This window comes from Heterodontus francisci, unplaced genomic scaffold, assembly GCF_036365525.1.
Source record: "Heterodontus francisci isolate sHetFra1 unplaced genomic scaffold, sHetFra1.hap1 HAP1_SCAFFOLD_1162, whole genome shotgun sequence".
Lineage (NCBI taxonomy): Eukaryota > Metazoa > Chordata > Chondrichthyes > Heterodontiformes > Heterodontidae > Heterodontus > Heterodontus francisci.
Window position 1 is genome coordinate 66682 of NW_027142193.1, and position 72089 is coordinate 138770.

At 45.7% G+C, this 72089-nt stretch overlaps 1 protein-coding gene across 1 annotated transcript; it reads left to right on the forward strand.

The window, feature by feature from the left end:
• Positions 1–37673: 37673 nt before the first annotated feature.
• Positions 37674–49861, forward strand: LOC137366726 (uncharacterized). Its single transcript, XM_068028392.1, has 6 exons — positions 37674–37911; positions 39800–39871; positions 41128–41412; positions 43618–43696; positions 45104–45304; positions 49505–49861. Exons 1-6 carry the CDS (start codon positions 37885–37887, stop codon positions 49549–49551), a joined length of 711 nt encoding a protein of 236 aa, XP_067884493.1. The 5' UTR covers positions 37674–37884; the 3' UTR covers positions 49552–49861.
• Positions 49862–72089: the final 22228 nt, after the last annotated feature.

The window sequence follows — 72089 nt, forward strand, 5'->3', positions numbered from 1 at the left end:
TCCCAGGCCTTCACTGCAGGGGTTTATCAGGGTAGTGTCCTCAGCCCAACCATCTTCAGCTGAGATCCCAGCAGAAAATGCTGGAAATACTGAGCAGGTCAGGCAGCATCTGTGGAGAGAGAAACAGAGTTAGTGATTCAGCTCGATGGATTCCAGATTTCCAGCATCCACAGTATTTTGCTTCAGATAATGAAGCAATCCAGAGCCACATGCACCGAGACCCGGACAACATTCAGGTTTGGGCCGACCAGTGACAAGTAACATTCACGTCACACAAGTGCCAGGCAATGACCATCTGCAACAAGAGAGAATCCAACCACCTCCCCTTGGCATTCAAAGCATTATCCCATCGCTGAATCACCCAGCGTCAACATCCTGGGGAAACATTGACATCAAACTTAACTGAACGAACCACATCAATAGTTTCTTCACCCAGTGGCTGGTGGGTGTCTGGAACTCACTGCCTGAAAGGGTGGTAGAGGCAGAAACCCTCATCACATTTAAAACAATCTCTTGGATATTCACTTCTCTATATTTAAAATGGGTAAGGAATAACTCTCCTCGTCTGCACTGCCCCATCGTACACTCGCAGAGAAGGTACAGCATGGGTTAGATACAGAGTAAAGCTCTGTTTAAACATTCCCTGGAGTGTCAGATTAACCCGGGTCACTCACTGTGCCCGGCTCAGCCTCAAGACTCACCTGCCTCAGTCACTGAGACGCTCCTGTATCACTTGCCTTAATGTAAGTGGATGCCGGGTTTGGGAGCAGGACAGGCACACGGGATTAGGACGACTGCTCATGTGGAGGATAAGCATCAGTAATCCCTCAGAGAATCAGAACAGACCAGCGAGACTCAGAAAAGGAAACTTGTGTTGAATTTGTGAGTCTTGCATTGTGGAATGTTTTAGTATTTGGTGAGAATGTTGATCCAGTGATATTTTGCCCCAGTGGGATGAATAGACACTATCTGACTTTATTACAACAGTAAGGTACCGTGTGTACTGTAAATATGGACTGAAATCACAATGTAACTGATCAATTTTCAGCTGAATTTTATGACTACAGTTATACCTGCTGTCCTGTGAGAATGTACATAAGACACGATGGGATGAAGTCAAAGTGGACACTGTTGAATTTGCCAGCTTGATCTTTGTGGGAACACAAGAATTAAGTAAGTTAAAAATATTAAATGGTCAATTCACTTGTTTAAGTAAACACTCAACAGAAATGGGTCTGGAATGTCCTATGTGCTGCATTCCTAAGACAAGATATGGACAGTAAATGACCAAAGGCCTGGAATTGCAAGAAGGCAGGATATGGAGAATAAAATGGAGTCTTTTAATGACAAGAAATTAGTTACGGGTGAGGCTTGGAATGTAGAAGCAAATGCAATGTGTGTGTGGGGTGGTCCAGGCAGTATAGGAAAAGATATTGATCACACACAGTAATTGATCATGCAGGGAAAGACCCTAACACTGAGCCCAGTGACATGGTGCACGAGGGGAGAGTGAGAGTCAGTCCTGGATATAAGGGGGTCCCTTTCCTTTATCTGACACTGCAGTCCAGATAGCTGGGCCAGCGATTGGAAGAAGATCCCTCCTGAACGACAGATCATCAATCAGTGGGAACTTGGTGAGATTAAAGACACAGACTAGGTGAGAGTCTGTGGGGATCATTTACAGCATTGATTTTTCCAGGAAGATTCTCTGGGATTTTACTGCTATTTTACTGGAATTCTATGGAAGCGAATCTATGTAATATCTTCAATCTTGTAGTGCATGTGTAATGTTTAATTTCTGAAAACCATACAGAGTAAAGCTTAAGGTACTGCAACAAATTCAGGAGTGTTGGCATTTATTACCTTATCGGGTCGAATCTGTAGTTCAGTTGGACTAGACTTGTGAATAATTGTTTTGAAGTTGTTTTTCCGACAGTACGAGTGTAAATCGATTTGCAGCATCCCATCATATAATATACTTTGCTGTCTATATTGTCTGAATACAGACATAAAATATCCACAAATTTTGCTATTTATTCCGGGGCAGACAGGTGAAGTGTTTATTTTGTCTGTGATTTAACTCAACCCCTAATGATAACCAACATGGTGGGAGAGAGTGATAGACAGAGAGAGAGGGACAGAGGTAGAGTAACAGAGAGATAGGGAGAGATAGAAACGGAGAGAGAACAGAGAGATAGTGAGGGATAGATTCAGAAGCAGAGAGATAGAAAGTGCCAGGAGACCCTGAGACACTTTAGAAGCAGGGGGACGGGGAGACAGGCTGTGTGGAGACCCTGGGGTAACGTTATGGGACCAGAGACAGAGACACACACACTCTTCCCCTCTATTAATAAAATGGTGGGAGGAAGAGAGAGAGAGAGAGAGAGAGATGGGTGAGGGAGAAGGAGGAGGAATAATAAGAAGTCCCAAAGGTGTTACACAGGGTGCATTTTAAAACAAAATCTGACGCCAAACCCACAGAAGTTGAGATTAAGGCTGATGATCAAATGTTTGGTCAAAGAGGTTAGTTTTAAGGAACGTCTTTAAGCCGGAATGAGAGATAGAGAGACGGAGAGGTTTAGGGAAGGAATTCCCCAGTGTTAACAGGCAGTGACATTAATTCCTGATTGCCAGTAGAGATTTGTTAGGAAAGGGTATTAATGTTTACGGAGCGGAGACAGCTCGATGTGGAGAAGGAGCAAATCAGCCATGACCTGAGTGAATGGGCAGGACAGGCTCGAGGGGCCGAATGGCCTCCTCCTGTCTTCCTCAGGGATTTATTAATATCACTGCCAATGTACTGATGGTTTCCTGTTTGAAAAAAGCTGACCAGGTTGGTGTTCTCTCTGGTCTCCCCTAAACCCTCCCACCAGCCTTGGAACGACTCACGGATTCATGTCTAAGGGAACTGGTCAATGGTTCTGGCAGAATTTCCCTCTTCGCGGATGGGTTAATAAAACCGATGGGATCCTGAGCTTTATAAAATGAGGTCTCGAGTGTAAATGTCAGGAAGTGATGCTAAACCTTTATAAAATAATAGTTTGTCCTCGGCTGCAGTATTGTGTCCAATTCTGGGACCACACTTTAAGAAGAACATGGAGGCTTTGGTGAATGTATAGAAGAGATTTACTGGAACGGTTCCTGGATGAGATTATTACAGTTACACTGATAGACTGGAGAAACTGGGCTTGTTCTCCTTAGAGCAGAGAAGATTAAAAGGAGATTTCCCTTTCGTGAAACCATGTTGACTTTGTTTGATGACACAATGACATATTTCCCAAGAGTGTGCAGGTACAGAGGGAGCTGGAGGTTCACGAGCAGTGATCTTTGAAGGCAGCAGCACATAGTAAGAGAGTAATTAGCAAAACATATGTGATCTTGGTCTTCAGAGAGACAGAGAGAGGGAGGGAGTGACGGGTAGAAAGAGGGAGGGAGAGATGGGCAGAAAGAGGGAGGGAGAGATGGGCAGAGACAGGCAGATTGTAGGAGAACTTTTACATCTAACTGCGTTAAAAAATATCACAAATTTAAAGGGACTGTGCACTGAAAAAGATGGCCACACGCAACAACTAAAGTCACACACCATCCTGACTTGGAACGATATTGCACTGGGTCACAATCCTGGAACTCCCTTCCTAACAGCACTGTGGGTCTACCTAACCCACACGGACTGCAGTGGTTCAAGAACATGGTTCACCACCACCTTCTCAAGGGAAATTAGGGATGGACAATAAATACTGGCCTTGACAGTGACACGCACGTCACTCGAATCAATTTTAAAAAATAAAAATTCAGCACCGAGACACTTAAAGAGATATTAGACTAGACGACCAAATACTTGGTCAAAGAGGTTGGATTTAGGGAGCGTCTTCAAATAGGAAAGAGAGTTAGTGAAACGGAGAGGTTCAGGAAAGGAATTCCAGAGTTCGGGCCTTGGCAGTTTGAAGGTACGGCCACCAGTGGTGGAACGATTCAAATTGGGGATGTTCAAGAGGCCAGAATTAGAGGATCAGAGATATTGGTGGATTTTGGAGCTGGAGCATCTTGCAGAGATAGGGAGGGGTCATTTGTGGAAGACAATTCCAAAATTCCACCATCCTTTGTGTGTAGAAGTGTGAATAGATTTCAGCTTGAAAGAATTTAGATTAATTTTCTATTTTTAGACTGTGTCCCTCGTCCGAGATTCCCCAACCAGTGAGAAGATTTTCTCTCTATCTACCCCATCAGTTTCCAGGATTATCTTATAAACTTTGATCAAATCACCCCTTACCCTTCTTAATTCCAGGGATACAGAGTAAAGCTCTGTCTGCACTGTCTCATCAAATGCTGCCAAGCCAAGTTATCTTCAGAGTAAATCTCTGTCTTCTCTGTTCTATAAAACACTACCAGGGCAGGTACAGTGTGGGGTTCGATACAGAGTAAAGCTGCCTCTATATATGCCTCTCTTTCTCCTCCTCCATCCAGATGGAGAGAGTAACAGTGAGAAAGACAGGGATAGATATAGAGAGAGAATAACAGAGAGAGGGAAGGATAGCAATGGGGAGAGATTACCAGAGAGAAAGAAGAAGAGATTGGGATGGAGAGTGTCGGTCAGTGTTCCTGCAAAGCTGTGTGCAGCGGCCTGGAAGGTACCACGCAGGTCCTGTTCCCTGATAAATAACACACGTCTTCGAAGATTCTTCAAATATTTAAAGGGACAGCGCACAAAAAGAATAACTGGCCCTGCACAACAACTAAAATTTCTGGGAACATTGGAGCCAGCTGTGGCTCTGTGGGTAATAATCCTGCCTCTGAGTTATACGTTTGTGGGTTCAGGTCAGAACACAAAATCTAGACAGATGCCACCCAACAGAAAATCAGAACAGACCAGAGAGAGTCAGAAAAGGAAACTTGTCTTGTATTTGTGGGCTTCGCTTTCTGTAATGTTTTAGTGTTTGAGTACATTTTTAATATTTACCGATGATAACAAACTTGGAGGAGATGCAAACAGTGAGGATGACACCAATTGACTACAACAGGACAGAGATAGTTGAGCAGAATGGACAGACAAGTGTCAGAAGGAATTTAATACAGGGAAATGTGAGGTGATGTATTTTGGCAGAAGGGATAGGGAGAGGCAATATAGACTTAATGGCACAGTTCTAGGGAGTGTGCAGGGACAGAGGGACCTGGGGGTACATGTACATACATCTTTGAAGGTGGCAGGACATATTGAGAGAGCAGTCAGTAAAGCATGTGTTATCTTAGGCTTCATAAATAGTTGTGAGTACAAATGCGTGGAAGTTATGCTAAACCTTTCCAAAGCTCTGGTTAGGCCACAACTAGAATATTGCATCCAGTTCTGGTCACCACACATTAGGAAGGATGTGAGGGTCTTTCAGGGGGATCAGAGGAGATGGTAGTTCCAGGGAGGGGAGGGTTTAGCAAAGTGGACTGGAAACAGCTACCTGAAGGTAAATGAGTGTCAGAGCAGTGAGAGTTACTGAGGGTTGAGAACAAATATTTTCCCACAAAGACAAACAGGGTGAGACCCCCAAATCTAAAGCCCCTGAGATAGCAAGGATCAAACCGGGTGGGATAAGGCACAAAAGAGAGGTTTATGTCAGATACCGAGAGCTCAATACCACAGAAAGCCGAGAGGAGTGAAGAAAGTGCAGGGGTGAAATTAAAAAGCAAATTAGGAGAGCAAAAAGATAGTCGGAAAATAATATTACCATGTAAAATCAAGGAAAGCGCAAAGATGTTTTAAAAATACACGAAGAGCAAGAGGATAACTGAGGATAGAGTATTAGGGATCAAAAAGGGAATTTGTGTGTGGAGGTGTCTGTCTTTATAAAAGAGTGGGAACAATGCAAATATTGTAGTTAAAGAGGAGGAGTGTGAAATATTGGATGGGATAAACAGAGTGAGAGGGGAAATATTAAGGTGTTTTGCATCTTTGAAAGTGGATAAATGGTCAGGCCTGGATGCATTGGAACCAGTTCAGAGAAGGTTCACTCGGCTGATTCCTGGGATGAAGGGGTTATCTTTGAGGAATGGTGGAACAGGTTGGGACTATACTCATTGGAGTTTAGAAGAATGAGAGGTGATCTTATTGAAACATACAAGATTCTGAGGGGACTTTACAGGGCGGATGTTGGGAGGATGTTCCCCTTGTGGAGGAGTCTTGAACTAGGGGGCACAGTTTAAAAATAAAGGTTCTGCCATTTAAGACTGAGCTAGTGGTTGGTTAGGCTTTGGAATTCTCTTCCCCAGAAAGCAGTGGAGGTTGGGTCAATGAATATATACAAGGGAGTCAAGGGTTACGGGGGGCAGGCAGGAAAGTGGAGTTAAAGTCACTATCAGATCAATCATGATCGTATTGACTGGCAGAACAGGCTCAAGGGGCTGAATGGCCTACTCCTGCTCCTATTTCTTCGGATCTACTGGATAAATTGGAGGTTTTGCTCTCCACTTTTTAAACCATTTTTATAACAGAGACAGGGCCATGTGTAATATAAACACAGACAGGGTCCAGTGCAGACCTAACCAGTGCATTGATAACTGAGACTAGTGTAAAAGGTATCAAGGATACAAAATTCTAAATATACATTCAGGGGAAATTTTTTTAGGCCAGTATCTAGCAAGGTCAACAAGAGATGGGTCAGTTTTACACTTAGTTTTAGGGAATGAAGCTGGTCTGGTGGAAAGTGATTTAGAAAAAGTGGACTGGAAAAAGCTACTTGAAGGTAAATGAGTGTCAGAGCAGTGAGAGGGAATCATTTCATCTTGGAGGATTTATTATTCCAGAGTTATTTTTTATTTTCAGAGAAATTCAAATTCACAAGAGCCCAATGTGGGATTTGAACTCCTGCTTTTTCAGTCATTAGCTCAGGCTTTCAGATTACAAACTGTAAAAGACATTCACCTTCCTCCTGTTGTTACCTGACTGTCTCAGCTTTTGTATATTGTCCCCAATCTTGTTCTTTCATGTGTCTAAAGACTTTGATGTTATTCAGACATTGGTAAACCACTTCATTCTCTCAGGACATCAGCTTAAAGACCTTCAGGGACACAATCCACAATCTAATTCACACCCTATTCAAGCAACCAAAATCTTCAACTCCATTCAAACACCCCGATATCCTGTCCCTGCACAGATAACTGACAGTTCCACAATGCAGGAATGTCTGAATGAGAAACCACATTTACCTGACACAATCCAAGCTCCAAATTGAATTATGAAGATATGGAAAATACCTCAGAAATGTGACTTGTTCCTGGTAACAGTGAGACTGAAACATTTCAGGGTACTATTCAACCAAGAAGGATTCCGAGAAAAGTCAGGATCAGGATTGAAAGAGAAAGAGAGAGAGTGAAATGGGGAGAGAGAGAGAGAGAAAGAGAAACTGTCAGCTCCTGTATGTGGAAGGCCTCTCTCTGTCCTGGCACCCATTTTAACATTGTACCATTTAGTTTAGATTGCCTCTCCCAGTCTTCCTTCCAAAATCCATCACTTCACATTTCTCAGCATTGAAGTTAACCTGCCATTTGTCTGTCCAATGATAGGTTGGATAGTAAACTGTCAAGAGGACTTAAAGAGTCTACAAAGAGATTTCCATCGGTTAAGTGAGTGGACAAACATTTGGCAGATGGAGTAGAATGTGTCAGGAAGAATAAATAGCAGTATATTATTGAAATGGAGAGAGACTGCAGAACTGTACGGTACAGAGGGATCTGGGGGTCCTGGTACATGAATCACTAAATGTTACTATGCAGGTACAGCGAGTGTTTAGAAGGTAAATGGAACAGTGTTGTTTATTACAAGGGTAATAGAATATAAAAATAGGGAAGTGTTGTCACAGCTGTACAGGACCTTAGTTAGACCACATCTGGAGTAATGTGGACTGTTTTGGTCTCCTTACTTAATCAAGGATATAACTGCATTAGAAGCAGTTCAGAGAAGGTTCACTCGGCTGATTCCTGGGATGAAGGGGTTATCTGATGAGGAAAGGTTGAACAGGTTGGGCCGATACCCACTGGAGTTTAGAAGAATGAGAGGTGATCTTATTGAAACATCTTAGGTCCTGAGGGGACTGGACAGGGTGGATGCTGAGAGGATGTTTCCCCTTGTCGGGGAGTCTAGAACGAGGGGACACAGTTTAAAATGAGGGCTCTCCCATTTAAGACTGAGATGAGGAGAAATGTTTTTCTCTCAGAGGGGGGTCAGTCTGTGGAATTCTCTTCCCCAGAGAGCAGTGGAGGCTGGATCATTGAATATATTCAAGGCTGAGTTAGATAGATTTATGATCAACCAGGGAGTCGAGGGTTATGGGACACAGACAGGAAAGTGGAGTTGAGTTCCCAATCAGATCAGCCATTGAATGGCAGAGCAGGCTCGATGGGCTGAATGGCCTACTCCTGCTCCTAATTCATTTGTTCTTGTGTGTTCCATTTCACCAGACTGCCTCTATCCTCCTGAAGTCTGCTACTAGTCCCTTCCCTGTTCATTACATTACAGATGACACAAACATTGGCAAACATTGAAGTTATGCCCTGGAAACCCAAGTCCAAGTCATTAGTATATATCAAAAAGATCAGTGATCCTAATATAAACCTCCACTGTATACCTCCCTCCAGTCTGAAACAACCATTGTCCACTCTCTCAGACAATGTCGTATCCACTCAGCCAATGCCCCTTTCATCCCTGGAGCACCAATATTGCTAACTGGTCAATTAGGAGGCACCATTAAGTCCTCCCCATGAGGACACTGGTCCCAGACCTCTCTGTTTCCACTCTCCCATCAAAATTCCCCAGACAGATACAGCATGGATTAGATACAGAGTAATGCTCCTTCTACACTGTCCCATCCAACAGTCCCAGGGCAGGAACATCATGGGGTGGATACAGAGTGAATCTCACTCGACACTGTCCGAAACAGACAGAGAGAGAGACAGAAAGAGAGAAACAGAGAGAAACAGACTGAAAGGTGACTGAGAGAGAAAGAAGGATATTTAACATCAGACATAGGAAGATGAGGAGGCAATTTAACCCCTCGACCCTGTTCCAGCATTCAATGAGATCAGGACTGATCTGTGATCTAACTAACACCATATATCCCGCCTTTGCCCCTTATCTCTTAATACCTTTGGTTAACAAGAATCTATCAATCCCAGATTTAAAAATTAACAATTAAGCCAGCATGAATTCCTATTTGCAGAAGAGAGTTCCAAAATTACAAAGAAATCCAAAGGAATGATTGGACAGGCTGGGGTTGTTTTCTTTGGAACAGAGGAGGCTGAGGAGAGATTGAGTTGAGGTGTATAAAATTATGAGGGGCCTCGATAGAGTGGGTAGGAAGGACCTATTTCCCTTAGCACAGAGGTCCATAAGCGGGGACATAGATTTCAAAACTTCCACAACCAATATCATGATGGTGTGATGGCTCCCACAGTGGAATAGCTTGCTGAATGTTTAAAATGGAGGATGTTCCCTCTCCATCTCTCCCGCTGTTTCTCTCACCATATTATCTCTTATATGTTTCTGCACACAGCAGTGAAGGATTACATCACATTAATATATCTTACATTCCCCTTTGCAATCCACCCCAACAATCTCTCTCTCCAAACTTGTCCCTCTCTACAGCACTTTTTCTCTGCCTGCATATCTAACCCTCTCTCCCTCTGTCTCTCTCCTAGTGTCAGAGATAGCAGGAGGGAGAGACAGAGAGAGGAGGACAAAGAGAGACACAGAGAACAACCCCAGCTTCTCCAATCTATCCACGTAACTGAAGTCCCTCATCCCTGGAACCTTGCTCGTGAATCTTTTCTGCACCCTCTCTAATGTCTCCACATCCTTCCTCAAGTGTGGTGTCCAGAATTGGACCATACTCCAGTTGAGGTGAAACCAGTGTTTTACAAAGGTCCATCATATCTTCCTTGCTTTTGTATTCCATGTCTCTATTTAGAAATCCCAGGACTGACCCCTTATGCCTTTTAACCACTTTCTCAACCTGCCCTGCCACCTTCAGTGATTGGTTCACAAATACCCCCCAGATCTGTCTGTTTCTGCACCCTCTGTTAGAATTGTATTCTTTAGTTTAGATTGCCTCTCCTCCTTCTTCCTGTCTGTGGAGGTGGAAGATGTGGACATGGTTCAGAATGAATACATTGCATCTGTCTTCACAAAAGAAGGGACGACACAGACATTGTAGTCAAGGAGGAGGAGTTTGAAATATTGGATGGGATAAAGATATAGAGAGGAAATATTCAGGGGTTTAACATCTTTGAAAGCTGATAATTCACCACATTGTTAAGAGGAGCAAGGGAGGAAATAGAGGAGGCTCTGACCATCATTTTCCAATCCTCTCTGGTTACAGGCGTGGTGCCAGAGGACTGGAGGACTGCTAATGTTGTACCATTGATTAAAAAGGGAGAAAGGGATAGACTGAGTAATTACAGGCCACTCAGCCTAACCTCAGTGGAGGGCAAATGATTGGGTACAAGGGAATGATTGATTCCTTTCCAGTACTGTGTGTCTCAGTGTCTCCATGTCTGTGTCTCTGTCACATTTTAAGCACTGACCTTACATTGGTGAGGATTCTGTCTCTGAAATAAATGTCTCAGTGATGTGGGAACATAAAATGTCCACCAAGAACCAACCTAAAATGGCTGACTAATGTTTGTGGATTTCCACAGATGTCTAAGGGTGGAGAGAGACAGACAGACAGACAGAAAGAGAGACAAAGAGAGAGGCACAGATCGAGACACAGATAGTGTCGATGGATATTGTCATTGGACAGAGGACGAGGAGGAGGCCATTTGGCCCCTCAACCCTGTTCTGTCATTCAATGAGATCGTGACTGATCTGTGATCTAACTCCATATTTTCCTCTTTTCCCCATATCACTTCATACCTTTTGTGAGCAAAAATCCATTAATCCCAGATTTTTAAATTAACAAGTGTCTCAGCATCAATTGCTGTTTGTGGAAGAGAGTTCCAAACTGATACCACACCTGGTGTGTTGAAGTGTTTCTTCATTTCACTCCTGAATGGTTTTCGACTATGTTTAGATTTTTAGACTATGCCCCCAAGTTCTGGACTCTGCAGCCAGTGGGAATTGTTACTCTCCGTCTACCCGATCAGTTTCCCTTAATATTCTGAAAACTTTTGATCAAATCACCCCTTAATCTTCTAAATTCCAGGGATACAGAGTAAAGCTCCATCCACACTGTCCCATTAAACACTCCCAAGCCAAGCACAGTGTGGGGTTAGACACAGAGTAAATTACCATCTGCACTGTCCCATCACTCCCAGGGCAGGGGCAGCATGGGGTGAGATACAGAGGAAAGACAGGGCCTATTGTATTATAAACAGAGAAATGGTCTTGTGCAGTACAAAGTGAGACCGGGTGAAACGCAGCAGAAGCAGAGACGACTCCCAGGGCAGGAACATCATGGGGTGGATACAGAGTGAATCTCGCTCTTCACTGTCCGAAACAGACAGAGAGAGAGATAGAGAGAGAGAGACAGGCAGAATGACTGAGAGTGAAAGAAGGATATTTAATATCAGACATCGGAAGAGGAGGAGGCAATTTAACCCCTCAACCCTGTTCCAGCATTCAATGAGATCAGGGCTGATCTGTGATCTAACTAACACCATGTATCCCACCTTTGCCCCTTATCTCTTAATACCTTTGCCTTTCTCAAAGAGGGGGAACGATACAGATATTGTAGTTAAAGAGGAGGAGTGTGAAATATTGGATGGGATAAACAGAGTGAGAGGGAAATATTAAGGTGTTTGGCAACTTTGAAAGTGGATAAATGGTCAGGCCTGGATGCATTGGAATCAGTTCAGAGAAGCTTCACTCGGCTGATTCCTGGGATGAAGGGATTGTCTTATGAGGAATGGTTGAACAGGTTGGGCCTAAACTCATTGGAGTTTAGAAGAATGAGAGGTGATCTTATTGAAACATACTAAATATTTAAAGGGATAGACAGGTTAGATGCAGGTAAGATGTCTCCTTTGGTTCAGGAGTTTAGAACCAGGGGACACAATTTCAAAATAAGGGGGAAGCCACTTAGGTCAGAGATGGGGAGAAATGTCTTTGCTCAGAGGGTTGTGAATCTTTGGAATTCTCTACTCCAGTGTGCGGTGGAAGCTCAGTCTGGGAAAAAGGCATTGAAGTGGATGATCAGCCATGATAATGTTGAACGGCAGGGCAGGCTTGATGGGCTGAATGGCCTACTCCTGTTCCTATGTTCCCAAGCTGCCGAAATAGTTTCTCCCAAACTACCCCATCAGTTCCCCTTAATATCTCAACAATTTTGATCAAATCACTTTGATCCTCCTAAATTCCAGGCAATAAATCCCTAGTTTGTGTCATATCACCTTGTAATTTAACCCTTGGAGTCCAGTTATCATTCTGGTAAATCTACACTGCACTCAAATGGACATAGACCCCCCCCAAAGTCTCTTTTGACCTCCAGTGTTTCTATCTTTACACCATTTATAAAGTACTCTGATCCAGTCTTTTTTACTGACATTGAAATCTATCTAACACAGTTTTGCCCATTCACTTCAGATATTAATATCTCTTTGTAATTTGATGCTTCCAGCTACACTGCTTACAATGCTGCCTATTTTTGTGTCATTGGTAAACTTGGGTAAGTGGCATTCAACCCCATCATCTTAAATCGTTAATAAATACAGCAAAACTGAGACACACACGGGCTTTGCACTAGTCGACAGGAGTGAATCATTCCAACCTGGAGGCTTTTTAATTCCAGATTTATGTTTTTTAAAGAAAAAACAGAATTCAAATTCACAACAGCCCTGTGTGGGATTTGAACTCCTGCTTTTTCAATCATCAGCTCAGGCCTTCAAATTAAAACCCATAAAAAGAGATTCATTTTCCTCCTGCTGTTGTCTGACTGTCTCAGGTTTTGTATATTGTTCCCTTCTCCTCTTCTTCCATGTGTCTGAAGTCTTTGAAGTTTGTCAGACATTGGTAAACTACTTCATGTGGTGTTGTGTAAATACCTTCAATTCTGTGTATCTGCAAGGGACACAATTCAAATTCTCACCTTATTGCATCAACTAAAACCTGCAGGTCCATTCAAATAACTCTATTTCCTGTCTCTGCAAAGACAGCTCACACTTCCACAATGCAGGAATGTCTGAATGGAAACAGCTTTTGACACATTTCCCAACACGTTTGCTAACACTTTTCAGGATGAAGCTAAATTCAACTCACAGATTGCAAGCCCCAAATTGAATCTTTCAGATATAAAAAGTGACACAAATGAAATCCCAGATCTCTCTGTCCCTGCACCCATTTTAACATTGTACCATTTAGTTTATATCGCTTCTCCTCAGCCTTCCTTCCAAAATGCATCATTTGACATTTCTCAGCATTGAAGTTAACCTGCCATGTGTCTGACCATTTCACCAGACTGCCTCTATCCTCCTGAAGTCTACTACTATTCCCTTCCCTGTTTATTACATTGCAGATGGTGTAATGTTGAAGTTATGCCCTGTAAACCCAAGTCCAAGTCATTAATATATATCAAAAAGATCAGTGGTCCTAATCCAAACCCCTGGGGAATACCCCTGTACCACAATGTACACTGTATACAGTCAGTACAAAAGCAGGGAGGTTATGCTGAACATTTATAAAGCTCTAGTTAGGCCCCAATTGGAGAATTCTGTCCAGTTCTGGTCACCACACTTTGGGAAGGAGGTGAGGGTCCTTGAGAGGGTGCAGAGGAGATTTACCAGAATGGTTCCAGGGATGAGGGATTTTAGCTACAGTTAGGTTGGAAAAGCTGGGTTTGATCTCCTTAGAACAAAGGAGATTGAATAGAAATGTATCAGATTATGTCAGGCATAGATACCGTCCTCCAGTCTGAACCAACCATTCACCACTACTCTCTGTGTTCTATCCCTTATCCAATGTCGTATCCACTCTGTCCCTGTCCCGTTCATTCCATGAACATTCATTTTGCTAACTAGTCAATTATGAGGCACCATTATGACCTCCCCATGAGGAAATTGGTCCCAGAGCACAGAAAAACACAAACACAGAAAAACACACACAGACAGACAATGAGCATCTGCAACAAGAGAGAATCCAACCACCTCCCCTTGGCATTCAAAGCATTGAGATTGAAAGAATAATAGAGGGATGGAGAGAGTGAGAGAAAATAGGTGAGAGAGTGAGAGAGCAAGAGATGGAGGGAGAATCTCCTCAATTGGACAGAGATGGAGAGAGAGTGATAGAGAGATGTGAAGAGAGATCAAAGAGAAAGGAAGGTGGAGAGTGAGGGAGAGGTAGAGTTTGAGAGTGTATGTTGTCTTCCAGTTGGGGGAGGCTTCTTCACCCGGGTCTGTGCCGAACATCAACCAGCCATTTTATACTAATCCTACACTAATCCCATATTCCCAACAAACATCCCCACCTGTCCCTATATTTCCCTACCACCTACCTATACTAGTGACAATTTATAATGGCCAATTTACCTATCAACCTGCAAGTCTTTTGGCTTGTGGGAGGAAACCGGAGCACCCGGAGAAAACCCACGCAGACACAGGGAGAACTTGCAAACTCCACACAGGCAGTACCCGGAATCGAACCCGGGTCCCTGGAGCTGTGAGGCTGCGATGCTAACCACTGCGCCACTGTGCCGCCCCAGGTAGTCTGACCTGACGGTGAAGGGGACAAAGGATCGGTCAGCCCAGTTCCCAAAGAACATGGCCTCGCTCTTGCCGTGGTTAACTTTGGCTCCCGAGGTCAGTTCGAACTGGTCGCAGATGCTCATCAGTCTGCGCACGGACAGCGGATCCGAGCAGAAGACGGCGACGTCATCCATGTACAGGGAGGTTTTAACCTGAGTGCCTCCAATGCCTGGGATTGTCACCCCTCTTATGCTCGCATCCTTCCTAATAGACTCAGCAAAGGGTTCAATACAGCAAACAAACAAGACCGGGGACAGAGGACAGCCCTGTCTGACTCCAGATTTGATCGGGAAACTTTCCGATTCCCACCCGTTGATTGAGACTGCGCTACTGATGTTTGTGTAGAGCAGTTGGATCCAATTGCAGATTCCCTCCCCAAACCCCATTTTGGAAAGCACGTCCATCATGTAGGTGTGCGATATCCTGTCAAAAGCCTTCTCCTGGTCCAGGCTGATGAGGCAGGTGTCCACCCTCCTGTCCTGTACGTAGGCGATCGTATCCCTGAGTAGTGCGAGACTATCAGAGATCTTCCTGCCGGGTACAGTACAGGTCTGATCGGGGTGAATCAACAACTCCAGAGCAGACTTGACTCGACTGGCTATGACTTTGGACAGAATCTTGTCGTCAACATTAAGCAGTGAGATGGGCCGCCAATTTCTGATTTCTGCCCTCTCCCCCTTCCACTTGTAAATGAGGGTGATGATGCCTTTTCTCATGGTCTCTGACATGCTGCCGGCCAGGAGCATACTCTTGTATACTTCCAGCAGGTCCGGACCGACCCAGTCCCACAGGGCCGAGTACAACACGACCGGTAAGCCGTCGCTCCCGGGAGTTTTACTCGTCTCGAAAGACTCGACAGCCTTTGTCAGCTCGTCCAGAGTTAGCGGCTTGTCCAGTCCCTCCCTCATGCTGTCATCTAAGACCTCTGTGATAGATGACAGGAAGGACTGGGAGGCTCTGCTGTCTGTGGGCTTCGCGTCATACAGCCCAGCATAAAAGGATTTGCTGATCCTTAGTATGTCGGACTGCGAAGACGTTACTGAGCCATCTTCTTCCTTCAGGCTGCTGATAACAGAGCTCTCTGTGTGTACCTTTTGGAAGAAGTAACGCGAGCACGTCTCATCCTGCTCGATGGAGCGGACTCTGGACCGGAAGATGATCTTGGAGGCCTCCTTGGCAAAGAGCGAGGCCTGCTGGCTCTTCACCTCTTGGAGGTCCTCCTTGACCTCGACCCCCATTGACTGCAACCGGAGTAGATTTTGTATAATTTTCTGGAGTCGGGACAGTTCCCTCTGTCTCTCTCTCGCCCTCTGAACACCTTTGTGGATGAAGAACCTCTTGATGTTCTCCTTGATCGCTTCCCACCAGTGAACTGGAGACTCAAAGAGGGGTTTCACGGTCCTCCAACCATTGTAATCCCTTTTGAGTTCCTCAACGTTCTCTGGGGTCAGCAGTGTCGCATTGAGCTTCCACGTCCCTCTGCCAACCCGCTGGTCGTCCTGTAAGTGACAGTCGGCCAGTAAGAGGCAGTGGTCGGAGAAGAACACCGGCTTGACGTCGGTGGATCCGACCGTGACAGCACGGGACACAAACAGGAAGTCAATCCTGGAACGGGCAGACCCGTCCGATTTTGACCATGTGTATCTGCGCTGCGCTCCGTCTGCAGGTTTGCTGAAGACGTCGTGCAGTTTGGCATCTTTAACTGTTTCTATTAGGAATCTGGACGTAGCGTCCAGTTTGCTGTCGTCACTGCCGGATCGTCCAGCCGCATCGATGATGCAGTTGAAGTCACCGCCTAGGATGACCGGCCTGGACGTCGCCAGCAGCAGTGGGAGCTGCTGGAAGACGGTCAGCCGCTCGCTGCGTTGTACCGGGGCGTACACGTTGATCAACCGGAGCGGAGCGTTGTTGTACATCACGTCTGCTACGAGGAGGCGGCCGCCCACCACCTCCTTAACTTCGGAGATGGTGAAGTTACCTCCCCGCAGCAGAATACCCAGGCCGGAGGAACGGCAGTCATTACCCCCCGAGCAGATCGATGGCCCGTGGGACCACCATCGCGACCACTGCCTGTAGGTGCTGAGATGTGGTATTCCACACTCCTGCAGAAACAGTAGGTCAGCTTTGACCTTGGCGAGGTAATCCAAGGTTGAAAAACATCGCGTAGTGGATTTAATGCTACGCACATTAATGGAAGCAATTCTTACACCCATTTTTTGCTAAAAATTAGTTGTTGCTTCCCATACCATTTGTCCTCGCTAGTCCCAGTCCTTCCCCTTCGGGATGTTCCTGCATACCCATCGTGTGAGCAAGCAGTTTCACGTTGGTTGGGCTCAGAAACACCTCCTGATTTTTCATGCAGGGTTTGTGCCGCTTGGGTGACATCGGGGGGGGGGGGGGTCTTGTAGGCAGAGAGGATTGGGTTGTCCTCAGCTGCTTCCATCTGTTCCTACTCGAAAACATCACAGCTCCCGGTCTCCCGGAGCTCAGGTGCGCCAGACGCTTCCCTGCTCCCGGTGTCCCGGAGCTGAGATGCGTTGGCCACGTCGTTACGTGTGGGGCATTGGGGTTGGGGCACGCCGGGCCCATCACAGCTTCCAGTGCCCGGGGGCTGGGATGCTTTATCATCCATCTCGGAGTTCTGCCGCCTCTTTTGAAGGGGCTGTCGTTCCAGCATTTCCCCGTCCAGTGAAGAGGAGTTGTTGCAGTCTGATTCAGAAGAGAGCCTCCTCTTGCCACTGGTTTGGGTGGTGGCTTTGGGATGTTTTTTCTTTGTGGTTTTCCTCTGGACCACTTGCCACTGACCTGTTTGTCCATCTGCTGCCTCCTCCTCCATTGATTCTGTCTGTGGAGGAGGGGTTTCCGGGCGCTGGGTAGGTGCTGTGTCGTTGGTTTCAGCTGCCTCCCCTTGCTTCTCAGGTTGAAGTTCCTCACTGCGGAGAAAGTTGCTGGTCTCCTTTCGAACAGCGGACGCCTTCGTCGAACCTTCTCCCTGCCTATCCTTGGACCTTGCCGCCTGAGCAGAGCTGAGGCAACGTTTGGGGCAGGTCTTGTAGAGATGGCCTGCCGCACCGCACAAGTTGCAACACTTAGTCTGCTTAGAGTCCTTGGTCTGATGGCCTTCCGCCTTGCAGTTCTTGCAAACAACCGTGCTGCAGTTGGCTGCCATGTGACCAGATTTGCCACAGGTGCGGCAAACTCTGGGCTGCCCAGCGTAGACCAGGAGCTGTCTGTGTGTGTGTGTCTCTCTCCCCATTTCACTCTCTCTCTTTCTCTTTCAATCGTGATCCTGACTTTTCTCGGAATCCTTCTTGGTTGAATAGAAGCCTGAAATGTTTCAGTCTCACTGTTACCAGGAACAAGTCACATTTCTGTGGTATTTTCGATATCTTAATGATTCAATTTGGAGCTTGGATTGTGTCAGGTAAATGTGGTTTCTCATTCAGACATTCCTGCATTGTGGAACTGTCAGTTATCTGTGCAGGGACAGGATATCGGGGTGTTTGAATGGAGTTGAAGATTTTGGTTGCTTGAATAGGGTGTGAATTAGATTGTGGATTGTGTCCCTGAAGGTCTTTAAGCCGATGTCCTGAGAGAATGAAGTGGTTTACCAATGTCTGAATAACATCAAAGTCTTTAGACACATGAAAGAACAAGATTGGGGACAATATACAAAAGCTGAGACAGTCAGGTAACAACAGGAGGAAGGTGAATGTCTTTTACAGTTTGTAATCTGAAAGCCTGAGCTAATGACTGAAAAAGCAGGAGTTCAAATCCCACATTGGGCTCTTGTGAATTTGAATTTCTCTGAAAATAAAAAATAACTCTGGAATAATAAATCCTCCAAGATGAAATGATTCCCTCTCACTGCTCTGACACTCATTTACCTTCAAGTAGCTTTTTCCAGTCCACTTTTTCTAAATCACCTTCCACCGGCTCAGCTTCATTCCCTAAAACTAAGTGTCAAACTGACCCATCTCTTGTTGACCTTGCTAGATACTGGCCGAAAAAAATTTCCCCTGAATGTATATTTAGAATTCTGTATCCTTGATACCTTTTACACTAGTCTCAGTTATCAATGCACTGGTTAGGTCTGCACTAGACCCTGTCTGTGTTTATATTACACATGGACCTGTCTCTGCTATAAAAATGGCTTAAAAAGTGGAGAGAAAACCCTCCATTTTATACACAAGATCCGAAGAAATAGGAACAGGAGTAGGCCATTCAGCCCATCAAGCCTGTTCTGCCATTCTATAAGATCATGACTGATCTGATAGTGACCTTAACTCCACTTTCCTGCCTGCCCCCCATAACCCGTGACTCCCTTGTTGATCATAAATCTGTCTAACTCAGCCTTGAATATATTCAATGACCCAACTTCCACTGCTCTCTGGGGAAGAGAATTCCAAAGTCTAGCCAACCACTGAGAGAAAAAAAATTCCTCCTCATCTTTGTCATAAATGGGAGACCCTTTATTTTTAAACTGTGCCCCCCCGTTCTAGACTCCCCCACAAGGGGAACATCCTCCCAGCATCCGCCCTGTAAAGTCCCCTCAGAATCTTGTATGTTTCAGTTCCATTAGACATGAATCCATGAGTCGTTCCAAGGCTGGCGGGAGGGTTTAGGGGAGACCAGAGAGAACCCCCGACCTGGTCAGCTCTTTTCAAACAGGAAACCATCAGTACATTGGCAGTGATATTACTAAAGCCCTGAGGAAGATAGGAGGAGGCCATTCGGCCCCTCGAACCTGTCCAGCCCATTCACTCAGGTCATGGCTGATTTGCTCCTTCTCCGAATCGAGCTGTCTCGGCTCCGTAAACATTAATACCCTTTCCTAGCAAATCTCTACCGGCAATCAGGAATTAATGTCACTGCCTGTTAACACTGGGGAATTCCTTTCCTAAACCTCTCCGTCTCTATCTCTCATTCCTGCTTAAAGACGTTCCTTCAAACTAACCTCTTTGACCAAGCTTTTGGTCATCAGCCTTAATCTCAACTTCTGTGGGTTTGGTGTCAGATTTTGTTTTATAATGCACCCTGTGTAACACCTTTGGGACTTCTTATTCCTCACCTTCTCCTTCACTCCGTCTCTCTCCAGGTGTGGGCTCACCAAACCCTGTACCATTACAGCAAGACTTCCTCACTATTGTACTGTCACCTCCTTTGCAATAAAGGCCAACACTCCATTTGCTGTACCTGCATGTTAACTTTCTGTGATTTATGTACAAGGACACCCAAATCCCTCAATACCAACATTTCATCGTTTCTCACCATTTGAAAAATGTTCTGTGTTTCTATTCTTCCTGTCAAAGTGAAGAACCTCACATCTCTCCACATGATATTCCAGCTGCCACTTTCTTGCCCGCTCACTTAACCTGTCAATCTCCCTTTGCAGTCTCTTTGTGCCCTCCTCACAGTTTACTGTCCCACCTAACTTTATATCATCAGCCCATATAAACCTAACATAGGCCGTGTTTGAGAGAGGCACTTCTGTCCTGACAAGTATTAAGATACAACTGCTGGATATTTTGTGGAGGAGATTTCTGTCCATTCATCGGAGTTGTGAAGATGAAAGATCTTTAATAAGAGATTAGAGAGTGTCCTTCTGTGTCCTCTCCCAACCTCACATCCAGCATTGGAAACACAAACACAGAGACACAAAGACACACAGACACAAAGACAGTCACATAAACACAGGCAGACTAACATGTCCAGATAAACACACACACACATAGAAATCCACAGTCAGACACATCCATTCGCACTGACCGAGAGAGAGAGAGAGAGAAACCCACACAGAGACACATATATTCACATTGACCAACTTAGACAGATAAACACAAACACTTCCCTCTGTATAAATCATGTTTTTACAAAGATCAAATTCTCTCTTTTCTCCTTTTATATTTCACTCTCGGGGTTTAAATTTATTGTCAATCTGATTTCACAGGGGGCAGGGGAATTTTTGCTTTACTTTTCTTGTCTTTGGGGTCAGTGGGTCTTTGGTCAATCCCAGTGTCCGTGCAGTCTGTAACCCCTGACCCAGCACTGTGACCCCGAGTGGGGTGGGGGGGGGAGCAGGGAGAGGGTCAGTCCCAATCTCTTAAAGGGACCCCGCACCGCCAGAACTGCTGCTTAGGTTTAAACCTTCGAGTGAGTCAGTTGGAGTTTGAACAAGGATGGGAACAAAGTGACATTGAATCTTCCAATATTTATTTATTCAGTGATGTTAATAAACAGCAAATTATCTTTCAAGCCCAAATTCACACAAGTCATATTGTGAATTAAGATTAATAATTTTAAAGGAGAAACTATTGTTCATTAATTCCATTTTATTTTCTCAATTATCATCATGACCTTGTTTATTTCAGTGTGTAATATTTATAAAGCGCTTCGGAAGACAGGAAGAGGCCGATCGGCCCCTCGAGCCTGTTCCATCCCTTTGGGATGTTTTATTCCTCTCCCTCTCCCTGTGTGTCTCTCTCTCTCTCTGTCCCTCACCCCAACTCTTTCTCCCTCACCCCATCTCTCTCTCTCCCTCACCCGATCTCTCTCTCTCTCCTGAACCCATCGCTTTCTCTCTCTCTCTCTCTCTCTCTCTCTCTCTCTCAGAAGAGGACCATCGAATCATAGCGTACTATAACACAGTCTGAGGCGATTCGACCCATTGAATCTGTGCTATCTCTTTTGAAGAGCAGTCCAGTTAGTCGCACTCTCCAGCCCCTCCCCCATCACTTCATTTTTTTCTGTCATTGACTGTCCATATCTTGTCTTGGGAATGCAGCATCTAGCACATTCCATAGTGATGTCTGGGAAGTGTTTATTTGTACAAGTGAATTGACCATTTAATATTTTTAACTTACTGAACCCTTGTGTTCCCACAAAGATCAAGCTAGCAAATTCAACAGTGTCCACTTTGACTTCGTCCCATCGTGTCTTATGTACATTCTCACAGGATAGCAGGTATAACTGTAGTCATAGTATTCAGCTGAAAATTGATCAGTTACATTGTGATTTGTGATTTCAGTCCATATTTACAGTACACACGGTACTTAACTATTGTAATGAAGTCATATAGTATCTATTCATCTCACTGGGGCAAAATTTCACTGGCTCAACATTCTCACCAAATACTAAAACATTCTACAATGCAAGACTCACAAATTCAACACAAGTTTCCTTTTCTGAGTCTCACTGGTCTGTTCTGATTCTCTGAGGGATTACTGATGCTTATCCTCCACATGAGCAGTCGTCCTAATCCCGTGTGCCTGTCCTGCTCCCAAACCCGGCATCCGCTTACATTAATGCAAGTGATACAGGAGCGTCTCAGTGACTGAGGCAGGTGAGTCTTGAGCCTGAGCCGGGCACAGTGAGTGACCCGGGTTAATCTGACACTCCAGGCAAAAGGTGGTAGTAGTTTGGAACGTGTCTTCTGCACACGCACATTGATGCAGATTTAATTGTCGTTTTTAAATCGAAGATTGTCCTCATCAAATGCTTTTGAAAATTGAAATATTCTTCTTTCGCTCTCTGTCCCTGAGCGATGGGATAATGCTTTAAATGCCAAGGGGAGGTGGTTGGATTCTCTCATGTTGCAGATGGTCGTTGCCTGGCACTTGTGTGACGTGAATGTTCCTTCCCACTGGTCGGCCCAAACCTGAATGTAGTCCGGGTCTTGGTGCATGTGGCTCTGGATTGCTTCATTATCTGAGGCAAAATATTGTGGATGCTGGAAATCTGGAATCCATCGAGCTGAATCACTAACTCTGTTTCTCTCTCCACAGATGCTGCCTGACCTGCTCAGTATATCCAGCATTTTCTGCTGGGATCTCAGCTGAAGATGGTTGGGCTGAGGACACTACCCTGATAAACTCCTGCAGTGAGGGCCTGGGAATGAGATGATTGACCTCCAACAACCAAAACCATCTTCCTTTGTACTCGGTATGATTCCAACCAGTGGAGAGTTTTCCCCCGATTCCCAACGACTTCAATTTTACTCGAGCTCCTCAATGCCCCACTCAGTCAAACACTGCCTTGATGTTAAGGTCAGTCTCTCTTCCCAGTAGCAGACAGGAGTGAATCATTCCCTTTGACCCGTTGTGTACTGAACATGTTCTGCTTCTTCACAGCCTGATACAGGACTGTACACGGCCGATTAATGTAGCCCGTCAAACACTCCCAGAGCAGGTTCAGCACAGCTTAGGAACAGAGTACAGTTCCTTCAACATTCTCTCTCTGTCTTCCTCTCTCTGTCTCTCCCTCCTGCTATCTCTGACACTAGGAGAGAGACAGAGGGAGAGAGGGTTAGATATGAAGGCAGAGAGAGGGCTGTAGAGAGGGACAAATTTGGAGAGAGAGACTTTGTTGAGGTGGATGAAAAGGATAATGTAAGATATATTATTTTGATGTAATCCTTCACTGCTGTGTACACAAACATTTAAGAGATAGAGTTGGAGAGAGAAACATCGGGAGAGGGAGAAATGTAGATGATTTTGGGGCCCAGGCGGACACATTTAATGATCTAGAAGGAATAGCCTCCATTTTAAGCATCCAGCAAGCTATTCCACTGTAGGAGCCATCACACCCTCATGATATTGGTTGTGGAAATTTCATGCTGGCTTATTGGGTAATTTTTAAACCTGTGTTGGATAGATTCTTATTTACCAAAGATATTCAGAGATAAGGGGCAAAGGCAGGATATATGGTCTAAGTTAGATCACAGATCTGCCATGATCTCATTGAATGCCGGAACAGAGTTGTGGGGTTAAATTGCATCCTCCTCTTCCAGTATCCCCTGTTTAATATCCTTCTTTCTCTCTCAGTCACCCTGTCAGTCTGTGTCTCTCTGTTTCTCTCTTTCTGCCCCTCTCTGTCTCTATCGGACAGTGTAGAGTGAGATTCACTCTGTATCCACCCCATGATGTTCCTGCCCAGGGAGTGTGTGATGGGACAGCGTAGAGGGAAATTTACACTGTGTCAAACCCAACATTGTGCTTGACTTGGGAATATTTAATGGGACAGTGTAGCTGGAGCTTTACTGTGTATCCCTGGAATTTAGAAGGTTATGGGGTGATTTGATGATTGTTTTCAATATAATAAGGGAAACTGATAGGGTGGACAGAGAGTAACAATTCCCACTGGCTGCAGAGTCAGGAACTTGGGGGCATAGTCTAAATATCTAAACGTAGCCTGAAAACATTTCAGGAGTGAAATGAAGAAACATTTCAACACACCAGGCGTGGTATCAGTTTGGAAATCTCTTCCACAAACGGCAATTGACGCTGAGACACTTGTTCATTTTTAAATCTGAGTTTGATAGATTTTTTATTAACCAAAGGTATTAAGGGGCAAAGATAGGTACATGGAGTTAGATCACACATCAGCCATGAGCTCATTGAATGACAGAACAGTGTTGAGGGGCCAAATTGCCTCCTCCTTTTCTTCTGTCCTACGACAAATATCCTGCTATCACTCTCTGTGTCTCGGTCTGTGTCTCTCTGTCTGTCTCTCTCTTTCTCTGTCTGTCTCTCTCTCTCTCTCAAACATCAGTCAGCCATTTTAGGTTGGTTCTCGGTGGCCATTTTATGTTACCACAACACTGGGACATTTATTTCAGAGACTTTCTCCTCACCAATGTAAAGGTAGTGCTTAAAATCTGACAGAGAAACAGACATGGAGACACTGAGACACACAGTACTAGAAAGGAATCAATCATTCCCTTGTACCCAATAATTTTCCCACCACTATGATTAGGCTGGGTGACCTGTAATTACTCAGTCTATTATTTTCTCCCTTGTTAAACAACAGTACAACATACGCAGTCCTCCAGTCCTCTGGCAGCACGACTGTAACCAGAGAGGATTGGAAAATGATGGTCAGAGCCTCTGCTATTTCCTCCCTTGTACCTCTTAACAATCTGATCCTGGTGAATTATCAGCTTTCAAAGATGCTAAACCCCTTAATATTTCCTCTCTCACTGTTTATCCCATTCAATATTTCAAACCCTTCCTCATTGACTACAATGTCTGTGTCGTACCCTCTTTGAAGACATTCGTGATGTGTTCATTAAGAACCACGGGGAGGAAAAAGGAGGAGAGACGATATAAAGTAAAGGATAGAATTCTAAAGGAGGTGCAGGAACAGACAGATCTAGGGGGGTATTTGTACACACATCACTGAAGGTGACAGGGCAGGTTGAGAATGTGGTTAAAAGGGATAAGGTGTCCTCGACTTTAGAAATACAGACAGAGTATAAAAGCAATGAGGCTATGTCAGACCTGTGTAAAACACTGGTTTGGCCTCAACTGGAGTATTGTCCAATTCTGCGCACTGCACTTGAGGAAGGATGTGGAGGCATTAGAGAGGGTGCAGAAAAGATTCACAAGCCTGGTTCCAGGGATGAGGGACTTCAGTTACGTGGATAGATTGGAGAAGCTGGGGTTGTTCTCTGTGTCTCTCTCTGTCTTCCTCTCTCTATCTCTCCCTCCTGCTGTCTCTGACACTGGGAGAGAGACAGAGGGAGTGAGGGTTAGATATACAGGCAGAGAGAGAGTGCTGTAGAGAGGGACAAGGTTGGAGAGAGAGAGATTGTTGGGTGGATTGAAAGGGAGAATGTAAGATATATTAATTTGATGTAATCCTTCACTCCTGTGTGCACAAACAGAGAAAGATAGGTGTGTAGAGTGAAATATTAGTAGAGAGGGAGAAATGTGGATGAAGTTGGGACCCAGGCGGCCGGTTCTGATGATCCAGAAGGAAAACACTCCATTATAAACATCCAGCAAGCTATTCCACTGTGGGAGCCATCACACCCTCATGATATTGATTTGGAAATCTTGAAATCTATGTCCCTGGTTATTGACCCCTCTGCTGAGGGAAATGGGTCCTTCCTATCCACTCTATCAAGGCCCATCATCATTTTATACAATATAGACAGCAAAGTATATTATATGAGTGGAAACTGTAAACATTACACTCAGTACACACGGTATCTTACTGTTGTAATAAGCTAATATAGATTCTATTCATCCCACTGGGACAAAATTTCACTGGATCAACATTCTCACCAAATACTAGAACATTCCACAATGCAAGGATCAATAATTCAACACAAGTTTACCTTTTTTAATTCTCCCTGGTCTCTCCGTCTCTCTCACACTTCCTCCCTCTCTTCGTCACTTTCCCTCTCTCCTTCCCTCCCTCTCTGTTTCTTTCTCTCTCTCTCTGTCTCTCCCTCTTTCTCTGTCTCTCCCTCTCTCTTTCTCTGCCTCTGTCTATGACTCTTTGTCTCTCTCACACCATCGCTCCCTCTCTCTCTCTGCCTCACCATCTCTCTGTCTCTCTCTCTCCTTTTACTCTGTCTCTCCCTCTCTCTGCTTCTCTCCCTCTCTCTGCGTCTCTCCCTCTCTCTCTGCGTCTCTCCCCCTCTCTCTGCATCTCTCCCCCTCTCTCTGCGTCTCTCCCCCTCTCTCTGCGTCTCTCCCTCTCTCTCTGCGTCTCTCCCCCTCTCTCTGCGTCTCCTCCCTCTCTCTGCGTCTCTCTCCCTTTCTCTGCGTCTCTCCCCCTCTCTCTGCATCTCTTCCCCTCTCTCTCTGCGTCTCTCCCTCTCTCTCTGCGTCTCTCCCTCTCTCTCTGCGTCTCTCCCTCTCTCTGCGGCCTCTCCCTCTCTGCCTCTTCCCCACCTGACTTTCTCATTGTCTTTCCCCATCACTCTCTCTCTCTGCTTCTCCCTCTTTCCCTCTCTCTTTCCCTTTGTCGCTGTCTGTCCCTATCCATCTCTCACTGTCTGTCTCTCTCTGTCTCCCTCTCTATCTACACTGCCTCTCTATCTGCCACTGCCTCTCCCCCTCTCTCTGTCTCTTTCTCTGCCTCTGTCCATCACTCTATTTGTGCCTCCCTTGCACCATCTCTCTCTCTGTCTCTGCCTCTCTTGTGCTCTCCGTCTCTCTCACCGGCTCTCTCTCCATACCCCTTCCTGTCTCTCTCTCTCTCTTTTTCTCTCTCTCTGTCTCTCCTCTCACTCTCTGTCCATGACTCTCTTTGTGTCACTCCCACACTATTTCTTTCTCTCTGCCTCTCTCTCTCTGCCTCTCTCTCTCTCTCTCTGCCTCTGTCGCTCTGCCTCTCCCTGTCTCTACCTCTCTTTCTGCCTCTCCCTGTCTCTACCTCTCTCTCTCTCCCTCTCTCTGTCTCTACCTCTCTTTCTGCCTCTCCCTGTCTCTACCTCTCTCTCTCCCTCTCCCTGTCTCTACCTCTCTATCTGCCTCTCCCTGTCTCTGCCTCTCCCTGTCTCTACCTCTCTCTCTCCCTCCATCTATCTCTCTCCCTCTGTACCCTCTCAATCCCAATCTCTCGCTGTGTCATTCCCTCAAGGCCGCTGCACACAGCTTTGCAGGAACACTGACCGACACTCTCCATCCCAATCTCTTCCTCTTTCTCTCTGGTACTCTCTCCCCATTGCTATCCTTCCCTCTTTCTGTTATTCTCTCGCTATATCTATCCCTGTCTTTCTCACTGTTACTCTCTCCATCTGGATGGAGGAGGAGAAAGAGAGTCATATATAGAGGCAGCTTTACTCTGTATTTAACCCCACACTGTACCTTCCCTGGGAGTGTTTTATAGAACAGAGAAGACAGAGATTTACTCAATAGCTAACTAATAGCTTGGCAGCATTTGATGGGACCGTGTAGATGGAGCTTTACTCTGTATCCCTGGAATTTAGAAGGTTAAGGGGTGATCTGATTAAAGTTTAAAGTGGTGGATGGGGTCCCAATCAAGTGGGCTGCTTTGTCCTGGATGGTGTAGAGATTCTGGAGTGTTGTCGGTGCTGCACTCATCCAGGCAAGTGGAGAGATACCATCACACACCTGACTTGTGTCTTGTAGGTGGTGGAAAGGCTTTGGGGAGTCAGGGGGTGAGTCACTTGTAGCCACAGTATTGATGTGATTTCTTCAGCTCAGTTTCTGGTGAGTGTTTCCTCAGGATGTTGATGCTGGGGGATTCAGCGATGGGATAATGCTTTGAATGCCAAGGGGAGGTGGTTGGATTCTCTCTTGTTGCAGATGCTCATTGTCTGTCTGTGTGTGTTTTTCTGTGTTTGTGTTTTTCTGTGCTCTGGGACCAATTTCCTCATGGGGAGGTCATAATGGTGCCTCATAATTGACTAGTTAGCAAAATGAATGTTCATGGAATGAACGGGACAGGGACAGAGTGGATACGACATTGGATAAGGGATAGAACACAGAGAGTAGTGGTGAATGGTTGGTTCAGACTGGAGGACGGTATCTATGCCTGACATAATCTTATAGACTTCTATTCAATCTCCCCTCTATCTGCATTGTTCGAAAGAGATCAAACCCAGCTTTTCCAACCTAACTTTGTAGCTCAAATCCCTCATCCCTGGAACCATTCTGGTAAATCTCCTCTGCACCCTCTCAAGGACCCTCACCTCCTTCCTAAAGTGTGGTGACCAGAACTGGACACAATTCTCCAATTGGGGCCTAACCAGAGCTTTATAAATGTTCAGCATAACCTCCCTGCTTTTGTACTGACTGTATACAGTGTACATTGTGGTACAGGGGTATTCCCCAGGGGTTTGGATTAGGACCACTGATCTTTTTGATATATATTAATGACTTGGACTTGGGTTTACAGGGCATAACTTCAACATTACGCCATCTGCAATGTAATAAACAGAGAAGGGAATAGTAGTAGACTTCAGAAGGATAGAGGCAGTCTGGTGAAATGGTCAGACACATGGCAGGTTAATTTCAATGCTGAGAAATGTCAAATGATGCATTTTGGAAGGAAGGCTGAGGAGAAGCAATATAAACTAAATGGTACAATGTTAAAATGGGTGCAGGGACAGAGAGATCTGGGATTTCATTTGTGTCACTTTTTATATCTTAAAGTTTCAATTTGGGGCTTGCAGTCTGTGAGTTGAATTTAGCTTCATCCTGAAAAGTGTTAGCAAACATGTTGGGAAATGTGTCAAAAGCTGTTTCCATTCAGACATTCCTGCATTGTGGAAGTGTGAGCTATCTTTGCAGAGACAGGAAATAGAGTTGTTTAAATGGACCTGCAGGTTTTGGTTGATGCAATAAGGTGAGAATTTGAATTGTGTCCCTTCCAGATACACAGAATTGAAGGTATTTACACAACACCACATGAAGTAGTTTACCAATGTCTGACAAACTTCAAAGACTTCAGACACATGGAAGAAGAGGAGAAGGGAACAATATACAAAACCTGAGACAGTCAGACAACAGCAGGAGGAAAATGAATCTCTTTATGTGTTTTAATTTGAAGGCCTGATCTGATGATTGAAAAAGCAGGAGTTCAAATCCCACACAGGGCTGTTGTGAATTTGAATTCTGTTTCTTCTAAAAAAAAACATATCTCTGGAATTAAAAACCTCGAGGATGGCATGATTCACTCCTGTCTACTGGCGTAAAGCCCGTGTGTGTCTCAGTTTTGCTGTATTTATTAACGATTTAAGATGATGGGGTAGAATGTCACATACCCAAGTTTACCAATGACACAAAAATAGGCAGCATTGTAAGCAGTGTAACTGGAAGCATCAAATTACAAAGAGATATTAATATCTTAAATAAATGGGCAAAACTGTGGTAGTTAGATTTCAATGTCAGTAAAAAAGACTAGAACACAGTACTTTGCAAATGGTGAAAAACTAGAAACACTGGAGGTCCAAAGAGACTTGGGGGTGGGGGGGTGTCTGTGTCCATTTGAGTGCAGTGTAGATTTACCAGAATGATAACTGGACTCTAAGGGTTAAATTACGAGGTGATATTACACAAACTGGGGATTTTTTCACTGGAATTTAGGAGGATCAAGGTGATTTGATCAAAGTTGTTGAGATATTAAGGGGAACTGATGGTGTAGTTTGGGAGAAACTATTTCAGCAGCTTGGGAACACAGGAACAGGAGTAGGCCATTCAGCCCATCGAGCCTGCTCCCCCATTCAATACTATCATGGCTGATCATTCACTTCAATGCCTTTTTCCCAGACAATCCTCATATCCCTTTATGTCTTTGGTGTTTAGAAATCTGTCAATCTCTGCTTTAAACATACTCAATGACTGAGCTTCCACAGCCCTCTGGGATAGAGAATTCCAAAGATTCACAACCCTCTGAGTCATGAAATTTCTCCTCATCTCTGTCCCAAGTGGCTTCCCCCTTATTTTTAAATTGTGTCCCCTGGTTCCAGACTCCTCAACCAGGAGAAACATCTTACCTGCATCTACCCTGTCGATCTGTAACGTTACCCCAGTGTCTCCACACAGCCTGTCTCCCCGTCCCCCTGCTTCTAAAGTGTCTCAGGGTCTCCTGGCACTTTCTATCTCTCTGCTTCTGTCTCTATCCCTCACTATCTCTCTGTTACTCTACCTCTGTCCCTCTCTCTCTGTCTATCACTCTCTCCCACCATGTTGGTTATCATTAGGGGTCGAGTTAAATCACAGACAAAATAAACACTTCAATTTCAGAGCATGACAGCCCCCCACTTTACTTTCATTTTTAGTTATTTTTTCTTCCTTTTTTTTTTGGCATTCCTTTTTACATTTTTTACAATCTTTTTTTGTATTTATTTCAGTTCATCTTAGTTTGTTCAGTTTGCTCACCCACTGTTTTTTTCAGGTTGTTTTTCTTCAGGTTTGCACTTGCTGATGTTCAATATTCAGTATATTCACACCTAATCTGTACTAATGCTTTGTCTTTCAACACACCATTAACATCTTGTTTGCCTTTGCTCCGTGACCTTTTGGTCAGCTATGTGGCCTGGTCCAATCTGCACCTTCTCCTTTGTTATCTCTTGCCCAACCCCCACCTCACTTGTTTATAATCTGTGACTTTTCTAATATTTGTCAGTTCCGAAGAAGGGTCACTGACCCGAAACGTTAACTCTGCTTCTCTTTCCACAGATGCTGCCAGACCTGCTGAGTGAATCCAGCATTTCTTGTTTTTGTTTCAGATTTCCAGCATCCGCAGTATTTTGCTTTTATTTTAGTGTTTAATTCACTGCCACTTCTCTTCCAGGAATGCCTACCTTGAAGAAGTTCTGCTCTTCTCTCCGACGGGATTTTCGTTTGTCTCTTTTACCTTGTTCACCTTCATTGCTTTCTATTTCCCTCCTGGTGTTTGATAAGGTATCTACCAAAACCCGTTTTCACAGCCACATCTCCTTCCTCAGTGACTGTCTCCGGCTCCGACTGATTCCACGTGGATTCCAACTGCAGTTTCACCCATCATGCTTTGAAACCACCCAGGATCACAGGTATCTCCGAGAAATACAACGTTCCTCGGACTGCTACTCTCGCCGCATCCTGAGATCCACACTCAGTGCTATGCGCCGCCATATGCACACACTGGACCTCTCTCTCCAGCAGCACCGTCTCACCTTATCTCAAATTTGTTCTACTCCACAGTTTCATCTCATCTTACGTCTCATCCGACGCATTAACAAAAAACTTTTTTTCTTCCTTTCAGGTGTTAAGGAACGCAAGCTCCAGCAGCTGATGGGGACTAATGCCCCTCCAGATCCTCCTTCCGCTTCACTTCCCTCTGACCCCACCCCTTCTGATCTGACCCCTTGCCGTGTATTCACTATACCCCCTGACCTCCCCCTCTCTGATGCTGAGCGTTCTGTACTCAGCAAAGGTCTCAGTTTTATCCCCTTACGCCCCCACCTCAATGAATTTCGCGCTCGGCATGACGTTGAGCTCTTCTTCCGTCGCCTCCGCCTCCGGGCTCACTTCTTCGACCAGGAGTCCTCCCCCCGACCAGCAGACCCATTCACCCGCCTCCAGCATTCTCCCTCTACCTGGACCCCTCACCCTGGCCTCTTACCCGCTCTTGATCTCTTCATTGAAAACTGTCGGCGAGACATTGGTCGTCTCAATTTCTCTGCTCCCCTCACTCACTCTAACCTGTCCCCCTCTGAACTTGAGGCACTCCGTTCTCTCAGGTCTAACCCCGACATGGTCATCAAACCTGCAGACAAGGGTGGTGCTGTTGTTGTATGGCGTACCGACCTCTACCTTGCAGAAGCTCAACGCCAACTCACAGACACCTCTTCCTACCTCCCTCTGGACCATGACCCCACCACCGAACATCAAGCCACCGTCCAAAGGACTGTCACTGACCTCATCTCCTCTGGAGATCTTCCCTCTACAGCTTCCAACCTCATAGTCCCGCAACCCCGGACAGCCCGCTTCTACCTCCTTCCCAAAATCCACAAACAGGACTGTCCCGGCAGACCCATTGTGTCAGCCTGCTCCTGCCCAACTGAACTTATTTCTTCCTATCTAGACTCTCTCTTTTCTCCGCTGGTCCAGTCTCTTCCCACCTACATCCGTGACTCTTCTGACGCCCTACGTCATTTTGACAATTTCCAGTTTCCTGGTCCCAACCGCCTCCTCTTCACTATGGACGTCCAATCGCTCTACACCTCCATCCCCCACCAGGATGGTTTGAGGGCTCTCCGCTTCTTCCTGGAACAGAGGCCCAACCAGTCCCCATCCACCAACACCCTCCTCCGCCTGGCTGAACTTGTTCTCACATTGAACAACTTCTCCTTCAACTCCACTCACTTCCTTCAAGTAAAAGGTGTTGCTATGGGTACCCGCATGGGTCCTAGTTATGCCTGTCTTTTTGTGGGATATGTCGAGCATTCTTTGTTCCAGTCCTACTCAGGCCCCCTCCCCCAACTCTTTTTCCGGTACATTGATGACTGTATCGGTGCCGTTTCCTGCTCCCGCCCCGAACTAGAAAACTTTATCAACTTTGCTTCCAATTTCCACCCTTCTCTCACCTTTACATGGTCCATCTCTGACACTTCCCTTCCCTTCCTCGACTTCTCTGTCTCCATCTCTGGGGATAGGTTGTCTACCAATATCCATTATAAGCCCACTGACTCCCACAGCTACCTCGACTACACTTCTTCACACCCTACCTCCTGTAAGGACTCCATTCCATTCTCCCAGTTTCTCCGTCTCCGACGCATCTGCTCTGATGATGCTACCTTCCATGACGGTGCTTCTGATATGACCTCCTTTTTCCTCAACCGAGGATTTCCCCCCACTGTGGTTGACAGGGCCCTCAACCGTGTCCGACCCATTCCCCGCACCTCTACCCTCACCCCTTCCCCTCCCTCCCAGAACCGTGACAGGGTTCCCCTTGTCCTCACTTTTCATCCCACCAGCCTCCATATCCAAAGGATCATCCTCCGCCATTTTCACCACCTCCAGCGTGATGCCACTACCAGTCGCATCTTCCCCTCCCTTCCCCTGTCAGCATTCCGAAGGGATCGTTCCCTCCGCGACACCCTGGTCCACTCCTCCATTACCCCCACCACCTCGTCCCCGTCCCAGGGCACCTTCCCTTGCAATCGCAGGAGGTGTAATACCTGCCCATTTACCTCCTCTCTCCTCACTATCCCAGGCCCCAAACACTCCTTTCAGGTGAAGCAGCGATTTACTTGTACTTCTTTCAATATAGTATACTGTATTCGCTGCTCACAGTGTGGTCTCCTCTACATTGGGGAGACCAAGCGCAGACTGGGTGACCGCTTTGCGGAACATCTCCGCTCTGTCCGCAAGCAGGACCCTGAGCTTCCGGTTGCTTGCCATTTCAACACTCCCCCCTGCTCTCATGCTCACATCTCTGTCCTGGGATTGCTGCAGTGTTCCAGTGAACATCAACGCAAGCTCGAGGAACAGCATCTCATCTACCGATTAGGCACACTACAGCCTGCCGGTCTGAACATTGAGTTCAATAATTTCAGAGCATGACAGCCCCCCACTTTACTTTCATTTTTAGTTATTTTTTCTTCCTTTTTTTTTGGCATTCCTTTTTACATTTTTTACAATCTTTTTTTGTATTTATTTCAGTTCATCTTAGTTTGTTCAGTTTGCTCACCCACTGTTTTTTTCAGGTTGTTTTTCTTCAGGTTTGCACTTGCTGATGTTCAATATTCAGTATATTCACACCTAATCTGTACTAATGCTTTGTCTTTCAACACACCATTAACATCTTGTTTGCCTTTGCTCCGTGACCTTTTGGTCAGCTATGTGGCCTGGTCCAATCTGCACCTTCTCCTTTGTTATCTCTTGCCCAACCCCCACCTCACTTGTTTATAATCTGTGACTTTTCTAATATTTGTCAGTTCCGAAGAAGGGTCACTGACCCGAAACGTTAACTCTGCTTCTCTTTCCACAGATGCTGCCAGACCTGCTGAGTGAATCCAGCATTTCTTGTTTTTGTTTCAGATTTCCAGCATCCGCAGTATTTTGCTTTTATTTTAGTGTTTAATTCACTGCCACTTCTCTTCCAGGAATGCCTACCTTGAAGAAGTTCTGCTCTTCTCTCCGACGGGATTTTCGTTTGTCTCTTTTACCTTGTTCACCTTCATTGCTTTCTATTTCCCTCCTGGTGTTTGATAAGGTATCTACCAAAACCCGTTTTCACAGCCACATCTCCTTCCTCAGTGACTGTCTCCGGCTCCGACTGATTCCACGTGGATTCCAACTGCAGTTTCACCCATCATGCTTTGAAACCACCCAGGATCACAGGTATCTCCGAGAAATACAACGTTCCTCGGACTGCTACTCTCGCCGCATCCTGAGATCCACACTCAGTGCTATGCGCCGCCATATGCACACACTGGACCTCTCTCTCCAGCAGCACCGTCTCACCTTATCTCAAATTTGTTCTACTCCACAGTTTCATCTCATCTTACGTCTCATCCGACGCATTAACAAAAAACTTTTTTTCTTCCTTTCAGGTGTTAAGGAACGCAAGCTCCAGCAGCTGATGGGGACTAATGCCCCTCCAGATCCTCCTTCCGCTTCACTTCCCTCTGACCCCACCCCTTCTGATCTGACCCCTTGCCGTGTATTCACTATACCCTCTGACCTCCCCCTCTCTGATGCTGAGCGTTCTGTACTCAGCAAAGGTCTCAGTTTTATCCCCTTACGCCCCCACCTCAATGAATTTCGCACTCGGCATGACGTTGAGCTCTTCTTCCGTCGCCTCCGCCTCCGGGCTCACTTCTTCGACCAGGAGTCCTCCCCCCGACCAGCAGACCCATTCACCCGCCTCCAGCATTCTCCCTCTACCTGGACCCCTCACCCTGGCCTCTTACCCGCTCTTGATCTCTTCATTGAAAACTGTCGGCGAGACATTGGTCGTCTCAATTTCTCTGCTCCCCTCACTCACTCTAACCTGTCCCCCTCTGAACTTGAGGCACTCCGTTCTCTCAGGTCTAACCCCGACATGGTCATCAAACCTGCAGACAAGGGTGGTGCTGTTGTTGTATGGCGTACCGACCTCTACCTTGCAGAAGCTCAACGCCAACTCACAGACACCTCTTCCTACCTCCCTCTGGACCATGACCCCACCACCGAACATCAAGCCACCGTCCAAAGGACTGTCACTGACCTCATCTCCTCTGGAGATCTTCCCTCTACAGCTTCCAACCTCATAGTCCCGCAACCCCGGACAGCCCGCTTCTACCTCCTTCCCAAAATCCACAAACAGGACTGTCCCGGCAGACCCATTGTGTCAGCCTGCTCCTGCCCAACTGAACTTATTTCTTCCTATCTAGACTCTCTCTTTTCTCCGCTGGTCCAGTCTCTTCCCACCTACATCCGTGACTCTTCTGACGCCCTACGTCATTTTGACAATTTCCAGTTTCCTGGTCCCAACCGCCTCCTCTTCACTATGGACGTCCAATCGCTCTACACCTCCATCCCCCACCAGGATGGTTTGAGGGCTCTCCGCTTCTTCCTGGAACAGAGGCCCAACCAGTCCCCATCCACCAACACCCTCCTCCGCCTGGCTGAACTTGTTCTCACATTGAACAACTTCTCCTTCAACTCCACTCACTTCCTTCAAGTAAAAGGTGTTGCTATGGGTACCCGCATGGGTCCTAGTTATGCCTGTCTTTTTGTGGGATATGTCGAGCATTCTTTGTTCCAGTCCTACTCAGGCCCCCTCCCCCAACTCTTTTTCCGGTACATTGATGACTGTATCGGTGCCGTTTCCTGCTCCCGCCCCGAACTAGAAAACTTTATCAACTTTGCTTCCAATTTCCACCCTTCTCTCACCTTTACATGGTCCATCTCTGACACTTCCCTTCCCTTCCTCGACTTCTCTGTCTCCATCTCTGGGGATAGGTTGTCTACCAATATCCATTATAAGCCCACTGACTCCCACAGCTACCTCGACTACACTTCTTCACACCCTACCTCCTGTAAGGACTCCATTCCATTCTCCCAGTTTCTCCGTCTCCGACGCATCTGCTCTGATGATGCTACCTTCCATGACGGTGCTTCTGATATGACCTCCTTTTTCCTCAACCGAGGATTTCCCCCCACTGTGGTTGACAGGGCCCTCAACCGTGTCCGACCCATTCCCCGCACCTCTACCCTCACCCCTTCCCCTCCCTCCCAGAACCGTGACAGGGTTCCCCTTGTCCTCACTTTTCATCCCACCAGCCTCCATATCCAAAGGATCATCCTCCGCCATTTTCACCACCTCCAGCGTGATGCCACTACCAGTCGCATCTTCCCCTCCCTTCCCCTGTCAGCATTCCGAAGGGATCGTTCCCTCCGCGACACCCTGGTCCACTCCTCCATTACCCCCACCACCTCGTCCCCGTCCCAGGGCACCTTCCCTTGCAATCGCAGGAGGTGTAATACCTGCCCATTTACCTCCTCTCTCCTCACTATCCCAGGCCCCAAACACTCCTTTCAGGTGAAGCAGCGATTTACTTGTACTTCTTTCAATATAGTATACTGTATTCGCTGCTCACAGTGTGGTCTCCTCTACATTGGGGAGACCAAGCGCAGACTGGGTGACCGCTTTGCGGAACATCTCCGCTCTGTCCGCAAGCAGGACCCTGAGCTTCCGGTTGCTTGCCATTTCAACACTCCCCCCTGCTCTCATGCTCACATCTCTGTCCTGGGATTGCTGCAGTGTTCCAGTGAACATCAACGCAAGCTCGAGGAACAGCATCTCATCTACCGATTAGGCACACTACAGCCTGCCGGTCTGAACATTGAGTTCAATAATTTCAGAGCATGACAGCCCCCCACTTTACTTTCATTTTTAGTTATTTTTTCTTCCTTTTTTGTGCATTCCTTTTTACATTTTTTACAATCTTTTTTTGTATTTATTTCAGTTCATCTTAGTTTGTTCAGTTTGCTCACCCACTGTTTTTTTCAGGTTGTTTTTCTTCAGGTTTGCACTTGCTGATGTTCAATATTCAGTATATTCACACCTAATCTGTACTAATGCTTTGTCTTTCAACACACCATTAACATCTTGTTTGCCTTTGCTCCGTGACCTTTTGGTCAGCTATGTGGCCTGGTCCAATCTGCACCTTCTCCTTTGTTATCTCTTGCCCAACCCCCACCTCACTTGTTTATAATCTGTGACTTTTCTAATATTTGTCAGTTCCGAAGAAGGGTCACTGACCCGAAACGTTAACTCTGCTTCTCTTTCCACAGATGCTGCCAGACCTGCTGAGTGAATCCAGCATTTCTTGTTTTTGTTTCAGATTTCCAGCATCCGCAGTATTTTGCTTTTAAAATAAACACTTCGCCTGTCTGCCCCGGAATAAATAGCAAAATTTATGACTATTTTATGTCTGTAAATGATGGGATGTTGCAAATTGATTTAAACTCGTACGTTTGGACAAACAACTTAAAAACAATTATTCACAAGTCTAGTCCAACTTAACTACAGATTCGACCCGATAAGGTAATAAATGCCAACACTCTTGAATTTGTTGCAGTACCTTAAGCTTTACTCTGTATGGCTTTCAGAAATTAAACATTACACATGCACTACAAGATTAAAGATTATACATAGGTTAGGTTACATAGAATTCCAGTAAAATAGCACTAAAATCCCAGAGAATATTCCTTCTTTTCTGAACGGAGGGATGTGACTAGTGGTGTTCCGCAGGGATCAGTGCTGGGACCTTTGCTGTCTGTAGTATATATAAATGATTTGGAGGAAAATGTAGCTGGTCTGATTAGTAAGTTTGTGGACGACACAAAGGTTGGTGGAGTTGCGAATAATGATGAGGATTGTCAGAGGATACAGCAGGATATAGATCGGTTGGAGACTTGGGCGGAGAAATGGCAGATGGAGTTTAATTTGGACAAATGTGAGGTAATGCATTTTGGAAGGTCTAATACAGGTGGGAAGTATACAGTAAATGGCAGAGCCCTTAGGAGTATTGACAGGCAGAGAGATCTGGGCGTACAGGTCCACAGGTCACTGAAAGTGGCAACGCAGGTGGATAAGGTAGTCAAGAAGGCATACGGCATGCTTGTCTTCATCGGTCGGGGCATAGAGTATAAAAATAGGCAAGTCATGTTGCAGCTGTACAGAACTTTAGTTAGGCCACACTTAGAATATTGCGTGCAATTCTGGTCGCCACACTACCAGAAGGACGTGGAGGCTTTGGAGAGGGTACAGAAGAGGTTTACCAGGATGTTGCCTGGTCTGGAGGGCATTAGCTATGAGGAGAGGTTGGATAAACTCGGATTGTTTTCACTGGAACGACGGAGGTGGAGGGGCGACATGATAGAGGTTTACAAAGTTATAAGCGGCATGGCGAGAGTGGATAGTCAGAAGCTTTTTCCCAGGGTGGAAGAGTCAGTTACTAGGGGACAGAGGTTTAAGGTGAGAGGGGCAAAGTTTAGAGGGGATGTGCGAGGCAAGTTCTTTACACAGAGGGTGGTGAGTGCCTGGAACTTGTTGCCGGGGGAGGTGGTGGAAGCAGGTACCATAGAGACGTTTAAGAGGCATCTTGACAAATACATGAATAGGATGGGAATAGAGGGATACGGTCCCCGGAAGTGCAGACGGTTTTAGTTTAGGCAGGCATCAAGATCGGGCCGAATGGCCTGTTCCTGTGCTGTACTGTTCTTTGTTCTGTACTTCATTTCTTTGCTACCAATGTTTATATTTAAATGCAATAAGTTTTGGTCCTGCACATTGTGCAGGTGACCTCACAATGGTCTGGCCATGACAGCATAAACCAGTAACCATGTTAACACAGTTTCAACCTAAGGATAGCTGTGATGTGGCTTCATATCATCAAGAGTCAACGTGTGGAAACATCGTAGACTTCAGTGCTGCTTTATTTAAGCGTCCATCACTTTTCTTTATCGCAATAGTTGTTGGTGTGATTTGTACTGGTACAAATCAGGTACAACTGGTCCAGTTTTGGTATTGAGAGGAAGCTGGGTGTTCTTGTTCACAAATCAGCAAGTTAACATGTAGGTACAGAAAGCAAATAGTGTGATAGCCTTTTAATCACCAACCCTTTGTAATAGAGTGAAGAACTCTAATGACAACCGTGGATAAAGTCTTAGTGAGACCACACCTGCAATACTGTTTCTAGTTTTGGTCATCTTATTGTAAGGGAGGACACACTTAGCTTGGAGGGAGTGCAACAATGGTTCACTCCGCTGATTGCTGGGATGAGGGGATTCTCTTATGAGAAGAGACAGAGTAAACTAGGCCGAGATTCCCAAGAATTTTTACATTTCTTCATGGGATGTCAGTGTTGATGACAAGGCCAGCACTTGTTACCCATCCTTAATTGTCCTTGAGAAGGTGATGGTGAGCTTCCTTCTTGAACTCTGATGTTATTAGGAAGGAAGTTCCAGGATTTTGACCCAGTGACCGTGATGGAAATGTGATCTAGCTTCAAATCAGGATGGTGGAAAGGAGTTACACAATCTACAAAGGCCCAGTGTCTGCTGCGATAGCTACTGTTCACTGAAATAACAATAAAAGTCCTTGAATTAGTCTCAGCATCTCTGGGATAGGCTGAGGAAAGCTGGCCAGGAAACCAACCATGCTGCAGTCCAGAGACTCCTGCTTGAACTGCTGACTTCACTGTCCAAGATCACCTGGGCCTTCTGGTTGATATTGGAAACTAGTTCCTTGCACTAAAGAGAGGAAAAGCAATATTTCGTTATTTCTAGTGAATATATTCCCTCGTCGCACACCTCTGATTTATTTTCAGTCTTCTTTTCCTTTTCAGAACACAATATTGAATGATAAAATGATGTGCTTTAACATCAAGCGTTCCAGACGACAATCAAAGTCATTTGAGGTATTTTATTGAGCTGTTGTAATGTTTTCTGATAAAGCAGCTTAAAGTGCAGAGTCCATCAAAAACAGCATTTTGTGATCAAATCTGGTAAACTGCTGCCCAAATCGCAACAAGGTAATACACCTCCCTGCATGCACACCAGATTCCCTCTTGACTGCAGGCTTCGTTTTTTCTATAGTTGACCTTTAGTTGCTATTCAGCATCTTCTCCACAGAAGGGTGGTGTTTCCTGGAGGTTTATCAGTAAGCTGGTTTCAGTAGAAAGTGTCTCTCACCTGTTCCCTGGAAATGTCAGCAATTCAGTCTTTTAGCAGTTCAGTTAACCATTATTATATCTGTTCTGCGTCTTTAGGATCCTATTTCTGTTTTAAAATACCCTCCCTATTTATGGATTCTCCTCTTTTGGACCTCATACACCCCCTCTTCAGTGCCTTTATTGCCTCTTCATGACCAATATTCTGCACTCACTTGGTAAGAGCTGCATTCGAATGACCTGACTGATGTGACTCCTAATTTCCTTCCTTCTCGCTCTCTCTGTTTCTAGTTCTTGCTGTCTCTTTCTGTCTCTCGCACTCGTGCCTGCATTTGCACTGGCTGGCTTTCTCATTCAGGCAAGCTCACCAATACTTTTTTACACTCATGCTCTTTCTTGACTTGTTCAAGCCTCGCAGCACCACAGGATGTGTTTTAACTTCATCCTGTGTAGGTGGATGCTGCAAAGTTACAATGAGTAACTGGGTGAGGCAGGCAAGTAAATATCTGCATAGATATAGGAGTGTTCAAATACTGAGTGTTTAACTGAAAAGCAAAGGGATTATTTAATAACTGAGAGTTAAAACACTAACAGAAGTGTTCATATGTAATGGCCGTGATGAATTTGTGCATGTCATGTGCTGACAATCTAACTGGGTAATTTACAAACGTGCTAAATGATGAACTGTCAATGTTGACTTATTAACCAGTGGATGTGAGATGGTGACATCATTCTTCAGAGTAGATTTTGTCTGAGCGAGGGAGGAAAACCAATGGAAAGATTTCACAGTTTAACTATCATGGAATCATGCATTACTTCCCCTCCTCAAGACCCAGCTGTTGTATCCACAATGCCTCCATTTTTATTTTGGTGGGGGTGTGGTAAGTGTCTGGGAGTTTCACGGCACAATAGATGTAACTGGGAAGAGGGAACGTTCTGAGATATAATCATTGACGCACTTTCTCAAAAACAAATTTCTGCAGTCACCTGAATTATCGTTTCAGTCACCCAATCGCCCTGTGGACACCGTCTCCTCGCGAGTATCATCCTCGCTTAGTAGTGTGTCGTCAACATCATCACCATCCAGTCCCAAGGTTCCCAAGCGTTCCATCCTGGCAGCCGTCTGTAATTGGATCCAGAAGGGTTCTGGTCGATCAACTTCAGGCAATTGTGTTCCCGAGTGTTCTCCCTCAGTGACTGCCTGCTTTTCTAAAGGGGCATTTCCTGGGTGCAGGCACTATAACATCGGGAACATCCAAGAGGATGACCATCTGTACAACAGCACTTTGGTAAGTACATCGATTGTTTCTGTTAGTCATGTTCATGCTGCTTAATGACTGTTGCTTCTCTCAATATATTCATAGACATTAAAAAAAAAAGTTCCTCTTGTATTTAAGAAATAAATGACCTCAGACCATTTGTTACCATCTAGTCATATTGAAGATGGTGGTGTGTCTGCTCTTAGTGCTAATTCACAATGTCTAATTTACACATTGTTGATATCTTTTCTGTCTCTTGAGTATTTTGGCCATCATTTCAACTTTCCTTTGGAATGCTGTCGCACTGTTTGAGTTTTGCTGACATTCCTCATTAAATGTACAGGCTACACCAAGGTGTGACACACTCATCCCCTTCTTCAGGGAATGAGCTGAAATCTATTCATTTCTGATTTCTCCCCATCCTTGTACCTGATTGTAACAATGTACCAAGCAGGTACAGATTGAAGGCTGGGTTCTTCAATGAGTGTGGAGTTAACCACAGGCACCTCTGTCACCTCCTGTTAGTTAATTGAGTAATAATAGCAGAGTCCTTGAACAGTTTTTCTTCCTTGGCCTTGGCTCACGTGAAGTTTCAAAGGTGGGAAGAGAGCAAATGAAAAATAGGAGTGGAGAAAGGTACAGTCCAAAATCGAATTGTCACCATGTTACTGATTCAAAAATGACGACTCAAACCTAAACATTATTGGTCACATGGGTAACAAGCTGGCCATATAACTTAATGACCCACTCATATATTTTATGTTGGGAAAGATTATTTCAAGCCTCTTTGATTGTGGTTTCTAAATAGCTCAGTGTGATTTCTGGAAACTTTCTTCTGATATTTAAGCATTATAATTTAACACAACCTCTGGATGAGTTCTGGCAAAGAAAATATTTGTGAGCTAAATGTTTAGCTTTACCAGGGCAAGCGATCATTCAGACAGCAGACCTCTGTACGTCAGAGTTTAATAATTACCAAGTGAGTATTGGCTGAGAGTGGTGTCAATGAGTTGGAGTGGGCCATGTCTGGGCAGGTCTTAGAGCCAACATTTCATAGCAAACAGAATCTATTTAAACACAACATTTACCAACTACCACAAACTGAACTCATGACCAAAACTATAGCAAAGTCTCCTGATAGAAGTAGGATTATTTCTGCAACAACATGTAATGAGTGGAGGATAGGTATAAAATTATAGAATGATACAGCATAGAAAGAGGCCATTTGGCCTACTGTGTCTGTGCAGCCTCTTTGAATGTGCTGTCCGGTGCGTCCCCCTCCCTTGCCCTTTCCCCATTGCTCTGTAAATTTTCCTCCTTCAAGTAATTCACCAGTTCCTTTTTGAAGGTTGTCATTGAATCTGCATTCTCCGCCCATTCAGACAGTGCATTCCAAATCATAACTTGCTGCATTTAATAAAAACCTCTTCCTTTTACCACTGATTCTTCCACCATGACATTATTATTTTTTAATTATATATTTACTGGCCCTTCTGACACTGGAATCAGAGTAAATAAGGAGGAGTTATCAAATTCTTCATGATTTTGAACACCTCCATCAAATCTCCCCCTGACCTTCGATGCTGTAACAACCACCAGCCCATAACTGAAGTCCTTCATTTTTGGTGTCATTCTAGTAAATCTAGTGGTGCGATGAATAAAGATGGAAGCTACTTCTGTCAGAATTTTCATCTTATTACTGAGCGAATCAGCCTTTACAGCCTGTATCAAATCTTCACATCACCTTCTCTGCTGTAAGGAGAACAACCATAGCTTTGAGTTAGAATTTCAGGTGCGAAAGGAGGAATGAGAGAGAGAGAGAGAGAGAGACAGAGAGACAGAGAGAGAGCGTGCTTTCCAGAGGGAAAAGTTTGAGAAGGAATTACAAGCACAAAAAGACAGTGAAATCAGACAGATTGAATTGGTGAGGGAAAAATTGTCTTTACGTAGTGGAGAAGCCGCTGGTAATTCAAATGATCCTAGTCCAGAGACAAGCTGTGATTTCTTACACTATTCCCGGTTAGTATCCAAATTTGAAGATGATGATATTGAAGCCTTTTCTCATATACTTTGAGAATAAGTTGCTGAGACAGAACACTTGGGAACCTTACCTTTTGGAAAGGTCTTGCACTTTTTGCTCTCTCTCTCTCTCTATATAAAATATATTCATGAAAAGTAATTAAATTTCTATTTCTTCATGTTACTGATCAAGCTAGGACACCTGTTATTTTGCAGAGATCCTCACCCAAGCAGACCCTGGAACCAGAACCTTCTGAGAATTCTCAGTTCACACAGACCAATTCACAAGATCGAGGTGAGGGGTGAAAATTGTCTCAGTTTGATAAATCGATCCCAAAAGATACATAAACCTCTGCCAGCAGATTTATATTTTCTTCTCATTTCGCAAAAGGCCGGGAAAATCCAGATTCCTATAATTGAACTTACCCAACTGCACTCAGCAGGATCTAACTTGGGAGTCATTTAGCTTCACATAACTCAGTAAACAGCTATTTGTCTGCACCTAATGAAAGCATAAAGCCTCCTCCAGTTTAGTGACTCGTGTCAGCTAATCCCTCGCAAAGCTATATTGTGTCATGGGGACAAATCTGGAGTTGATTGTGGATTTAACTAAAAATAATTCAGAATTTATCAGCATTATTCTGGTTTCTTCACTGTAATTCAAATTGAATATTCAACAATACATGAAACATGTTATTTTACTGAAATCAAGAAGCATCTTTATTCAGTTGGCCGCAGAGCACCTTGACGATGAAGCAGAAAAATCCAATGGGGTCCTCAGCACCGAATGTGCTAATCAGTAACACCCTCCCCACCACCTTTTCTGGTGAAAAGTGGAGACCAGAAAAAAGTTGAAGACAGTATCAGGCTTCATGGCTGTGATTCTCTCATGATTAAAAATCCTGTCAACTCTCACTGTCCAGATAGCACCAAGCAGAAGGCCTCATTAGGGTGAGGGATTCCCAGTGCCTGTGGAATGCTATTGCAGTCAGGGTTTGAAAACATTCTCTGGATACAAGCGTCACTGGTAAAGCTGTCATTTATTGTTCATCCCTCATTGCCCTGAGAAGATGGTGGGACAGGCCCTATCATTGAGCCGCTGCTGGGTTTTTTTGATGATGGTGTTTCCCCATTTTTATTAGGTCGGGAATTCCAAGATTCAGACCCAACAATGAAGGAAGAATGAGGTTTGTCAATGTTTTTCAGTATTAACTCAATAGCTGTTTAACTGTTGGACCAGAGTAAAAACCCAATTGGTTCATTAATGTTCTTTAAGAAAGGAAACCGGATATCCTTACCTGGCCTGGCCCGTGCATGGTCGACCCTTAACTGCCCTCTGAAGAGGCTTAGCAAGACACTCAATTCTATCAAACTGTGACAAAAAAGGCAGCCGGTATTGATCTTCTTGGGGGGTAACTAAGGACAGGGAATAAATTCTGGTTGTGTCAGTAATACTGATATCCTGAGCGTGGATTAAAAAATGTTTTTCTTTTCAGTTATTTGGCCTATGCAATAATGGTGTAAACCTACAAACTTTTCTCTTGTGGGTTTGTGATACATTCTGAATCCTTGTCACAAATTCTAATCCTATTACTCTCAGCCATTCATAATTCTCCATCTAGATTATAGTTTTATGCTTAATCCAATCAACACTATAAAAATGAATGTGTAAATACCAATGTACATTTCTCCTGCTATTCAGAGTTGGTGATATCAGAGCAGGCCATTGTGTTCCATGCTTGGTACCCTACGAACCCTGCCCTTCTCCTAAGAATTCCTGACACAGACAAAATGGCTTGGCTGCAAACGCAATCGTGCTCAACACTACCCAGAGCACCAAAGAGGGACCTTGACGCGCACACGAAGCAGGATTACACTGTGAGGAGACGAACTTTTTATGCAGGTATGACTCAGTAGTGGAATAGCCCTTGAGAACTTCAGCAGACCTTTCCTGCCTTCTCTTATTTTTCCAGTTCCTCAATCCCTTCTGCAGGCACAGAATCAGACTTATCTTCAACAAAGGACAAGAACAAAGAACAAAGAAAATTACAGCACAGGAACAGGCCCTTCGGCCCTCCAAGCCTGCGCCGATCCAGATCCTCTATCTAAACCTGTCGCCTATTTTCTAAGGGTCTGTATCTCTTTGCTTCCTGCCCATTCATGTATCTGTCTAGGTACATCTTAAAAGACGCTATCGTGCCCGCGTCTACCACCTCCGCTGGCAATGCATTCCAGGCACCCACCACCCTCTGCGTAAAGAACTTTCCACGCATATCCCCCCTAAACTTTTCCCCTTTCACTTTGAACTCGTGACCCCTAGTAATTGAATCCCCCACTCTGGGAAAAAGCTTCTTGCTATCCACCCTGTCTATACCTCTCATGATTTTGTACACCTCAATCAGGTCCCCCCTCAACCTCCGTCTTTCTAATGAAAATAATCCTAATCTACTCAACCTCTCTTCATAGCTAGCGCCCTCCATACCAGGCAACATCCTGGTGAACCTCCTCTGCACCCTCTCCAAAGCATCCACATCCTTTTGGTAATGTGGCGACCAGAACTGCACGCAGTATTCCAAATGTGGCCGAACCAAAGTCCTATACAACTGTAACATGACCTGCCAACTCTTGCACTCAATACCCCGTCCGATGAAGGAAAGCATGCCGTATGTCTTCTTGACCACTCTATTGACCTGCGTTGCCACCTTCAGAGAACAATGGACCTGAACACCCAAATCTCTCTGTACATCAATTTTCCCCAGGACTTTTCCATTTACTGTATAGTTCACTCTTGAATTGGATCTTCCAAAATGCATCACCTCGCATTTGCCCGGATTGAACTCCATCTGCCATTTCTCTGCCCAACTCTCCAATCTATCTATATTCTGCTGTATTCTCTGACAGTCCCCTTCACTATCTGCTACTCCACCAATCTTAGTGTCGTCTGCAAACTTGCTAATCAGATCATCTATACTTTCCTCCAAATCATTTATGTATATCACAAACAACAGTGGTCCCAGCACGGATCCCTGTGGAACACCACTGGTCACATGTCTCCATTTTGAGAAACTCCCTTCCACTGCTACTCTCTGTCTCCTGTTGCCCAGCCAGTTCTTTATCCATCTAGCTAGTACACCCTGGACCCCATGCGCCTTCACTTTCTCCATCAGCCTACCATGGGGAACCTTATCAAATGCCTTACTGAAGTCCATGTATATGACATCTACAGCCCTTCACTCATCAATCAACTTTGTCACTTCCTCAAAGAATTCTATTAAGTTGGTAAGACATGACCTTCCCTGCACAAAACCATGTTGCCTATCACTGATAAGCCCATTTTCTTCCAAATGGGACTAGATCCTATCCCTCAATATCTTCTCCAGCAGCTTCCCTACCACTGACGTCAGGCTCACCGGTCTATAATTACCTGGATTATCCCTGCTACCCTTCTTAAACAAGGGGACAACATTAGCAATTCTCCAGTCCTCCGGGACCTCACCCGTGTTTAAGGATGCTGCAAAGATATCTGTTAAGGCCCCAGCTATTTCCTCTCTCGCTTCCCTCAGTAACCTGGGATAGATCCCATGCGGGCCTGGGGACTTGTCCACCTTAATGCCTTTTAGAATAACCAACACTTCCTCCCTCCTTATGCCGACTTGACCTAGAGTAATCAAACATCTATCCCTAACCTCAACATCCGTCATGTCCCTCTCCTCAGTGAATACCGATGCAAAGTACTCGTTTAGAATCTCACCTATTTTCTCTGACTCCAAGCATAACATTCCTCCTTTGTCCTTTAGTGGGCCAATCCTTTCTCTAGTTACCCTCTTGCTCCTTATATATGAATAAAAGGCTTTGGGATTTTCCTTAAGCCTGTTTGCTAAAGATATTTCATGAACCCTTTTAGCCCTCTTAATTCCTCGTTTCAGATTGGTCCTACATTCCCGATATTCTTCCAAAGCTTTGTCTTTCTTCAGCCGCCTAGACCTTATGTATGCTTCCTTTTTCCTCTTAGCTAGTTTCACAATTTCACCTGTCATCCATGGTTCCCTAATCTTGCCATTTCTATCCCTCATTTTCACAGGAACATGTCTTTCCTGCACGCTAATCAAACTCTCTTTAAAAGCCTCCCACATATCAAATGTGGATTTATCTTCAAACAGCTGCTCCCAATCTACATTCCCCAGCTCCTGCCGAATTTTGGTATAGTTGGCCTTCCCACAATTTAGCACTCTTCCTTTAGGACCACTCTCGTCTTTGTCCATGAGTATTCTAAAACTTACAGAATTGTGATCACTATTCCCAAAGTCGTCCCCTACTGAAACTTCAACCACCTGGCCAGGCTCATTCCCTAACACCAGGTCCAGTATGGCCCCTTCCCGAGTTGGACTATTTACATACTGCTCCAGAAAACCCTCCTGGATGCTCCTTACAAATTCTGCTCCATCTAGACCTCTAACACTAAGTGAATCCCAGTCAATGTTGGGAAAATTAAAATCTCCTATCACCACCACCCTGTTGCTCCTACATCTTTCCATAATGTTTACATATTTGTACCTCTATCTCACACTCGCTGTTGGGAGGCCTGTAGTACAGCCCCAACATTGTTACCGCACCCTTCCTATTTCTGAGTTCTGCCCATATTGCCTCACTGCTCGAGTCCTCCATAGTGCCCTCCTTCAGCACAGCTGTGATATCCTCTTTGACCAGTAATGCAACTCCTCCACCCCTTTTACCTCCCTCTCTATCCCGCCTGAAGCATCAATATCCTGGGATATTTAGTTGCCAATCGTGCCCTTCCTTCAACCAAGTCTCAGTAATAGCAATAACATCATACTCCCAGGTACTAATCCAAGCCCTAAGTTCATCTGCCTTACCTACTACACTTCCCGCATTAAAACAAATGCACCTCAGACCACCAGTCCCTTTGCGTTCATCATCTGCTCCCTGCCTGCTCTTCCCCTTGGTCACGCTGACTTTATTATCTAGTTCCTTACAGGCTTTAGTTACTACCTCCTTACTGTCCACTGACCTCCTCATTTGGTTCCCATCCCCCTGCCACATTAGTTTAAACCCTCCCCAACAGCGTTAGCAAAAGCACCCCCAAGGACATTGGTTCCAGTCCGGCCCAGGTGTAGACCGTCCAATTTGTTATAGTCCCACCTCCCCCAGAACCGGTCCCAATGTCCCAAAAATCTGAACCCCTCCCTCCTGCACCATCTCTCAAGCCACGCTTTCATCCTGACTATTCTTTCATTTCTTCTCTGACTATCACGTGGCACTGGTAGCAATCCTGAGATTACTACCTCTGAGGTCCTACTTTTTAACTTGGCTCCTAACTCCCTAAATTCTGCTTGTAGGACCTCATCCCGTTTTTTACCTATATCATTGGTGCCTATGTGCACAATGACAACTGGCTGTTCACCCTCCCCCTTTCAGAATGTTCTGCAGCCGATCTGAGACATCCCTGACCCGTGCACCTGGGAGGCAACATACCATTCGGGAGCCTCGTTTTCGACCACAGAACCGCCTATCTACAACTGCAAGAAATTAGGAAAAAGTTTGATTGCCATTTATGTTGCACTTATTTTGAATTCATGTTCAGCTTTATATTTTACTGTTATTTTGTATACATTGTTATGATGAAGTGAGAAAGGTGTCTCGGGGCCCTTTACAACCTTCACCTGGACTACTGCAGCAGGATTTCATTTGAAACACACTGTGTTTTGAGCTCCCTCTTGGTGAATCCTTGTTCACCACTTTCCAATTATAGAAATGAGCACAAACAGGCATTCTTAGGTTTAAAGAAGAGAAGTGAAATTTATTAAAATTTAAATTTGAACTCTAATCCGGTTAACGCCTACGGATACACACTGTGCCCCACGCCAGCCTGCATACACGATATGCACATGCAAATAGAGACAGAAAAGAGCAGAAGAAAGATCAAGTGAAGAGGTTTGAGGCAATCTCTGAACAGTTTCTTGTTACTGTGCTTCGAGCTCACTGTCGAGTCCTTTTGTAGGTAGTTCTTGCTGGAGGTAATTTTTGCTTTTCACTGGGGCCCAGTATTCTTCTTAAACCTTGTCTCTCTCTCTCTCTCTCTTAGGGTTCCTGTGTCTTCAATGGATTCCAAAGCTGGGGAGAATGAGATGAGAGGAGACAAGATAGAGATGTTCCCAATCCAGGAGCCAGCAGCTTTCTCTCTTCAAGTTCTCGGTGACGAGTTCAATACCTGCAATAGCTAGTTCATCACATGACTAAACTGGTCTGATCACGTCTTCTGTGTACTGATCAGCAGTCTTGCTTTTTCCACCAAAACCCGAATGTTCCCTTTTTTTCTGACTGATCTTGTCAGATGATGGAAAACGCTTTGATTGGTCCCTGGAGAGAAAGCTTTGTTTGAATCTGTGGTATCTTCCCGCCTCTCATCCAGCTGGTTTCAGTGGGGGAGGGGCGGACGGACATTGGAAACTGTTGGTGTTGCGTCATCGAGTTGAGTTCTATACAAGGTGTGATCTGTTTCCGATGGGTTCTGTTGTCCGATTGACTTGATTATATATAAAACCGGTGGATTTCATTGTCTCCTTCACCAGCTTGGAGCCAGTGATGATGTAGGTGACTGGCTGAGAGCAGAAGGCAATGTCTCTGTGGGGTGGAGTGGGTTTTGGTTTAGCATTTGAAAAGCTTGTCCTTTCTGTTCTGAGACCAACAGCCTGTCCTCTGCTAACTGTTTTTTTCATCACTGTCCTTTTCACAGCCATTTCCCCCCAAACTGGGGTGTTACCCCTGGAGAATAAAGTCTTGGATTAAAAATGATAATCCTTTAGTTGCCCCTACGAGGATCTTCTGTCCACCGAGACTGAGACCCCCTCGCACAAATATCTTCCTTCATCCTCTTCTTGTTGTGTGTGAACAACCCTCATGTCCAGATCAAACCGTATCCTCTCCCGTTAAACTAAACTCTGGGGAAAACCCTCCCTCCCGCTTTAAACAAACTTACTATTGCTAAAACACATAGAAACAAGACAGTACATTCCTCTTGTCAAAACATATAGTCTTGGCAAAAACTCTCCTCTCTTCTGCCACACAGAAACTTCACTTTACAGTATACAGAAAAGAGAAAAACCTTTCCACATACAAGTTCTGGTTTTATACAATCTGCAAAAACAACTCATCCCTCCCGACCCAAATCTTTAAATCACAATTTTCTCTCGATGAGAGCAATTCATTGGCGTCGGAGGGGCTTTCTTGTGTTTCTGCAGTTAATAAAAACGAAGTAAAACACGACTCTAGATTGTGCCACTACCAGGAGGTGAGACATCAATCAGATCCATGCTGGGATCTCTCCATTTAAACTGAAATCCCACCATGGAGGGGACGTTATGTCCTTTATTTCTTCCCCCTTCTCCCTGTTGCATTGTTCTAATGTGTAAAAATGTTTTTTGGGACACCTCCACTTGTTTTGGGAGTTTTTTGAGATGTACGGGCAGGGGTGGTATCTCATACCCGAACGTGGTGATGTAACTCTGTAGATTGTCTACAGGGTTGTTAATGTCGAGGTGAAGTGTGATCTCGATTGTGGGAAGAATTCTCACATTTACCATCTGAACCTCTGTGTGGGGTTTAAAGCAGAAGGGCTGCTTGTTCACAGGACACCAGGTGACGTTGTGAACTCTGTAGTGGTCGAGGCTAGTCGTCACACATTATGTTCCACTGCCAGAATATGCTAGCTGAGGTGACACGTGGGCCAGGACCATCACCTCCATGGTGCAATTGACTGGCTCTACACCTTTGTATTTAAACCCACACACAGGCCTATACCTGGCAGCCTTTGAGGTCACAGTCAGTCATGGTGTGCTCCCACCGAACCACATACAGTGGGACCTCACAATAGTGCACGTATACCCCAACTCAGATGACGCCGATACTCTCCACGCGGTCCACCGGCGCAGGTGTTTGGGTCCAGCTCAGCACCGGCATCCACAACACTATCCCCACAATGGTGTGGTTTGACTGACCACAGTCCACAGGAACCGGGTAGGCTTCTGAAGCCAGCCTGAGCTGACACGGGTTCAAATGGTTGCTGTACGGACTGAGGTGCCTGTTACTAACCCAAGAAGGAATGTGACCTTCCCTCAGGTCCTCCAATTACTGCATCCTTCATTTCACAACCAGGCCCCAGAAAGTACACACGCGTCACTCCTTGCAGTCTGAGCCCAGGCATTCCTATCCTCCTTGATTAACTGGTTAATGGAGTGTGCCTGAGACTCCAACTGTGCTCTGACCTCCCTTAAATGGATAGTCATAGCCTGGTCTTCATACAACTCCCCTGCCTTCGACCGTGTTCCCTTCCCCCAGGACCTTTCCTAACTGGTTCTCAGGGTATTGACCTGAATCTGCAATTCAGCATCATCTAAACTGTTGATGGCTGACGTTCCTGTGCCGAAAGTGGTCGCAGTATCATTTATCAATCCCCGTTTGTACCTTATAGAGCCAACGCTGCTCTCCTTATCCTGTGTATACAATACATCGAACTGTCCATCCCAGTAACTTAACTGGTCAAATTTCCCACAGCAGGGTTTCATACAAATGCTCCGTTTCCACCAGACACCATTCTGGTAGATACACACAGGTCAGGTTTAAAACAACTGAAATGACCTGATGGTGCACCTTGTGGTCCAGTATCTTTCCTGTGGGGACTAAAACCAAGCCATTCCCTGAGCCCGGTGTGGTGGCAGGAAAACCGATCTCAGCTCCCCTGACCAGTGGGGCTGTGGGCAGAGGCTTTCTTTCCTGGGCAACAAGTTCTGTGGCATTTACTGTGTTGGGAGGTCTCAGTGTTACACAGGAGACCATAACTCCTGTGTCAACTCAACCCCTGCCCCGAAATCCTCCCATTGCCTTATAAATGCAATGGACATTCCTTTGGGGCAGGCCCTCAGTGACCACCCCCCCCCCCCACAACACACACACACACGTTCCTCCTTCCACCACTTGTTCCAGCACACCTCTACACCCCTTTCTACCCCGTGAGCGTCCGTTATGTGTCGTTTCCCAGTCATTCCCAGTCCGTGGTCTGGTTCCCTTTTACTGGGTCTAACTTTCTCAACCACCCTCAAATTCCCGGGTAATGTTCCCCTCACATCTGAGATTGACGCTCTTCCCTTCAGTCACCCTAACACTCGTGCCAGTAACCTTTACTTTTACACACGGCATGGAAGCCTCCCCGAAAGTGTAGCCAGCGTGGTTCATGTGCCTGGCCGAATTCGACCCCACCCACCCTGGCCACCTTCCCTTGTGGAAATAGACCCTCTGTCCGTCCATCACCCCTGTATCACCTTTAGTCACAGTGGGTCCGTGTCCTCCAGAACCCCCGTACACAATGGATGCTTCAGTGTCTCCCCTTCTCACCCTGCCGGTCCATACGGCCATCAATAATATGAATCCCCATCGGGAGGTCTGCATCCTTCATTCTTCTGATGTCTCCCTGCTTGAAAACAAACTGACAGAATTGTATAATCCTCTGTGAGAGGTTTGATCCTCCACAGGTCCAACTGCTTATCTACAAAACATGGGAAAACTATCTACAAAACTCCACTGCCTTACTTGAGGCACCCACGGCCAGATGGTGTCCAGTCGGGGCCTCTTGTATTTCTGCACTGGCTCCTTGGGAGCCAGCCATGGAACTCTTGGCCTTGAGGTCCTCTTGCTCCTCCTTACAGCCCCGGATACTGGGTCCTCGTCGTTGTCCCAGATGAACAGTGACAGGCCCATATCCACCAGACTGATGACTGGTCCTGGGCTCCTTTTGACCTTTACCTTCCCTTCCTCAGGAGTAAACAGTTTACACTGGTTGACGTGAAACCATTTTGTCCTCCTGGGCGGCTTCGCTGCAGAGACGATGGGGCTTGCCTCATCAACGATGTTGTACGTCCCCATGTACAGTGGTTCGAACACCCCTACCCGGGTGTGTAATTCCTCACCATCATCATGTCTCCTATCTTCCATTCCTGACAGCTCTGTGGTTCTAGCAGCAACTGGCTCTGGTGATGCTGCTTCCCCAGATTGCTGACAGCCTGTCAGTGAATGCTCTGGAGGGTCTCGTACAGAATGATCCTGGGTGACCTCCCTCACCTGTAGCTCTGATAGCCCTGGAGCTGTCACATGTATGGGAACTTTCATTACTCTTCCCGTCATGAGCACACGCGGGCAGTACCTTGTGCTTTTAGAATGACTGGATCGAACTCCCATTCGAATCAATGGAAGGACTTCATCCCAGCGCTGAGGGAACAACCCGATCTCCTTCCTCATCCTTTCTTTTAAAGTTTGGTTCATGCGCTCCACAATCCCTGAAGACTGGGGATTGTGAGACACATGCCACCTTCCGTGTATTCCCAAGAGTCTGAGGTTATTCCTCCTGACCTGGCCTGTGAACTGACTCCCCTGGTAGGATTCTACTACATGTGGCAATCCCCACCAGGAGAACATTTCTCTCACCAGCAACCTCACGGTTACTACTGTGGTGTCTGATCGACAAGGAAAAGCTTCAACCAACTTGGCGAATACATCGACCAGGACCAAGCAGTACTTGTTCCCAGCCTTTGTCCTCGGTAGCAGTCCGATAAAGTCGATCTGCAAAGACCACCATGGCCCCTCTACCCTTCTCGTGTGTCCTCAGGGTGCCTTTCTTTTCTGGGGATCAGGGCTGTTCGCCGCACACACCAAACAGTTCACACAGAATTCCCAAACTTCTTCCCTGAGCTGGGGCCAACACCCTACCTCCTCTACCCTCTTCCAGGTGGTTTCTGGCCCTGGCTGTCCTGTTCCCAGATCCGTGTGGGCCAACTGAAGAAATTGTTCCCGGTGCTGTTCGGGAACTACCCATCGATCCCCCTTAAAGAGCAATAACCTCTTTAACAACCACGTCCGCTGCCCTGACCGGACCTTCAACCTTTTCTTGCCTAACCAGCTTTTCTCAGACCGCTCTGATAGCCGAGTCCTCTGCCCGGACCTTGGTTAGGTCGGGAGCTAACACTATCCCCTGGGTCCCTCCTTTGTCCCAAAGTGCTGTGAGCGGCCCTGCCTGATAGGGATCCCAGAATTCTCCCTCTCTTGGTTAGGTCGGGAGCTAACACTATCCCCTGGGTCCCTCCTTTGTCCCAAAGTGCTGTGACCGGCCCTGCCTGATAGGGATCCCAGAATTCTCCCTCTCTTGGTTAGGTCGGGAGCTAACACTATCCCCTGGGTCCCTCCTTTGTCCCAAAGTGCTGTGACCGGCCCTGCCTGATAGAGATCCCAGAATTCTCCCTCTCTTCTTCCCTGTTTTACAAGCTCGTTGGCCATAATGTTTCCCTGCCACCTCGGCTCTGACCTGGAGTGGGCTTTCACTTTGTGGATGTAAAAGTCCTCTCCACTGCCTGCAGCCGCAGGGATCATTTTCAACAAAGGGGCCGTTGTAAGGGGTTTCCCGTCCGCTGCTTTAACGCCACGGTGGCTACAAATCACCAGATATTCGGTACACGGGTTGCAGGTGAACATCAAGTCTGAACAAATGGTGTAAGGAGTGGGGAATTCCTCGGGATGTGTAACCACATACACCACCGCCGAGAATTCTGTGTATCGGACACTCATGGTGTTGGGGAGTTTCATTATCTTGGCCACCTTGGCCTCAGGGTCACAAATCCCACATCCCGTGAGTCACTTCCCGTTTACGATAGAACTTGATCCAGCAACATAGATGTCCCTGCTGGAAGGTTGGACTGCGGCCTTGACCCCTACATCGTGATCCCAAACCCCTTCAATAGTGCACCTGAGAGCTTCCCCTGCATATGTGAGGTTCATGGTGAGTTTGGGCTCTGTGACCCCCAGCACTTTCAGATTTAGCTGAGACAGTAGTAAAGTCCAGCACTCAATGTGAACACTGGTCACTGTGCCGTCCTTTATCCTACCATCCAGCAGTATTTGAGTGGGGATATGGTGGGTTAACAATGTGATGAGCAAACACCCAGTGAAAAGCTGAGATTGTTTCATGGCCCAATGGGCGGTATAGAAGATGCCTTTCACAATTGGAGTTATCCTTGCTCCACGTCTGTGAGGACCCTTGAGGAGTACACTCCTGGAGTAACACTGCACCGAAGGTTATACCCACTGGAGGTTACTTCCAAGAAGAAACCCTCACCCCCATTAATCATCACTCGTGCTGGTGCCATTTGGAGGTCCTCCTTGAGGCACACTAACACTACCTGGCATTCCCATCCCACTCCCATCCGACTCCCTTCAGGAAAAGCCAGAGCAGAGGGACTGCTGTGGTGGTGTAGCCCTCAATGAAGTTGTGGCAGTACCCTGTGAGCCCCAGGAAAGACCTTACCCCCGTCACGTCTTTCGGCCCTGACAACTCCTGTATTGCCTCCCTCCTTGCCTCATCTATGCAGCGCTTTCCTGCCCCGCATGGTCAAACCCAGAAATTTTACTTCAGGCTGAGCAATCTGGGCTTTCTTGGGATTCACCTTGAATCCCATCTCCTTCAGTAGCCCTGGCAACTCTGCTGATAATGGGCCATGTTTCCCCTCCCCCCTCTCAGAAGAGCAACAAATGGTCCGTGTATTGGACTAGTTGGTGTGGTCGGCTGAACACTTTGAGTGCATCAGCCATACTCTGGTGGATGATAGATACAGTTGTAGAAGCCCTGGGGAAGACAAGGCCAAGTATACTGTTGACCTTTAAAAGTGAAAGTGAACTTCTCCCAGTCCTCCCATTTGAAAGAGATTGAACAGAAGCTGTTTGAAATATCCAGCACTGAAAACGTGATTGCGGTGGCTGGAATGCTCCCTATGAGGTTCAGCTACTGCTCTCACTGCAGGCGTGAATGCTGGAATGTTTTTATTAAGGACTCGATAGTTCACGGTAGCTCTCCACAAATTGTCCGGTTTGGTGACCGGCCAAAGTGATCGAAGGTCAGGGCTTAGCCTTATGAATCACACTGAAGGATGATAAATAATGCAATCGACACAGATTTCAGATTTCGAATAATAAAAGTATGTTTAATATGTACAGCAAATCTCAATATGGTAAAACCCATGCTAACGTTCTTATACGACTAAAAAATAGATTACTTCCCCTTGGACTTCTTAAACTAAGCCCCTCTGTGTTCCCTAACCCACAATCGGTTAACTCCCAACACTACACTAACCCCCTTTCCTAAGGTTTGGTCAGGACATGCAGAGGTAACTCTCCACATGGCTGTGAGTCGAGTATTCTGCAGGCTGTGGATGAAATGCTCACACTGTTGACTTTGGATGCTGGGTCATGTCTTCTACGATCGAAGTCCTTGGGGCCGTACCCATTCCTTCGGGCATGCGACTTCCTTTGGTCCTGTTTGTAGAGGGAGCAGCGTGCTCTGATCTTCTGTCCTGTCGAGCTGTGTGGCTGCTGTCCATTCCACATCAACTGTTCAATCCTCTCCTTCCTCAGGCTGCTTCACTTCTACTGATCAGCGGTCTTGAGTTCTATACAAGGTGTGAACTGTTTCCGATGGGTTCTGTTGTCCGATTGACTTGATTATATATAAAACCGGTGGATTTCATTGTCTCCATCACCAGCTTGGAGCCAGTGATGATGTGGGTGACTGGCTGAGAGCAGAAGGCAATGTCTCTGTTGGGGTGGAGTGGGTTTTGGTTTAGCGTTTGAAAAGCTTGTCCTTTCTGTTCTGAGACCAACAGCCTGTCCTCTGGTAACTGTGTTTTCAACACTGTCCTTTTCACAGCCATTTCCCCCCAAACTGGGATGTTACCCCTGGAGAATAAAGTCTTGGATTAAAAATGATAATCCTTCAGCTCACATGCATATACGATAGGCATATGCAAATAGAGACAGAAAGAGCAGAAGAAAAATCAAGTGGAGAACTTTGAGGCAATCTCTGAACAGTTTCTTGTTACTGTGCTTCCAGCTCACTGTCGAGTCCTTTTGTTGGTAGTTCTTCCTTGTAGGTAATTCTTGCTTTTCATTGGGGCCCAGTATTCTTCTTAAACCTTGCCCCCTGTCGGAGACTTTTCTCTCTCTTGGGGTTCTTGTGTCTTCAATGGATTCCAAAGCTGGGGAGAATGAGATGAGAGTAGACAGGAGAGAGATGTTCTCAATCCAGGAGCCAGCAGCTTTCTGTCTTCAAATTCACTGTGGCGAGTTCAAAAGCTGCAACAACCAGTTAGTCATGTGACTAAAATAAAAGCACAATACTGCAGATGCTATATTATAATTATTTATTATAGTCATGTGACTAAACTAGTCTGACCACGTCTTCTGTGTATCAGGAACAGGGACTGTTTCCTTTGTGCCAACACTGTCTGCTAGTTTGCAAAAATGTATTTCTGGCTCGGGGCCTGAAAATGTCTTGTAATAGGCCCTCTTTCCCAGCAATAATTTGAAGTTTAACGTGCACGTGGTGAAATTAATGTGCCTCATTCTTGGTTGGTGGGGGCCTGCATGACAATGTGTATATATATGTGTAAATGTAAGCCTTTTTAGGGAAAGAAATCTTCAAAGGATGCAGTGGGGGGACCAGATCCCTGAGATATGAATACTTTTACACGTATTTTTGTCCCCCATTTATCCTTATTTGTGTTCAATGACTTGGAACTTCCATTACCTTGTGTGGGCGAGCCTGCAGTGATCTGTTAAAAGAATAAGCAATACCCTTTGAGAGTGAAAGTGCAGGCCTTGATATTCAAGGTCCTGATAAGACACTAATTCATTGAGCTCTTCATTTTAGTGCAATCACTTCACAAGTGTAGGACAGCATTGATTCTGTATGTTCACTCAATAGATTTATCCAAAACAAACTCCCTTCAAAGTAGCAAAAATGCCAAGAATGTCTGAACAGTATCTGAGACCCGATCAAATTCAGTTTTGCACCATGTGTAAATTAACCAGCAGAGAAAGCAAGTGTTGAAGCACTTGAACATTTCTCGTGTCTTCCACACACACTGTTCCAGTGTCCTTTCCCAATCTGAATCTATGTGCTGTGATGAGGAAGGTCTTTAGGGAGCTCATTACCCTGGTTTCGGGAGGCCTATGTATTTTCTTTCCTCCTCCTATCCATCACTTGGTAATCCTGGAAAGGAATAACTAATCAGACACAATTACAGAAAACCACTCACTATTAAAAAGGTTCACAATCTGGGCTCTGCCAACAACAGTCGACACAGATATTAAAGGAAATCATCGGGAGTTCTTTGTGACATTTTCTAAGTGTACATTTTTGTCAATAGTTCCCATATTCCTTTTATATTATGTCATTTGTTTTGAAAAGTGACTAAAATAAATTTCAGTGCATAAATGTTTTGTGATTTTATTTTGAAATGGAAGCTAGGTTCTGCTATGATGTGTGTACTTCATATATAAATAATGTTACTTCACTGCCCAAAATTACTGCCATCTGCATGTTTCATGCATTGAGAGTTGACCTACTTGACTGAGACCTTCTGAACTTTATTGATAACCGTATCCTCGAAACCAAGGCCAGTGACTGGGTAAGAGCAGTGTCGCCATGTTTTTACAACAGCTGATCAAAACAGAGTAACAAAGCCACACACAGTTCAATAGCCCAGTCGCTGGTTGGAAAACAATATAGTGATCTATTTGCATTCTTCATTTTTTTGCTGTTGCCTTTGGTATCTCCTCAGTTTTCCTTGTATCCCAGTCTCCTCTCCTTCCCAAATTCTAGGTGTATCTATTTATCTCTATCACCACGAGCTTGATCAGTTTCAAAGCTGTTGTTCCGTGGTTGCTATGAGTTGAATGATTTGAATAAGCTTTAACCAAACTGGAGAGTGTTATAAACATGTGCTATGCAGAATGATTTTTTTCATCCATTGGTTGGAAACCTGAATTAAACTTGAAAAAGAAAGCAGCTGAAACGGCCACCACAATTTGCATTGAAATATCTCACATACCAGTGTATCGAGGCAGAGACGGATATCCGATTAATTTCCCACCAGAACAATGGCTTGCAAATTCTGAATGAGCTCCGCCTTACCTCCATTAACAAGACATTCAAAGCCATCTTGGAACATTAACACTGGTGGAGATGAACTTCAATTAGAGCAGATGGGATTGGGGGGAATGTACTGGGATAGATTGAGAACTGGTTAATGGACAGGAAACAGAGGGTAGGAATAAAGGGGTCGTTGTCAAGTTGGCAGGCTGTGACTAGTGGGGTACTGCAAAGAGGGAGAGAGAGATAGAGACAGAGAGAGAGGAATAGATAAAAGGAGACAGAGATAGAGGAAGAGACAGAGACAAAGAGAGAGATGGAAAGGGACAGACAGTGACAAAGGGAGACAGAAGGAGAGACAGAGAGAGGGGGAGATAGAGGGAGAGAGAGACAGAGGGCGAGTGAGAGACAAAGAGGGAGACAGGGAGAGACAGAAAGAGAGAGAGAGAGACAGAGACAGATGGATTGGGAAAGACAGCAACATAGGGAGACAGAGAGAGACAAAGAGAGAGGCAGAGGGAGAGAGTCAGAGAGAAAGAGTCAGAGAGGCAGAGATGATGTTAGGGAGAGACAAACTGAGTCATGGACAGAGGGAGATAAAGAGAGATCGGGAGAAACAGAGTAAAAGAAGGAGAGGGAAATAGACAGAGAGTCAGAGAGAGAGACAGAGAGAGAGAGAGATGGAGAGACAGAGAGAGAAGGAGAGAGAGACAGAGACAGAGACAAAGAGAAAGGGAGGGAGGGAGAGAGAGACAGAGAGGGAGAAAGGGAGGGAGGAAGAGAGAGACAGAGAGAGAGAGAGAAAGAGAAAGGGAGGGAGGGAGAGAGAGAGAGGCAGAGAGAGAGGGATACAGAGGGAGAGTCAGAGACAGAGACAGAGACAGGACAGATGGATAGGGAAAGACAGTGATGCAGGGAGACAGAGAGAGGGGGAGAGAGAGAAACAGAGAGGGAGGGAGAGAGAGAAAGACAGAGAAGGAAGGAGAGAGAGACAAAGAGAGGGAGTAAGAAAGATGGAGAGACCAGGGAGAATTAAAGAAGGAAAGGACTGGAGGATTGCTAATGTTGTACCATTGATTAAAAAGGGAGAAAGGGATAGACTGAGTAATTAGAGGCCACTCAGCCTAACTTCAGTGGAGGGAAATGATTGGGATAAATTCTGATAAACAGTAGTAATAGTCATTTAGAAAGGTGTAGATTAATCAAACACAGTCAGCATGGATTTGTTAAGTGAAGATCGTGTCAGACTAGCTTGTGTGAATTTTTTGTGGGGGTAACTAGGAGGGTCGATGAGGGAAGCAGCTCATCACCACCTTCTCAGGGAAATTAGAAAATAAATGCTGGTCTTGTCAGTGATGCCCAGATCCCAGGAATGAATTTAATACAGTGTCAGCTCCTGTACACATACAGTAAACAATGGGGACAAGGGAATGATTCACTCCTGTCTAGTACTGTGTGTCTCAGTGTCTCCATGTCTGTGTCTCTGTCACGTTTAAAGCACTAACAGTACACTAGTGAGGAGTCAGTCTCCGAAATAAATGTCTCAGCGCTGCGGTAACATAAAATGGCCACCGTGAACAAAACTAAAATGGCTGACTGATGTTTGTGGATATCCACACATGTTCTGAGAGAGACAAAGAGGGAGACACAGAGCGAGAGGGTGACCCAGACTCACAGTGATAGCAGAATATTGGTGTAGGGCTCCCAGGGCAGGGGCCGCATGGGGTGAGATACAGAGTAAAGACAGGGCCTATTGTATTATAAACAGAGAAATGGTCTTGTGCAGTACAAAGTGAGACCGGGTGAAACGCAGCAGAAGCAGAGACAACTCCCAGGGCAGGAACATCATGGGGTGGATACAGAGTGAATCTCACTCTCCACTGTCCGAAACAGACAGAGAGAGAGAGAACGAGAGAAATAGAGAGAGACACAGACAGACAGGGTGACTGAGAGTGAAAGAAGGATATTTAATATCAGACATCGGAAGAGGAGGAGGCAATTTAACCCCTCAACCCTGTTCCAGCATTCAATGAGCTCAGGGCTGATCTGTGATCTAACTAACACCATATATCCCGCCTTTGTCCCTTATCTCTTAATACCTTTGGTTAACAAGAATCTATCAATCACAGATTTAAAAATTAACAATTAAGCCAGCATGAATTCCTATTTGCAGAAGAGAGTTCCAAAATTACAAAGAAATCCAAAGGACTGATTGGACAGGCTGGGGTTGTTTTCTTTGGAACAGAGGAGGCTGAGGGGAGATTGAGTTGAGGTGTATAGAATTATGAGGGGCCTCGATAGAGTGGATAGGAAGGACCTATTTCCCTTAGCACAGAGGTTCATAAGTGGGGACATAGATTTCAAAATGTCCACAACCAATATCATGAGGGTGTGATGGCTCCCACAGTGGAATAGCTTGCTGGCTGTTTAAAATGGAGGATATTCCCTCTGGATCTCTCCCCATGTTTCTCTCTCCATATCGATCTCTTATATGTTTGTGCACACAGCAATGAAGGATTACATCAAATTAATATATCTTACATTCTCCCTTTCAATCCACCCCAACAATATCTCTCTCTCCAACCTTGTCCCTCTCTGCAGCCCTGTCTCTGTCTGCATATCAAACCCTCTCTCCCTCTGTCTCTCTCCTAGTGTCAGAGATAGCAGGAGGGAGAGACAGAGAGAGGAAGACAGAGAGAGAATGTTGAAGGAACTGTACTCTGTTCCTAAGCTGTGCTGAACCTGCTCTGGGAGTGTTTGATGGGCTACATTAATCGGCTGTGTACAGTCCTGTATCAGGCTGTGAAGAAGCACAGCTTGTTCAGTGTACAACGGGTCAAAGGGAACGATTCACTCCTGTCTGCTACTGGGAAGAGAGACTGACCTTAACATCAAGGCAGCGTTTGACCGAGTGTGACATCGAGGAGCCCGAGTAAAACTGAAGTCAGTGGGAATCGGGGAAAATCTCTCCACTGGTTGGAATCATACCGAGCACGAAGGAAGATGGTTTTGGTTGTTGGAAGTCAATCATCTCAGTCCCAGGCCTTCACTGCAGGAGTTTATCAGGGTCGTGTCCTCAGCCCAACCATCTTCAGCTGAGATCCCAGCAGAAAGTGCTTTAAATACTGAGCAGGTCAGGCAGCATCTGTGGAGAGAGAAGCAGAGTTAGTGATTCAGCTCGATGGATTCCAGATTTCCAGCATCCACAGTATTTTGCCTCAGATAATGAACCAATCCAGAGCCACATGCACCAAGACCCAGACAACATTCAGGTTTGGGCCGACCAGTGACAAGTAACATTCACGTCACACAAGTGCCAGGCAATGACCATCTGCAACAAGAGAGAATCCAACCACCTCCCCTTGGCATTCAAAGCATTATCCCATCGCTGAATCACCCAGCGTCAACATCCTGGGGAAACATTGACATCAAACTTAACTGAACGAAACACATCAATAGTTTCTTCACCCAGTGGCTGGTAGGTCTCTGGAACTCACTGCCTGAAAGGGTGGTAGAGGCAGAAACCCTCATCACATTTAAAACAATCTCTTGGATATTCACTTCTCCATGTTTAAAATGGGTAAGGAATAACTCTCCTCGTCTACACTGCCTCATCGAACACTCTTAGAGAAGGTACAGCATATCTTCGATACAGAGTAAAGCTCCGTTTAAACATTCCCTGGAGTGTCGGATTAACCCGGGTCACTCACTGTGCCCGGCTCAGCCTCAAGCCTCACCTGCCTCATTCACTGAGACGCTCCTGTATCACTTGCCTTAATGTAAGCGGATGCCGGGTTTGGGAGCAGGACAGGCACACGGGATTAGGACGACTGCTCATGTGGAGGATAAGCATCAGTAATCCCTCAGAGAATCAGAACAGACCAGCGAGACTCAGAAAAGGAAACTTGTGTTGAATTTGAGAGTCTTGCATTGTGGAATGCTTTAGTATTTGGTGAGAATGTTGAGCCAGTGACATTTTGCCCCAGTGGGATGAATAGACACTATATGACTTTATTACAACAGTAAGGTACCGTGTGTACTGTAAATATGGACTGAAATAAGAATGTAACTGATCAATTTTCAGCTGAATTTTATGATTACAGTTATACCTGCTATCCTGTCAGTATGTACATAAGACACGATGGGATGAAGTCAAAGTGACCACTGTTGAATTTACTAGCTTGATCTTTGTGGGAACACAAGGGTTAAGTAAGTTAAAAATATTAAATGGTCAATTCGCTTGTTTAAGTAAACACTGAACAGAAATGGGTCCGGAATGTCCTACTCCGACATCTACTCTGTCAGGACCCCTCATGATTGAACACCTCTATCAAATCTCATCTCAAGTTTCTCTTCTCTATGGAGAACAACACCAGTTTCTCCAATCTATCCACGTAACTGAAGTCCCTCATCCCTGGAACCTTGCTCGTGAATCTTTTCTGCATCCTCTCTAAAGCCCCCACATCCTTCCGAAAGTACGGTGTCCAGAATTGGACACAATACTAGTTGAGGATGAAGCAGTGTTTTATAAAGCTTCATCATAACCTCCTTGCTTTTATACTCTAAGCCTCTATTTACAAAGCCTAGGATCCCATATGCCTTTTAACCACTTTCTCAACTCGCTCTGCCACCTTCAGTTTGTGCACACACATCCCCAGGTCTCTCTGTTCCTGAACCCACTTCCTTCTGTTCTTAGGTTCTCATAACACAGAGGGACAGGAGGACAGGGAGGTCTAGAAAGAAGGAGGGGGAGAGAGAGCAAACAAACAGGAAACACGTATGGGAACACCACCACCTGCAAGTTTCCCTTAAGTCACACACCATCCTGACTTGGAACTATATCGCTGCTCCTTCACTGTGACTGGGTCAAAATCCTGGATCTCCCTTCCTAACAGCACTGTGGGTGTACCTACCCCACATGGACTAGAGCGGTTCAAGAAGGAGGCTCAACACCACCTTCTCAAGGGCAATTATGAATGGGCAATAAATTCTGTCCTGGCCACTAACGCACACATCCAACAAATGAATCAAGAAAATAAAAATTTGACACCGAGTCACTTCAGGAGATATTAGACCAGATGACCAAAAACTTGGTCAGAGGTTGGTTTGAGGGAGAATCCTCAAAGAGGAAAGAGAGTTAGTGAGATGGAGAGGTTTGGGAAAGGAATTCCAGAGTTAGGGCCTTGGCAGCTTGAAGGCACGGCCACCAATGGTGGAACGATTCAAATTGGGGATGTTCAAGAGGTCAGAATTAGAAGATGGCAGATATTGGTGGATTGTGGAGCTGGAGGAGATTGCAGAGATAGGGAGGGATCATTTGTGGAAGACAATTCCAAAATTCCACCATCCTTTGTGTGTAGAAGTGTTAATAAATTTCACCCTTGAAAGGGTCTTCGACTAATGTTCGATTTTTCGACTGTGCCCCTCGTCCGAGACTCCTCCAACCAGTGAGAAGAGTTTCTCTCTATCTACCCCATCAGTTTCCAGTATTGTCTTGTAAACTTTGATCAATTCACCCAGCACAGTGGTTAGTACCGCAGCCTCACAGCTCCAGAGACCCGGGTTCAATTCTGGGTACTGCCTGTGTGGAGTTTGCAAGTTCTCCCTGTGTCTGCGTGGGTTTCCACCGGGTGCTCCGGTTTCCTCCCACATGCCAAAGACTTGCAGGTTGATCGGTAAATTGGCCATTAGCAATTGCCCCTAGTATAGGTAGGTGGTAGGGAAATATGGGGACAGGTGGGGATGTGGTAGGAATATGGAATTAGTGTAGGATTAGTATAAATGGGTGGTTGATGGTCGGCACAGACTCGGTGGGCCGAAGGGCCTGTTTCAGTGCTGAATCTCTAAATTAAACTAAACTAAACACCCCTTACACTTCAAAATTCCAGGATACAGAGTAAAGCTCCGTCTAAACTGTCCCTTCAAATGCTGCCAAGCCAAGTACAGAGTGGAGTTATCTACAGAGCAAATCTCTGTCCTCTCTGTTCTATAAAACACTCGCAGGACAGGTACAGTGTGGGGTTAGATACCGAGTAAAGCTGCCTCTATATATGCCTCTCTTTCTCCTCCTCCATCCAGATGGAGAGAGTAACAGTGAGAAAGACAGGGATAGATATAGAGAGAGAAGAACAGAGAGAGGGAAGGATAGCAATGGGGAGAGATTACCAGAGAGGAAGAGATTGGGATGGAGAGTGTCGGTCAGTGTTCCTGCAAAGCTGTGTGCAGCAGCCTGGAAGGTACCACGCAGGTCCTGTTCCGTGATAAATAACACACGTCTTCGAAGATTCTTAAAAATTTAAAGGGACTGCACATGGGTCAATAAAAACTTGCCGTGCACAACAACTAAATTTTCTGGGAACATTGGAGCCAGCTGTAGCTCAGTGGGTAATAATCCTGCCTCTGAGTTATACGTTTGTGAGTTCAGGTCTGAACACAAAATCTAGACTGATGTCACCCAACAGAAAATCAGAACAGACCAGCGACACACAGAAAAGGAAACTTGTGTTGAATTTGTGAGCCCAGCTTTCTGTAATGTTTTAGTGTTTGGTCAGAATGTTGACCCAGTGAAATTTTGCCCCTGTGGCATGAGAGTTATCTGAATAGAGATTATAACATCTTATTACAACATGAAGGTACCGTGCGCACTGAGTATAACAACATTTGCAGCGTCCCATCATGTAAAATACTTTACTGGGTATGGGATCAGGGTTTGTTATTTCCAAAACACTGAGGGAAACTCGAACTTTTAATCAGCCCTGGGAGGAAAGTAAACCTGGAGACTTTCAAACAGTAATCAATGTCAGATTTGATCAATTATTAGGGATTAATCAATTTAGTATACAAAGCAGACAGAATATGCCGTTAAAGAGCGGGATATGGGTTTCCTACCAGCCTGCAGAAGGAAGTGCACCCTCTGCAGTTGTGGTATCACCAAAAGCAGACAAATTAAAATAGCAAATTGATGTATGTTGAGTTTTACTGAGGTTCTGAGAGAGGAGAGAGAAACAGGCAAAGACTCAGACAGACAGACACACACCCACACACAGAGAACCACACACAGGCACACAGAGAAACACACACAGAACCACACACACACAGACCGACATGCACAGACACACACACAAACAGACTGCCCAAGGGACAGAGAGTGACAGAAGAATATTTCAATTTCTATAATATTTCAATTTCAGTTTCTATAAGATCCCCCCTCATTCTTCTGAACTCCAATGAATATAATCCCAATCTACTCAGTCTCTCCTCATAAGCCAACCCCCTCAACTCTGGAATCAACCTAGTGAACCTCCTCTGCACCCTCTCCAGTGCCAGTACATCCTTTCTCAAGTAAGGAGACCAAAACTGCACACAGTACTCCAGGTGCGGCCTCACCAGTACCTTTATACAGCTGCAACATAACCTCTCTGCTTTTAAACTCAATCCCTTTAGCAATGAAGGACAAAGTTCCATTTGCCTTCCTAATTCCTTGCTGTACCTGCAGACCAACCTTCTGCGATTCATGCACAAGGACACCCAGGTCCCTCTGCATAGCAGCATGCTGCAACTTTTTACCATTCAAGTAATAATCCTTTTTACTGTTACTCCTACCGAAATGAATAACTTCACATGTATTAACATTGTATTCCATCTGCCAGACCTTTGCCCACTCACTCAATGTATTTATGTTCCTCTGCAAAGTTTCACAGTCATCTGCACACTTTGCTCTGCCACTCATCTTAGTGTCATCTGCAAACTTTAACAACCTACACGTGGTCCCCAACTCCAAATCATCGATATAAATTGTAAATAATTGCGGTCCCAACACCGATCCCTGAGGCACACCACTAGTGACTGATTGCCAACCAGAATAGCACTCATTTATCCCCACTCTCTGCTTCCTGTTAGTCAACCAGAGAGGGAAAGGCAGTTGGAGAGACAGAGAGAGAGAGAGACGCAGAGATGGAAGGAGAGAGATGGAGTGACAGGGAGGGAAAGACAGATGGAGGGACAGAGTGAGAGACAGAGAGAGGAGAGAGATGGAGTGACAGGGAGGGAAGGACAGATGGAGAGACAGAGAGCGAGAGACAGAGATAGAAGGAGAGAGAGGGAGTGACAGGGAGGGAAAGACAGAAGGAGAGACAAATGGAGGGACAGAGTGAGGGACAGAGAATGGAGAGAGATGGAGTGACAGGGAGGGATAGACAGATGGAGGGACAGAGTGAGATAGACAGAGATAGAAGGACAGAGAGGTAGTGACAGGGCGGGAAAGACAGATGGAGAGACAGAGAGAGAGAGAGAGACAGAGATAGAAGGAGAGAGAGGGAGTGACAGGGAGGGAAAGACAGATGGAAAGACTGGGAGAGAGAGACAGAGATAGAAGGAGAGAAATGGAGTGACAGGGAGGGAAGGACAGATGGAGAGACAGAGAGCGAGAGACAGAGATAGAAGGAGAGAGAGGGAGTGACAGGGAGGGAAAGACAGATGGAAAGATTGAGAGAGAGAGAGGCAGAGATGGAAGGAGGAAGAGGGAGTGGCAGGGAGGGAAAGACAGATGGAAAGACTGAGAGAGAGAGACAGAGATAGAAGGAGAGAGAGGGAGTGACAGGGAGGGAAAGACAGATGGAAAGACTGAGAGAGAGAGACAGAGATAGAAGGAGAGAGAGAGAGAGACAGAGAGGAAAAGACAGATGGAGAGACAGAGAGAGAGAGACAGAGATAGAAGTAGAGAGAGGGAGTGACAGGGAGGGAAAGACAGAAGGAGAGACAAATGGAGGGACACTCGTTCTATCTCTGCCTCTCTCCCTGTCCCTCAATCTGTCTTCCCACCCCCCACCCATCACTCCATCTCTCTCCTTCTATCTCTGTCTCTATCTCTCTGTCCCTCCATCTGTCCTTCCCTCCATGTCACTCCATTTCTCTCCCTGTCTCTCTCTCTCTGCCCTCCATCTGTCTTTCCCTCCATGACACTCTCTCTCTCTCCTTCTCTCTCTGTCTCTCTCTCTGTCCCTCCATCTGTCTTTCCCTCTCTGTCTCTCCCACTCTCTCCCCCTCTCTGTGTCTCCCTCTCTCTCCTTCCATCTCTGCCTCTCTCTCTCTCTGTCTCTCCAACTGCCTTTCCCTCTCTGTCTCACCCACACTCTCCTTCTCTCTCTGTCTCTGCCTCTCTCTCTGTCTCTCTGTCTCTCTCCCTCGGTCACTCCATCTGCCTTTCCCTCCCAGTCACTCCTTCTCTCTCCTTCTATCTCTGTCCCTCCATCTGTCTTTCCCTCTCTGGCTCCCACTCTCTCCTTCTATCTCTGTCTCTCTCTCTGTTCCACCATTTGTCTTTCCCTTTCTGTTGCTCCCTCTCTCTCCTTCTATCTCTGTCTCTCTCTCTGTTCCACCATTTGTCTTTCCCTCTCTGTCACTCCCACTCTCCTTCTCTCTGTCTCTCCCTCTCCCTCCTTCTCTCTCTGTCCCTCCATCTGTCTTTCCCCCCATGTCACTCCCTCTCTCTCCTTCTATCTCTGTCTCTGCCTCTTCCTCTCTCTCTCTCTCTCTCTGTCCCTCCATCTGTCTTTCCCCCCATGTCACTCCATCTCTCTCCTTCTATCTCTGTCTCTCTCTCTCCATCCCTCCATCTGTCCCTCCCTCCCTGTCACTCCATCTCTCTCCTTCTCTCTCTGTCCCTCACTTTGTCCCTCCATCAGTCCTTCCCTCCCTGTCACTCCATCTCTCTCTGTCTCTCAGTCTGTCCCTCTATCTGTCTTTGCCTCCCTGACACTCCCCCTCTCTCCTTCTATCTCTGTATCTCTCTCTGTCTCTCCATCTGTTTTTCCATCTGTCAACCCCTCTCTCCTTCTCTGTCACTCCCTCTCTCTCCTTCTCTCTCACTCTGTCCCTCCATCCGTCTTTCCCTCCCTGTCACTCCCTCTCTCTCCAATCTGTCTTTCTCTCTGTCTTTCCATCTGTATTTCCCTCCCTATCACTCCCTCTCACTCGTTCTATCCCTGCCTCTCTCCCTGTCCCTCCATCTGTCTTCCCACACCCCACCCATCACTCCATCTCTCTCCTTCTATCTCTGTCTCCCTCTCTGTCCCTCCATCTGTCTTTCCCTCCCAGTCTCTCCTTCTCTCTCTGTCTCTGCCTCTCTCTCTGCCTCTCTCTCTGCCTCTCTCTCTGTCCCTATCAACCCGCAAGTCTTTGGCTTGTGGCAGGAAACCAGAGCACCCGGAGGAAACCCACACGGAGAACTTGCAAACTCCGCACAGGCAGTACCCAGAACCCAACCTGGGTTGCTGGAGCTGTGAGGCTGCGGTACTAACCACTTAGCCGCTGCAGGAAAGTCCCTCCCTCTGCGATCCCGAAACTTACTTCACTGAAAACACATTATCTGCATATTATCATATTGCTGCCTGTGGGATCTTGCTGTGCACACATTGTGGCACCTATTGATTAATGGTTAAAATAGAGAAAGTGCGGGGGAGAGAAAAGCAGAGGAAGATGGAGAGTAAACAGAGAAATCCATACTACACCCTCAGGAAGCTGAATTTTAAAGTGTCCTCATTGCTGTGCAGGAAATGCTTAAGGGCACGAGATGCACAGCAAGATCCCACAAGCTGCAATGTGATAATAGACAGATTTCAGTCCCCAGAAAGGGTGAAACTCCCTCTTTAAACTGGGAACAAGCTGCTGATTCTGTCTCACAATTTCAAATAACGACAAATCACATTGCCGTGTGTGGCATGTTTTTTTATTTATTAAAGGTTTAATTGGAGAAGGTGAGTGTGAAACCAAGACAGAGAAGAGAAAGCATGGGGGGGAGATAGAGACACAGGGAAAGAATGTGGAGACAGAGAGAAAGCTCAGAACTACAGTAAAATGAATTAAAATGGGCACCGTGCATCTTATTTCACTGTCAGCTTCCTCGCATTGACCAAAACACCAGCAAACCTCACAGACAGGGCTGGAAGGAGCAAGTGGCAAAATGGGACTCCCTCCTGGGGCTGCTCCTTTAACCCCAGGCTTTCAATCTGTATAAAACACCAGGAGCCCCAATCCAACATGAAATGGTTAACCCAGGGCCCCAGAGAGGAAATTAAACCTCAGGCTAATAACAGACACAACTCACGTGGGCCCTTTGGGTGCAGCTGTGGACAAGGCCTCAGTCCATCCCCTCTGGAGGAAGCTCCTGTCCAAGGATTCCTCGTCCCAAACTTTCCCTCTTTTCACCTTCACGGTGCAGTTTTCAGAATGAAAATTCCTCAGGGGAAAGAAGGAGAAAAAAATTGGATTAAAATACAAAGCGAGGATATTTTTAAACAAAATTACATAGCAAGAAGCCAGAGTTTCCTCTCTCAGTTACACAATCAGCAATATTCAAATACAAATCAAATCACAGTTATAAAGCAGATTGAGACAGAGAGAGCACACACACAGATACACAGACACACACACTGAATCAGACTGGGGAATGTGTCCACTCTCTCTAGAGAGAGAGTGAAAGGTGGGTTTTGTGATTGGAACTGAGATCTTCAAACCCAGTTTATATCCTGAGTGAGCTGTTTGCAAACTCCACCCCTTGAGCCTCTGACATGTTGGGATGTCCTCTCAATCTCCTGCCTCGGGGGCGGGGAGGGGGCCTGTCCATTGATATGTTAATCCCAGGACAGGACCTTCCTGACTTTTCCAGTCCATTGATATGTTAATCCCAGCACAGCAATGCTTCCAGCCATCTCTTAGTTCATTTTAAACCTTTAATTCTTTCCCTGCAGTTTTCAAAATATCAAACACTGATCCAACCCTCCCCCCTCAAAACCCTCACACTAAACCCACAAAAAAGACAGGCGCAAGGGAAGAGCCAACTGTGTAACAGCCCCGACAATCTCATTTCTCTGCAGCACCTGTGGAAGAGCTTGTCACTCTAGAATTGGCCTTTATAGCCACTCCAGGCGCTGCTCCACAAACCACTGACCACCTCCAGGCACTTACCCATTGTCTCTCGAGATAAGGAGGCCAAAGAAGAAAACCCACAATACAGGACTGGGCAGATAATGGGGATTGTTACTGAGGTTGTGTTTGGGGATTTTTACTGACATCAGTGTGGATTTAAAGTGTGTCTCCCCTTCCCTCACATCTAAAGTCTCTCAGTGTTGTTGTTGTGTGTTGACAGCTTTTCCAGTGTCCAGTCCCTTTCAACTTTTAATAAAATCTGTGGAACACAAATAAATGTAAAGTTTCTCCTACAAGCTCTTTTGTCCTCCCTCTATCACTGTCTTTCTCTGTCACTGCCCTATCTCTCTCTCTCTGTCTCTCTCAGGACTGGGCAGACACTGGGGATTGTTACTGAGGTTCTGTTGGTCATTTTTACTGACATCAGTGTGGATTGTAAAATCTGTCTGTGTGTGTGTCTGTGTGTGTGTGTGTGTGTGTGAGTGTGTGTGTGTCTGTGTGTGTGTGTGTGAGTGTGTGTGTGTGTGTGTGTGTGTGTGTGTGTGTGTGTCTGTGTGTGTGTGTGTGTGTGTGTGAGTGTGTGTGTGTCTGTGTGTGTGTGTGTGTGTGTGTGTGTGTGTCTGTGTGTGTGTGTGTGTGTGTGTGTCTCTGTGTGTCTGTGTGTGTGTGTGTGTGTGTGTGTGTCTCTGTGTGTCTGTGTGTGTGTCTCTCTGTGTGTGTGTGTGAGTGTGTGTGTGTGTCTGTGTGTGTGTCTCTGTGTGTCTGTGTGTGTGTCTCT

What these genes read in the sequence shown, in the direction of transcription:
- LOC137366726 (XM_068028392.1), top strand. Translation starts at nt 37,885, where the DNA reads ATGGAGTTTAATTTGGACAAATGTGAG. An exon ending in GACAATCAAAGTCATTTGAG is followed by an intron (nt 39,872 to 41,127) that starts GTATTTTATTGA and finishes TTATCGTTTCAG; the next exon opens with TCACCCAATCGCCCTGTGGA. An exon ending in ATCTGTACAACAGCACTTTG is followed by an intron (nt 41,413 to 43,617) that starts GTAAGTACATCG and finishes GTTATTTTGCAG; the next exon opens with AGATCCTCACCCAAGCAGAC.